The sequence below is a fragment of the Pseudophryne corroboree genome, chromosome 2 (assembly GCF_028390025.1).
Source record: "Pseudophryne corroboree isolate aPseCor3 chromosome 2, aPseCor3.hap2, whole genome shotgun sequence".
Lineage (NCBI taxonomy): Eukaryota > Metazoa > Chordata > Amphibia > Anura > Myobatrachidae > Pseudophryne > Pseudophryne corroboree.
Genome location: NC_086445.1, coordinates 410,005,931 through 410,078,019, shown reverse-complemented (window position 1 = coordinate 410,078,019; position 72,089 = coordinate 410,005,931). Strand labels below are relative to the sequence as shown.

General features: G+C 46.4%; 1 protein-coding gene across 1 annotated transcript; it reads left to right on the top strand.

Moving 5' to 3' along the window:
* The first annotated feature begins 13,092 nt into the window (after positions 1 to 13,092).
* Positions 13,093 to 37,779, top strand: CNOT11 (CCR4-NOT transcription complex subunit 11). The gene is made up of 7 exons (XM_063953446.1): positions 13,093 to 13,714; positions 17,823 to 17,987; positions 18,318 to 18,470; positions 22,007 to 22,209; positions 27,751 to 27,953; positions 29,530 to 29,626; positions 36,639 to 37,779. The coding sequence occupies exons 1-7, from the start codon at positions 13,399 to 13,401 to the stop codon at positions 36,834 to 36,836; spliced, it is 1,335 nt and encodes a 444-aa protein (XP_063809516.1). The 5' UTR covers positions 13,093 to 13,398; the 3' UTR covers positions 36,837 to 37,779.
* The last annotated feature ends 34,310 nt before the right edge of the window (positions 37,780 to 72,089 follow it).

Sequence of the window (72,089 nt, the reverse complement as noted above, 5' to 3'; positions counted from 1 at the left end):
CTTTTGGTAGTGAAGTGGAGGGAAGACATATACCGACCGAAACACCCACTGGGTCACTAGTGCATCCACTGCTATTGCTTGAGGGTCTCTCGACCTGGTACAATATCTCTGAAGTTTCTTGTTGCGACGAGACGCCATCATGTCTATTTGAGGAATTCCCCAAAGACCTGTCAACTCTGCGAAGACTTCTTGGTGGTGGCCCCATTCTGCTGGATGGAGATCGTGTCTGCTGAGGAAGTTTGCTTCCCAGTTGTCCACTCCTGGAATGAAAATTGCCGACAGAGCTTTTGCATGTCTTTCTGCCCAGAGGAGGATCTTTGACACCTCTGCCATTGCTGCTCTGCTTTTCGTTCCGCTCTGACGGTTTATGTACGCACATGCTTGTACATTGTCCGACTGGATCTGTACGGGTTGATCTTGAAGAAGATGTACCGCTTGTAGAAGGCCGTTGTAAATGGCTCTCAACTCCAGAACGTTTATGTGAAGACAAGTTTCTTGACTTGACCACCTTCCTTGGAAGCTTTCCCCCTGTGTGACCGCTCCCCAGCCTTGGAGACTTGCATCCGTGGTCACCAGGATCCAGTCTTGAATCCCGAACCTGCGTCGCTCTAGGAGGTGAGAACTGTGTAGCCACCAGAGGAGTGAAATTCTGGCTTTGGATGACAGGATTATCCTCTGATGCATGTGCAGATGGGATCCGGACCATTTGCCCAATAGGTCCCACTGGAATACTCTGGCATGGAAACGGCCAAACTGTATGGCCTCGTAGGCCGCTACCATCTTTCCCAACAACCGAATGCATTGATGAATCGACACTCTTGTTGGTTTCAGAATTTGTTTGACCATTCTCTGGATTTCCAGAGCCTTTTCTACTGGAAGAAATACCCTCTGTACTTCTGTGTCCAGTATCATCCCGAGAAAGGACAATCTTGTCGTTGTTTCCAATTGTGACTTTGGAAAATTTACGATCCAACCATGATGTTGGAGTACTGTCAAGGAGAGTGCAATGTTCTGCCCCAACTTTTCCCTGGACCTCGCTTTTATCAGGAGATCGTCCAGATAAGGAATTATATTGACTCCTTGCTGTCGAAGGAGGACCATCATCTCCGCCATCACCTTGGTGAACACCCTCGGTGCCGTGGAGAGTCCGAACGGCAACGTCTGAAACTGGTAATGACAATCCTGCACTGCGAATCTCAGATAAGCTTGATGTGAAGGATAAATGGGAACATGTAAGTATGTCCACTGACACCATGAATTCCCTCTCCTCCAGACTGGAAATCACTGTCCTCAGAGATTCCATGTTGAACTTGAACCGTTGCAGGTAGAGATTCAGATTTTTCAGGTTTAGAATTGGTCTGACCGAGCCGTCCGGTTTTGGAACTACAAATAGGCTTGAATAAAACCCCTCTCCTTGTTGTAACAAGGGAACCAGGACAATGACCTGATCCTGACACAATTTTTGCATTGCTGCTGCTACCACTTCCCTGTCCGGGACAGAAACTGGTAAGGCCGATTTGAAAAACCGGCATGGGGGGGGGATGTCTTTAAACTCCAGTTTGTACCCTTGGGACACTATTTGTACGACCCACGGGTCTCGGACCGATTGAACCCAAAAGTGACTGAAAAGTTTCAGACGTGCCCCCACCTGAGCGGACTCCCGCAAGGGAGCCCCAGCATCGTGCTGCAGGTTTGGCAGAAGCAGAGGTTGATTTCTGCTCCTGTGATCCTGAAGACACTGTGGACTTTTTTCCTTTTCCCCTTCCTCTACCCGCAAAGAAAGGGGAACCTTTACCCTTTTTGTATCTATTGGGCCGAAAGGACTGCATCTGAGAGTGATGTGTCTTTTTCATCGGTGCAGGAGCATAAGGCAAGAATGTCGACTTACCCGTGGTAGCCGCAGAAACTAAAGCATCCAGTCCATCTCCAAACAAGGCCTCACTTTTGTACGGGAGAGCCTCCATATTCCTTTTGGAATCTGCGTCAGCATTCCATTGGCGAATCCACAACGCCCTCCGTGCTGAGATTGCCATGGTAGCGGCTTTCGACCCCAAGAGACCAATATCTTTCATGGCCTCTAGCATATAAGCAGCAGCGTCTTTGATATGACCTAAAGTTAGGAGTATCTCGTCTCTATCTATTGTGTCAATTTCTGATGACAAGTTCTCTGACCACTTTTCAATCGCATTACTCACCCACGCACAGGCAATGGTAGGCCTGAGTAATGTCCCATTGGCCACATAAATAGATTTTAACGTATTCTCTAACTTGCGGTCCGCCGGCTCTTTTAGTGAAGTCGTCCCAGGCTCAGGGAGAATCACCTTTTTTGTTAACCGTGACAGGGCACTGTCTAAAATACGGGGTGACTCCCACCTTTTCCTGTCCTCTGCAGGGAAAGGGTACGCTACGTGAATTCTTTTGGGAATCTGAAATTTCTTTTCAGGATTTGTCCAAGCTCCCTCAAAGAGACTGTTTAGCTCATGAGATGGAGGAAAAGTTACATTAACTTTATTTTCTTTATAAAAGTAGGCCTTCTCCTGTGATAAAGGAGGGTGTTCTGTAACTTCTAATACCTCCTTTATAGCCACAATCATGTATTGAATGTTTTTTGCTAATTTTGGATCTATTCCCCTGGAATCACTAGTGTCGACATAGGAATCAGAGTCCGTGTCGGTATCAGTTTGTACTATTTGTGCAAATTACCTTTTATGTGACCCAGAGGGATCCCCTGTGGATGAAAAAGCAGAACTACTGAAAATCACATCTTCCACGGATTTTCTCCTGGTTTCTGCATGAGACTCAGACTTATCCAATCTCTTACTGATATGATTCACACTATCACGTAATTCTTTCACCCATTCAGGCTCATGGGGGTATATTTACTAAAATTCTTATTTTTCAGAATGAGATTAAAGTTCAAACACGAATGACATCAAATGTGTAATTTTGCAACTTTTTGAATTTATTACGACTCATTTACTAAGCTGTCGTATTTTACATTTTCGTGTTTTCCGATGTCGATGTCATTCGTATTTTTTGGCAGTGTTTTACAGGAGTGAATAGTAAAACACTGCCGACATTAAAACAATGAAACTCGGCCGGATCTGTGAGATCCGTGCAGGGTTTCATTGTGCATCTTTAAAAAAAGTAAAAATAGTTTAAAGTAGAAAGAAAAATGCGTGGGGTCCCCCCTCCTAAGCAAAACCAGCCTCTGGCTCTTTGATCCGGTCCTGGTTGAAAAAATATGTGGAAAAAAATGACTGGGGTTTCCCCATATTTAATCAACCAGCACCGGGCTCTGCGCCTGGTCCTGGTGCAAAAAATACGGGGGACAAAAATCGTAGGGGTCCCCGTATTTTTTGAACCAGCATCGGGCTCCACTAGCCAGGTACATAATGCCAGAGCCGGGGGACACTTTTACTGTGGTCCTGGCGGCCCTGGCATTACATCTCCAACTAGTCACCCCTGGCCGGGGTACCCTGGAGGAGTGGGAACCCCTTAAATCAAGGAGTCACCCAAGGGCCAGGGGTGAAGCCCGAGGCTGTCCCCCCCATCCAAGGGCGGCGGATGGGGGGCTGATAGCCAAGTGTAAAAAATCAGAATATTGTTTTTAGTAGCAGTACTACAAGTCCCAGCAAGCCTCCCCGCAAGCTGGTACTTGGAGAACCACAAGTACCAGCATGGGGTGGAAAACCGGGCCCGCTGGTCCCTGTAGTACTACTACTAAAAAAATACCCAACAAAAAACAGGACGCACACACCGTGACAGTAAAAGTTTATTACATACATGCACACCTCCATACATACATACTTACCTATGTTCACACGAGGCTCGGTCCTCTTCTCCATGTAGAATCCTCGGGGTACCTGTGGAAAAAATTATACTCACATAATCCAGTGTATCTTCTGTTCTTTGTATAATCCACGTACTTGGCAAAAAAATCAAACCGGAAACCCGACCACGCACTGAAAGGGGTGCCATGTTTACACATGGGACCCCTTTCCCCGACTGCCAGGACCCCCCCTGACTCTTGTCAAAGAGGGTCCCTTCAGCCAATCAGGGAGCGCCACGTCGTGGCACTCTCCTGATTGGCTGTGCGCTCCTGTAGTGTCAGTGAGGCTGCACACGGCAGAGATACAATGTTGCGCCTATGCGCTCCATTGTATCCAATGGTGGGAACTTTACAGTCAGCGGTTGACCGAAAGTAACCTCACCGCTGACCGCAAAGTTCCCACCATTGGCTACAATGGAGCGCATAGGCGCAACATTGTATCTCTGCCGTGTGCTGCCTCACAGACACTACAGGAGCACACAGCCAATCAGGAGAGTGCCACGATGTGGCACTCCCTGATTGGCTGAAGGGACCCTCTTTGACATGAGTCGGGGGGGTCCTGGCAGTCGGGGAAAGGGGTCCCATGTGTAAACATGGGACCCCTTTCAGTGCGTGGTCGGATTTCCTTTTTTTTGTTTTGCCAAGTACGTGGATTATACTTTGGACACAATCTACACTGGATTATGTGAGTATAATTTTTTTCACAGGTCCCCCAAGGATTCTACATGGAGAAGAGGACTGAGCCTCGTGGGAACATAGGTAAGTATGTATGTATGGAGGTGTGCATGTATGTAATAAACTTATACTTTCACGGTGTGTGTGTCCTGTTTTTTTGGGGGTATTTTTTTAGTAGCAGTACTACAGGTACCAGCGGGCCAGGTTTTCCACCGCATGCTGGTACTTGTGGTTCTCCAAGTACCAGCTTGCGGGGGAGGCTTGCTGGGACTTGTAGTACTGCTACTAAAAACAATATTCACATTTTATACACATGGCTATCAGCCCCCCATCCGCCGCCCTTCGATGGGGGGTACAGCCTCGGGCTTCACCCCTGGCCCTTGGGTGGCTGGAGGGGGGGACCCCTTGATTTAAGGGGTTCCCACTCCTCCAGGGTACCCCGGCCAGGGGTGACTAGTTGGGTATGTAATGCCAGGGCAGCAGGGACCAGTATAAAAGTGTCCCCCGGCTGTGGCATTATGTACCTGGCTAGTGGAGCCCGGTGCTGGTTTCAAAAATACGGGGGACCCCTACGCTTTTTGTCCCCCGTATTTTTGGAACCAGGACCAGGCGCAGAGCCCGGTGCTGGTTGATGAAATATGGGGGAACCCCTGTCATTTTCCCCCCCATATTTTGTCAACCAGGAACGGCTCAAAGAGCCCGAGGCTGGTTGTGCTTAGGAGGGGGGACCCCATGCAATTTTTTTCTGATTTTTAACCGACTTTAAACACCTTTTAAAGGTACACAATGAAGCCCTGCACGGATCTCACAGATCCGGCCGGGATTACTTGTGTTTTGTCAGGCAGTGTTTTATTCATCACTCCCGTAAAACACTGCCTAACATTACGAATCACATCGACATCGGAAAATACGAATTGGGAAAAGTCGGCAGCTTAGTGAATGATCGTATCAGGATTCAAAAAGTTGCAGTAAAATGCACCCGATACCATTCGAGTTCAAACACCCTTCAAAACGGCAAAAACACGAATCTTTGTAAATATACCCCCCTGTCTGTTCTCTAATCTTTTGTGCAATAAATTTACCTCAGCACTTAATTTCACATATCCAATCAGGTGTCGGCTTTGTCGACGGACACACCACACACACACACACACATTTGCTCCATCACCTCCTTAGGAGAGCCTTTTACCTCAGACATGTCGACACACACGTACCGACACACCACACACTCAGGGAATGCTCATCTGAAGACAATTCCCCCACAAGGCCCTTTGGAGAGACAGAGAGAGAGTATGCCAGCACACACCCCAGCGCTATATGACCCAGGAAAAAACACAGCAATTTAATGTTTACCCAGTAGCGCTGTTATTATCTGCGCCAAATTATGTGCCCCCCTCTTCTTTAAAACCCTCTCTTCTACCGTGGTATAAGCAGGGGAGAGACCGGGGAGCTTCCTCTCAGCGGTGCTGTGGAGAAAAAACATGGCGCTGGTGAGTGCTGAGGAAGAAGCCCCGCCCCCTCGACGGCGGGCTTCTGTCCCGCTTAAATATACATTTTCTTGGCGGGGGCTCATACATATATACAGTGCCTAACTGTATATATGTTTACTTTTGCCAAAAGGAGGTCCAAATGCTGCCCAGGGCGCCCCCCCCACCCCCGCGCCCTGCACCCTTACAGTGACCGGAGTATGTGAGGTGTGTGGGAGCAATGGCGCACAGCTGCAGTACTGTGCGTTACCTCAGTGAAGAACGGAGTCTGCTGCGCCGATTTCGAAGTCTTCTTGCTTCTCATACTCACCCGGCATCTGTCTTCCGGCTCTGCAAGGGGGACGGCGGCGCGGCTCTGGGATCGGACGGCGAGGGTGAGATCCTGCGTACGATCCCTCTGGAGCTAATGGTGTCCAGTAGCCTAAGAAGCAGGACCTAGCTTCAGAGAGTAGGGCTGCTTCTCTCCCCTCAGTCCCACGATGCAGGGAGTCTGTTGCCAGCAGAGCTCCCTGAAAATAAAAAACCTAACAAAATACTTTCTCTCAGCAAACTCAGGAGAGCTCACTGAAAAGCACCCAGCTCGCTCTGGGCACAGTATGAAACTGAGGTCTGGAGGAGGGGCATAGAGGGAGGAGCCAGAGCACACCAGAACCTAAATTCTTTCTTAAAGTGCCCATGTCTCCTGCGGAGCCCGTCTATCCCCATGGTCCTTACGGAGTCCCCAGCATCCACTAGGACGTTAGAGAAATTGACAAAACCTGTCCATGATTTAAGCAATTTGTATAAACAACAGTTTTTGTCCATTTTCCAGTGTTTGGTAGCAAATGGTCGATTGTCAGGTTTTCATTCCAACTACAGATTATCTGCCAGATAATTGTATAGTGTATGCCCAGTTTAAGGATCAAGTTGAGAGCATTTATTATTATTAAGAGAACTTTGCAAATAAACTTCCTCAGGTAGACCCCGCAGTCTGATAATGTGGTGATGCCCCCTCATTGGAAGTGTTGTCAGAGGCTACCTCATCCTTTGCTAAGGCAACACTGATTGAGCCCAGGTGAGTAAAGAAAGCTTGTACATGATATAATTGTGTCTGGAGAAATTTCAGATTTGATCTTATCTAGAGGAGAGTGTTTTGACTTGAGCGAAGATTTCTCCAATTTCGCTCCTAAATTGGACATCCTTGAACTGAAATCACAAAGTTGAGGGTACTGAGCCATTTCAGTTGGAGAGAACCAGCCAATGACCAGAGGATCCCCTTCATAACAATGGAGTGGACGTAAGTTCGAGTGGGAAAAACAATCACAAAGCTTCCTTGACTCTTTCTTAGTAGACAATTTGTAAGGGGAAGTAATATGTTGGGCATAATATGGTGTCAGTGGCATAACCGTGTGCCACAATTTGTAAGGGGTATGACTGTGTGGGGCATAATATGGTGTCAGTGGCATAACTGTGTGCCATAATTTGTAACGGGCATAATATGGTGTCAGGGGCATAAATGTGGGACATAATTTGCAAGAGGCAGTACTGTGCACCAGGGCTTATTGTAATCAGTTGTGTTTGAACCCCAGACTTTGATATATCTATCAGTAGTGCAATGGTGGGTACACACTAGGCGATATGCTCTATGAGCGATATCGTATAGTGATCCACTCCCCTCTTGGGCCACTGACATAGTGTATACACACTGTGTGATATCACAAGTGATATCGCACAGTGGCGTCAAGCCACGGCCGGCCTAAAGATGCAGCTTCTGACAGTATTTTCAGATTGAGCAATATGTACAGACGACAGCGGGGGTCGGGAGCGTGCATTGGGTATCACTCGTAGCATACATACTGGGCGATATTGTAAACAATCGCTCAGGAGGGTAAAAATGAGCAATATTGTTTACAATACAGCCTAGTGTGTATGCACCTTAACTCAATGGTGGTGCTGAGGAGAAAAGAGTCTGATAAGGGAGAATTTATTTAAAATCTACCTTTTTCTCAATTTTTTTTTATTTTTTATTTATATATATGCATGAATCAAACATTGAAATATTGGTTAAAAACAATACTGTGAGGACAAAAATTGTGAATTCAAAATTCAACTCTGTGCCCTCTTTGTGTCTGTCTTTTATGTTATTAATATATTTATTATAGTATTGTAATTCAATATGTTGCTGCCTAACCTAAATGTTGGTACATACGGAGAGATCCGTGCTTAAATTCTAAGCAATTTGACGAGATTGCTTAGAAGCTAAGTACGAATCACTCTGTATGTAGGGCGTCGGCAACAGCGATGCGCGGTCCTGCACGTCGCTATCGCCAGGTCTAGATTTGGCAAGCATGCATGCCAAATCTAGTGAGATTGCTTATTTCACCGCTGGGTGAAATGAGCGCCCCCACCCCCCTCACTCAGCACACAACGCACTGTGTGCTGAGTGGGGGGAGAGATGTGTGCTGAGCGTTCTGTGCTAGATCGCTCAACACACATCTCCCCCGTGTGTACAGGGCTTAAGAGTCTTCAATAGAAATATATTTCTCCAACAGAGATGTGATTATTCTGGATAATTTAGTAAAGTATTCTCAGCAATTTGGGGAGAGTAGATACCACTCTGTGGACACTAAGCAAATTGTTCAAATTACTTAATACTGTATGTCTTATTTAATATAAAAATAAATATAATATCAAGAATAGAGTAATTGTTTAGTGATAGTCAAGCTTACGAACTGTATAAATTCCACTGACACCATTTGTCAGACCTAATGGACACTGGAGATGATACTCACTATTATGTGGCGGTTTCTATTACCAATATTTGAGCAGTGAGGCATTTTTTAATAATTGAGTTATATCATACACATTCAACTAATAGAACGTCAATGGCTGTTACCACTTTACTTGAGCAGTTATTTCAAAAGTTATTTAGTACCCTTGTTCAATTAGGCATCTGGTATATTATGGTAAGTATTATATCATTACAATCAATAGACACTGGAGATAATTCTATTATGTTCTATTATGTGTCTGTTAACATTGTTCCATTTGTAAATGCATGAACAGTGGTTTATTTAGAATTATATAAACACTTTCAGTTGACACTTTGCAATATATTATAGATGTTGTCAATCAAAAACAGTGTTTCATTATGTGTTTATTTCTCATTCCAGACACTGAAGAAAGTACTTGCTAGAAGTTGTCTGGTGTTTATTATCAGCCCAAGTAAATGTGTCAATATGTACACTGCTCAAAAAAATAAAGGGAACACTAAAATAACATATCCTAGATCTGAATGAATTAAATATTCTTATTAAATACTTTGTTCTTTACATAGTTGAATGTGCTGACAACAAAATCACACAAAAATTATCAATGGAAATCAAATTTATTAACCCATGGAGGTCTGGATTTGAAGTCACACTCAAAATGAAAGTGGGAAAACAAACTACAGGCTGATCCAACTTTGATGTAATGTCCTTAAAACAAGTCAAAATGAGGCTCAGTAGTGTGTGTGGCCTCCACGTGCCTGTATGACCTCCCTACAACGCCTGGGCATGCTCCTGATGAGGTGGCGGATGGTCTCCTGAGGGATCTCCTCCCAGACCTGGACTAAAGCATCCGCCAACTCCTGGACAGTCTGTGGTGCAACGTGGCGTTGGTGGATGGAGCGAGACATGATGTCCCAGATGTGCTCAATTGGATTCAGGTCTGGGGAACGGGCGGGCCAGTCCATAGCATCAATGCCTTCGTCTTGCAGGAACTGCTGACACACTCCAGCCACATGAGGTCTAGCATTGTCTTGCATTAGGAGGTACCCAGGGCCAACCGCACCAGCATATGGTCTCACAAGGGGTCTGAGGATCTCATCTCGGTACCTAATGGCAATCAGGCTACCTCTGGCGAGCACATGGAGGGCTGTGCGACCCCCCAAAGAAATGCCACCCCACACCATTACTGACCCACTGCCAAACCGGTCATGCTGGAGGATGTTGCAGGCAGCAGAACGTTCTCCTTGGCGTCTCCAGACTCTGTCACGTCTGTCACATGTGCTCAGTGAGAACCTGCTTTCATCGCACGCTAAAGCTACGCTGGCCGGCAGCTACTCTGGAAGTGCAAAGGCATCGCTTTGCACTTCTGCAGGGGGGGGGGGGGCGCACTGACATGCGGGGCGGACTAGCTACGATCATCTCGGAATGAAGGCCACTGTTCCAAATGGTTATAATAGCGTCATGCCAAATGTGCTAAATGTGGTGCATTTTGACACTTTTACCAATATAAAAGGTATATTAAAGCATTTATCCTAGAGTAAATTATTTTCCTCTATGGTCTCTGCGTCAGAGGCATAAATTCATACCAGGTGCCCAGAGGCGAAATGGACTATGGGACCTGGTATGAACTTACCCCCTGGCCACATACTGTATACACACATACAGCCACATATATACACATGTACTACAGCCTGCACTTTGTCACCACCCTTGGCAGTATCCCTGGTAAATCCAATCTCTTAAGGTGCATGCACACTGGACCTTTTTTGCCCAGCGTGTATGCAGAGCGATGATCATGAACATCGCTGACAGGAAAATAGCTCAGTGCACACACACTGAGCTATTTTACCTGTGCCAGCAATGTCACGAGTGGGAGGGGGGGGGGGGGGGGGGGGGAATGTGAAGCACTTTCCACAGTAGGAGACTGTGGAAAGTGCTTCACTCTGCTGTTCAAACAGCCCAACGGACGGCGGCGGCCAGCGATGATGCAGAAGCGCACATCAGCATTCATCGCCCGCCCATACACACTGGCCGAGTTTGGGCTCAAAGTAGCTCAAAACGCCAAAAGTGAGCTACCTTGAACTCAAAATCGCCCAGTGTGTATGGGCCTTTAGTCTCACCTGTTGCTCCCAACACTACAGCTACCGCCCTTCACGAAAAAAGCATGAGGGTGTGCTGCTGTAGCTGCGGTGTTCGGGTGGGAGACGAGATGTCAGGATGCGGGTACACTGCATGCAAATCCTACCTCCACTGAGTTACATTTTCACCAGACTGATGTCACCATGCAGCGCTGCTTTATGTAGTTGGTTGGCGCACACAGACCTGAGCCACTGGAGGCAATGAAATAAGTCAGGCTGCCCCCTTCAGAACTGGTGCTCGGGGGCAATCAACTCAATTGTCTAGGCTACTTTCAGTGATGTCGAAGCCTATCCCTAAGCTGTTCTGACTTACTTGTGCCTGCCGGGCCTTCTCCACACTGCAGCGGTACTCGGCGTACACCTGGAAGGTGGCGCTGGATGATGTCACGTTTACTTGTGTAGTTGCTTTCCGCTCTGTCCAAGCTCCCATACATTATCAATGAAAACAAACAACATATGCGCACTGTATTCCTGAAAATTTTTTCATTTTCGGGACAAAACACCGGGATCCCGCTGATCCCTATCCCGGGATTGCCCTACCTAGTTGACAGCATGAGGGTCTTTGAATGCAATGCACAGTCACCAGTGCTGGCTCTCATGCACATGCGTCAATGGTGACTTATTTAGTGTTCACTCTAGGGGACGGGCAGGGCGCGGGTCCGTGAGGGGCACAAGCGCGCGCCAAAAGGGGGCGTGGCCATACAAATAGGGGGCATGGCCACTTGCACTTAATACAAGTGGGCGGTTCAGTCCACAGATGGGGGCGTGGGCGGCCGGCGCCGTCACTGTTGGGGGCGTGCCCAGCACCTACGGAGGTGCTGGGCTTCCCCCAAGCTCTCTGACAGCGTGAATGGATGCCACGGCATCTTTACATGCTGAGAAGGCAGAAAGCGGGCGGCTGTTTTAGCAGGGAGCCGCAGAAAGGGCAGGGTGGGTTTTGCCCTTAAAAAATCGGGCAGGGCGCGGCGCCCTGCTAAAACAGCCTAGAGTGAACACTACTTATTCACGCAAGCGCCACCAGGTTTGTCAGTCTTGCTCATGTGCTCTTTGCCTGCCATCACTGGAAAGCTGCAGCTGCTGAAGTGCTACAGGGCTGTCTGGAATACTTAAGAATTTTCACTCTTCCTGTTTAGCAAACTAATTTTGAACACATTTTGTGATATTGCTTTCAGCTTCACTTTGAAAATGGGAAACCAGAAGCTGCATTACTGGAACAGTAAATGTTCTTATTTCCGTCATGGGGGCCTATTTCAAACATTTTACATAAAATTATGTAGAAACTGCATTTTTTGCATAATTTTATGAATTGTTGCTATGTACTAATAGCCTAATACAGGAGATTCCTGTGAAATCTCCTGCATACTGCATTCCCCATTATCAATGGGGACTACAATCTCACCCACATTAGTAAAAACACTCCTTCAAGATTTTTTTTTACCCAGTTTTTTACATTGCAGTTTGCTGGTAGAAAAGGGTCCAACATGGTTGTGACTATGTTTGCCCCCCAGGTTGAAAGCTGTCACTAAACTGGCCCTAGCAGTCACCATACCCCACCGCACCAGGGTGGTCATTCCGAGTTGATCGCTCGCTAGCAGTTTTTAGCAGCTGTGCAAACGCTATGCCGCCTCCCACTGGGAGTGTATTTTAGCTTAGCAGAAGTGCGAACGAAAGGATCGCAGAGCGGCTACAAAGTTTTTATGTGCAGTTTCAGAGTAGCTCCAAACCTACTCAGCGCTTGCGATCACTTCAGACTGTTCAGTTCCTGTCTTGACGTCACAAACCCTCCCAGCCACACCTGTGTTTTTCCTGGCACGCCTGCGTTTTTTCGAATACTCCCTGAAAACGGTCAGTTGACACTCAGAAACGGACACTTCATGTCAATCACTCTGCGGACACCAGTGCGACTGAAATGCTTCACTAGACCCTGTGCAAAACTACATCACTCGTTGTGCCCGTACGACGCGCGTGTGCGCATTGCGCCGCATGCGCACGACTGCTGTTTTTTAGCCTGATCGCTGCGCTGTGAACAAATGCAGCTAGCGATCAACTCGGAATGACCACCCAGGTTACGTGTACCTGTGTACACTGCACATCAAGCATAACTACAATGAACACGATATTCGTGCCAGCCGTAAATAAGAACAGGACCGCCTGAGACCGAGACTGCGCTGATTGGCAGCAGCAATAACGTGCGCAATCACGTTAAGCAAAAGACCGGAAGTCGCTCAGCCTCTGGCGCGTGTGTCCAATCATGAGAGGGGAGCCTGCAACAGCAGGAGCGCGCACGTTGGAACAATGACATCATACGCCAGACAGCTGTAGTGTTATTGGGGGTGAACTTTAGGGGTTTTTTTTCCCCACCAAAATCTTTATTGTTCGGTAGTGGGAAGGACAGCGCCAGGCAGGCTGCACGGAGTCAGCCGCACTCCCATGTGAGAGGAGACGGGACGGGAGACGAGCAGCAGAGCAGTGAGTGCCGCCACGTTTGGGCCTGCAGCTGCTGCCGCCGCCTCACCATGAGTCTGTGCGGGAAGGAACTGTCCAACCTGCTGGGCATCATGACGGAGGAGGCGTGCAGCAATACATTTGAAGGCCTCTCCACCGCCTTCCATCATTACTTCACCAAGGCCGACCATTTCAGGGTGGGCTCGGTGTTGGTGATGCTCCTGCAGCAGCCGGACCTCCTGCCCAGCTCCCCGCAGCGCCTGACAGCACTCTACCTCCTGTGGGAGATGTACCGCACCGAGCCGCTCGCTGCCAACCCCTTCGCCGCCATCTTCGCCCATCTCCTGAACCCGCCGGCCGTGGAAGAGGCCGAGAGGCTGCTATCAGGTAAGGGGAAGCTGCTGTAGTCTGCGGCCGGTCCTGGCTTCAGGACATATGATAGTGGCAAGCGTACACCGAGGGTCCTGCACAGAGGCTGCCTGCTGTACGGGAATGGGTATTAGGCCTCATATGCTGCTGTACTGCGTGCAGGTTGATCGTATCAAGCAGTGGTAATGGAGAGGTTGCCATAGAAACCAATCAGTTTTAAGTAAGGATTTCTGAAGTACATTTTGTAAAATAAGTAGATGCCTATTGGTTGCTATGGACAATATCTCCACTTATGTCACTGCTTGATACAGCAACCCCACAGTATGGGTGTGATACGGGAGCCTGGTAGTCAGGATTCGGGCGGTCACATGATTGACACCCCGTTAATTAGAGTGACGACAGAGCTAACGATATCGCTCAGTGACATTATCCTGCCACCACGCCGAACATGTAGTTTCAGACGATATAGTCAAAATTGACCTACATGTATAGATGACAAAAGATCTCGCTAACCACCTGCGGGAGCACGCATCGTTGACAAAATAGTGCATACGCGCTGGACGAGATCATTCAGAAATGTTTATCGTCCATATCGTTAATAAAATCGTTTAGGTTGCAACCAGCTTAAGGGGCCCCACACACTGGCCGAGCTGCCCGACGGCGGATACGGCCGACGAGCAACCCGGCGCGCGGAGGGGGGGGGGGGGCGCGCGCGGCAGTGACGTTTCTTTACTCCCCCCGTCACGCGGCTCCATTGAAGTGCAGGCAAATATGGACGAGATCGTCCATATTGGCCTGCATGCACAGCCGACGGGGGACCAGCGATGAACGAGTGCGGGACCGCGCATCGTTCATCGCTGGAGCCTCCACACTGAAAGATATGAACGAGATCGTTCATATCTTTTAAAAAATCGGCATGTGTGTAGGGCCTGTAACTCTTATTCTGTGGTTGATATTGGTTTCATGTTTGGGACCAATGCTATTGAGCCCAGGGGGTGGTTTTGAGAATTTTATTTTTTGCAGGAAATCTAGTTTTAATACTATATTGCTGGCAATGCTTTGTGTGACAGGCTGCCTCTTACTTGTAGTGTTTAGATTACCATCTCATTGAGAAGCTCATTTGCAGCAGCACTGACTGTGCTGCTAGAAGTTTTAAACAATCAAACTAATTTATTGGTGGGATTTTGCATGTCAATGAAAAATTTGTTTTATGTATCTTATCCTTTAAATACAATTTTATTATTTTGTTTAGACAGTCATTGTTTTGAGTAGTTTAATTGGAGAAGCATTATTAATGTAGAGAACCATTTTGAGCTGCTCAGACTGTAAGACATATAGGGGCAGATGTATTAAGCCTGGAAAAGAGAGAGAGGAGTGAAAGGTGATAACGAATCCAAGGATTCTTAGGTTCTAACCTATACCCCTTTCACATTGCACAAATGACCCGGTATATTGCATGGTTGACACTGGTCACCGTGCGATGTGAAAGGGTCCATGGAGAATTCCCGGCTTGCCTGACCCGGTTATTCAACCCAGGTTATAAGAACGGTTATTCCTGGGTGGAATACCGCGTCAGTGGCAGTGTGAACGGGTTCCCGGGTCGATGCACCCGGGACCCCGTTCACTACATTTGGAGAGGCGGCGTGGAGATTAGCTCATCTCCCAGCACTGCTGCCGGCACCACCCCCACCACTATGGCAACCCGACCTGGCATACCCCTGCAGGTATCCGTTGTACCCCTGCAAGTGTTGGGTGCCATGTCACCCAGTTTCGGAAACCACTGGTTTAGTGATATCGGTAGGTGAGGTGTGGTTGAAGATAGAGGAGCATGAATTGTGTATTATAGGGAATGGGTTGCCAGAGATTTGACTGAAAGAGTAGTAAAGCCAGCAAGAAAGGAAAATCAGTCTTGCAGTGACATTGGGGTCGATTCAATTCAGCAACGGTTGAATAGCGCCGGGAATTAGCTCCCGACGCTATTCAATTCAGCTACAGTTAAGTCGGAGAATGCCCGTTCTCGCCGACTTGACAGGTAGTTTTGTCGGGAGAACGAGCATTCTCCGACTTAACTACACGCAGCGATGCTGATTCCCGACAGAATCAGCCTCGCGGCAGCTTTTTTGTCCGTTTTCTTCTTTCACCCCCCGGGGGTGAGAGAAGAATACCCGACAATTGAGGGTAACTAGTCGCTGTATTGAATAGCGCCGGGACCTAATTCCCGGTGCTATTCAACTGTTGCTGAATTGAATCAACCCCATTGAGGCTGGATTGAAGCTGGAAAAGTTGAGCGAAAAGCCAGACAGGAGGAGCAGTCAGTGGTTCATACATTTGAGAAGAGCAAATAAGTGTTTGCAGCATTATGGGTAAGAAATGTGTGAATTCCGATCATATTAAGGTGGAGGCAGACACTCACTTCGTACACCACAGGTTCTATTCCCACTCTGATGGGGGTGTGGACCCATCAACCGTGTGGGTATACTGGGAGGTGATCGTGATTTCATCTGTCAGTATTTCACCGGCTGTCAGGATTCTGGCGTCCGCCTCATGAACGCCTTGATCCTGACAGCCGGCATTTTAACTATCCCATATTAAGGTCTATGTGGACTTGATATAGAATGAAGCATGAAATTATGGTAATAAGTAGAATAGTTTAAAGGTGCCCATACACTGGACAATATAATGAATGATTTGGTCGTTTGACGGATCGGAATGACAAATCGTTCATAATAGTGCAGATCGATCAGTGTCCATTAATGATCACTATGAGCTGGTCGTTGGTCGGAGCTTCTGATCTTCCATGCTGCAGGGAAAATCTGAGGCTATAGTCAACGACAGCATGCTCCTGGATGTAGCTTTATGATATATCTTATGTGCATTATACTATATCGTTTGCCCAGGACTGCCGGGGAGCTGCCGGGGGAGTTCAAGGGAAATTGTTAAAACGAAGTCATCCCTTACAGGTCGTCTAGTGTATGGGAGCCTTAAGAGGAGGAAAAGATGGCAGGGTCAGGGGCATTAATATTTGTGTATTTTGGTTGAGAGGGGATGTGCACAAGGCAGGGTGACTGAAGACGAGTGTTATGGACAGAGGGAAAGAGTGCTGCAGGTAATTGATGAGGTCAACGAAGTATATATGGCAGTAGACAGGATATGAACAGTGAAGTGAGGCACAGCCTCTCATGTCATACTCCAGTATACTTCAGAGTTTTGACTATTAAAATATGAAAAATACAAAGAAGATATAAATATCTTCTTTGTATTCTAATTTTTGTAGTCACAACTGTGGGCTATACTGGACTATACTGGACTATGACAAATGAGACACTGCCTCCCCTGCCTACCTTGTCTGTATATCTCTATTCAAAACCCACCACATTTCCAGCAGTATATACTGCCGCACCTTTTGTATAATGCCCACATGAACCCTCTGGTTCATATTTCTGCTGCGGGGTACACTGGGCTCCACAAGGATAGACAGGGGTGTAGAGTAGGATCTTGATCTGCACCAACAGGCTGAAAAGCTTTGACTGTTCCCAGAATGCATAGCGCCGCCGCCTCTATAACCCCACCTCCCTGCACAGGAGCTCAGTTTTGTAGTTGGTGCCGCAGATAGCAGGCACATAACAGATGGGCTGCTCTGGGCAGCCCTAAGAAGAGCTTTTTGAGAAGAAAAGTGAAGACTTCAAGGGCTGCAGCAGTGTGTACATGTCTAGTGACATTCGCTGCTGCAGCTCCATCTCTCCCCAGCGGCGCTGTACACTCCCGAGCCCTGGTTGCCGGGTAACTACAGCAAGAGGCTCCGGTTTTCTTCTATGGTCAGGCACACACGACGGGGGCTCTCCGGGATCGCATGGCGGCGCTTCGCGAGGTGGTGAGTGGGTCCTGCTTGCGGGACCCGTACTTTATCGCGATCCGGCGCTGTCAGTGGGAGGCGGGCCTAGAATTAGGTTGTGCAACAAATTTCAGATACCAGTTGTTTGAAGCATTAAGGTTAGAATTTAAATTTGGTATGGCAACTTACCTAAGAATTCATTGTAAGAATTTGACTTTATTTTTATTTTTTTATGATTTGACTTGAAAATGGTCTAAAAAAATGTAAATTTGTGGAAACTTCTAATTTCTGCAGGATTTCTGCCACCGATTACACCTTCGGAGAAGTTCTTCCTTTCACAGTTGATGTTGGCACCACCTAGAGAATTATTTAAGAAGACACCTAGGCAAATTGCTGTTATGGATGTGACCAATTTGGCCCAACCAGTGGACATTAGTGGACTTCAGTTAGCACTTGCAGGTAAGGTGCATACATCAAAGTAAAACATTCATGTCCTAGGCATCATAACCTTGAACTTTATCAGCCCCCTAACCCTGCATGCAGTGCATGCGCCGTATAATAGTTTTGCTAAAATGGGGAACACTTATGTTAATTCAGAACCTTAGATCCCGTGCACGTGTTGTTGTGATAATAATTAGTGACTGTTAAACATGCAGGCCTGTTTACTACACTTGATATTAAGTGATCGATGTAATATGTTAAATAATTGTCTACTCTGCCAAAGCTTTTAAAGTTTTTATAAATCCAGATTATTTTTACTTGTTAATAAGAAGTTCATTCTTTCTTTAGAACGGCAATCTGAACTTCCAACACAGAGCAAGGCCAGTTTCCCAAGCATCCTAAGTGACCCGGATCCAGACTCTTCCAATTCTGGGTTTGACAGTTCTGTTGCATCCCAAATTACAGAAGCTTTAGTTAGTGGGCCAAAGCCACCCATTGAAAGTACGTTGCATTCTTGATTTAAAAACCAAATACTAGGTGTGTTTCTCTCTCCTTTGAATTGGCAAGTTAACTATTGTTACCATGATTAATTGAATCCCCTATTCTCCATTTTAATATGTGATAAATTGTGCCATGGGAAAACAGACATTCTGTTGAAGCATGTATGTTCAGACTTTGGGCAAATAAAAACTATTCCCATTAGCTTCAGATCTGTATTAGTATATGCTGTAATGTTGAAGCAGGATGTGCAGTGTAAAGGTGGGGTTGTGCTTGGTGAGCAACATACATCGCCTAGTATTTCCCCTCCCAGGTCACCCGACGACGGGCATACACACTGTGCGATATCACACAGAAATGTCATGCTGCGGCTGGCTGGAGCATCCAGTTTTGGATGATGAGTCCAAATTGAGCGGCATGCACGGGTGACACCGAGGGTCGTTGCGGGGCCGTTCATCACTCATTGGCAGCATACTCACTAGGCGATTATAGTAAATTGTGTTGCTCAGAAAGGGTCAAAATGAGCGATGTTTACTTTATCGCTAAGTGTGTACCCACATTTCGACAAGTATGTGTTTCTCTATTGTATTTGTGGAGATGCTTTAAGTTCTTATACAGAAGGCTTGAGGCATATGTGTTCATTAGTGCTGTTAAGCTACAGAATGATAGTGTGGTGGCACTATGTGTGCAATAGGCTGTGGTGGAGTTATTTTCTTTCTCTTATACTGTTATATCTATGCCAAACATAAAGACCAGGGGTGCCACATGGTGCATTAAAGTAAATATTACATAGTAAATCTTTAAATCAATATATATGTGCGTACCAGAGAGTGGATAATGATGTGCCCTTCAAAATCTGAGAATCTCTGTTCCCTTGTTTTATTGGGTGCCTTAACTAAAGGGCATCTGATGGAGCATTCAATTGTTGCTCTGATCAGGCACCCATTAGCTGCAGAGACACTTCTCGCAATCTGAGGTGGCAAGAAGAAATGCGCAAAAAGTTCCTGGTTTGGGCGACATGTGTTCACTTGGATTTTACACTGAACAGGTGTATTATTCAGTGAGACTACCGATGAAACACTATGGGGGGAATTCCAATGTTATTGCCCCTGATCTCCTGTCTAAAGTGACGGGAGATCGTAAGGGGCAATATTCATTTCATGCCCACTATCGCGCTGATCGCGCCCATTAGTGTCTGGTTTAGCCACGTAAAGTGGCAAAACCCTACTAAACTAATGGGCGCGATTGGGAAAAGTGCCATTTGGCGCCCAAACGGATCACTTTACACACATTTCAGCTCACCATCCCCCGGCGGAAGCGAGTTGAAATGTAGACGCCGGCAACCGATCATGCCCAAATGGAGCTAGATTTGAATATCTCCGTTCGGCGCCATCTAGTGGCTACCGGCTTCAGGAATATTTGAATCTCGCCCCATGTATGTATAAAATCATTCTACTTACTTGGTAACTTTTTTTGCACTAAGTACTTGTTTTAGTCTTTGGTAGACCAATGGATTTATACATTTAAAAAAAGTATTCCTATGACCCTGTCTTCATATGGGAAGTTTATAAAGAGAATGAAATTGAGCCCTTATAAGTAGGTGCATATAAATAAAAAAAGGTGCGCTAACCATAGTCCGTTTAATCTGTCAAGTTTGCCTTCAGACTAGAAATGGGGTTGGATAGAGAGGAACACGTAGATAATCGGATACTCTGGATGTGCACCATAGTGGGCAAATAATGGTAAAGTTTACTTAAATGAGACAGTCTACTGAAAGCAAGGGTTTCCACAGTGGTATGGCTTATGCAATAATGAAGCAAATGAATTCCCAGTATGGTAAGAGCCATGTATATAAACGCTGGACTGCCCTAATTGCCTATAGTTATGGTTACTGTAGTTGCAAGTGGTAACCTCAGTGACTTTGAGGAGGTTATTTGGGTACATACATTTGGCTCCAGCAACCAAAATGGCTTAGCTTGCCAGTGTGTCACAAGCAGCAGTGTCCTAGGTAATGGCAGAAACTTTCGCAAAAGACAAAAGTGGGCTTACTCCATTATCTGTGCATTAAATGGAAGTGCAGGGCTAAACAGTTGAGCTGCAGGTTAATTTACTGCAAAGTTCAACCTATGGTGCTATCAGCAGTGTCCAACATTGCTTGTAATTTCCCATTTGCAAATCCTGTGGTGCAAAAAGCACAGGCCTTGGCTCCTGAGCTGAGGAAGGTGACATGGACATCCCGACACACGGGCAAAATCACGGAGCTGGAACTCCGACAAATGGGATGAAATGCCCGCGCCAGAATCCCGGTCGCTGACATCCTGAATGTAAGTATGCCGGGGATTCCTAGCTTTAGGCCGTGTGTGGGAAGGGAGGGGTGTTAGGGTTTGGCTTAGGCTATGAGAGGGTTAGGGTAAGCGGGGAGGGTGAAAACACCTACCGCACCCTTGTCCGGATTCTGTGCAACAGGATGTCGATTATATGACTGCCGGCATTTAGTGTGTATTCCGTACAGTGCATAATTATATTTATGGTACATTATAGATAACTTTACAGCCCTGAGTGCTTATTTACCAAAGTGGCTGTTTCTGGTGGTTCCATAATACTCCCCCTGAAGACAAACTCATTGTTAATCACTACTTAATGGTATGTTGTGAACCTCTTTCAGCAAACACAGATAGAAAAAATAATAATAATAATAATAATAATGTGGCAGGGGTTCTCAACTCCAGTCATCAAGTACAAACAGCATGTCATGTTTGGTGGATTTCTTTAATCGCGCACAGGTGAGTTAATCTGTGTTGCTGGGTCAGTATCCCACCTGTTTCCATTGACTGAAACCCTCAAAGCATGACCTGTTGGGAAAAATTGGGGATTAAGACCTACTGGATTATGGGTTTACCCTGTGTGGTTTAGAGGTATTTATGCCTTGCAGCTCAAATCTTCACATTATGCAATTATCCCATTATTTCTGTGTTCTACAACATTAATCTTTCTCACTGTATAATGTACTTCAGATATTCCCCTTTTCAGACAGCTGATAAGCAGCAACAGTTGCTTCTATGATTGTTAGACTAGTTATGATGTTCCGTTATTTTGACGGTCTGATATCCGTAATGTCTGCACCGGCGGCTGTGCCCGGGTGAATGGTGCAACACTTGAATTGGTGGCCGCTGGTGCGCAGAACACTTGAATTCCCCCATAGAGGTGAGAAGCAGCGTTAGCCTTTTAGTATATAGGATATTATGTGCACACATTGGAGTGACTGCTTTTTTCTAGAGGTGGTAGCAGGTCCTGATCAGCTAACAATGTGATTAGCAGCACTGAGCACAAATTACCTATGGAAGCAGTAAAGGTGTACTTATTTTTTTTGTTGAGTAAGACATGATTGTTACATCTGTTATATCTGACAAGATACGAGATGTTATCAAACGTTAGAACTTGGTAATGACTAGATGAATAAGATACAGATGTCTAAACACAGAGATTTGAAAGAGGACGCGCCCGGTATCATGTATATAACCATATTTTGCTCTTCCCAGGCCATTTTCGTCCGGAGTTCATTCGCCCCCCTCCACCGCTGCACATCTGTGATGATGAACTTGCTTGGCTAAATCCTATTGAACCTGATCATGCTGTAAAGTGGGACAGGTCAATGTGTGTAAAGAACAGTACAGGAGTGGAGATAAAACGCATTATGGCCAAGGCCTTTAAAAGCCCATTGTCTTCTCCTCAGCAGACGCAGGTATTTATACTGGACAGGATGTTTGTGTCTAGTTATCCAGCTTCACCATCGTAGAACTTCTATTATAAACATTCAGTTGCCTTGATATTTGTTATGATATATGAAGAAATACGAGTACCTCATACCTGGTAATTTTAATCTACTGAATTGTAGATCTTTATGTTCTTATCCAGAAAGCATGCTATTTAAAAGTGTATTCATGTATATATGCACAGTACTGTGCAAAAGTTTTAGACAAAGTAAGAATGCTTTCAAAAATAAGTTAATAGTTTTTATCAATTAACAAAATGCAAAGTGAATGAACAGAAGAGAAGTCTAAATCAAATCAATATTTGGTGTGACCACCCTTAGTCTTCAAAACGCCTCCTTATAAACTCCCAACATTTTAGTTTAGGTATATCATAGATTTTTTAGCAACTGTGGCAACTGCTTATGTAATAAAAAAAAATTTGACTTTGTATTGCTCCGTAGTAAGAATTCCTGGATACATTGCTAATGTATGGTATATATTTATACATATCCAAGGAAAGGGCAAATGTTGATAGCAGCCAGTCCGATTCTAATCCTCTTTATATTCAAGCACTGTTTAGTTAATGAAAGCAAACATTTGACAGAGGACCTAGCGACGCATCTGCCTCCAAGAACAGATCTGTTAAGGAATTGCAACAGAGTTGTGAAGATCTTAAGATGTTGCTTCCATTGCAGGATGTAATTAATGTTGATCTATTCGTACAGGGTATGTCATTTTACAGGAATACACATACAGAAATCCACACTTGCCACTCCCAGGTTGGGGTGCAGTGGCCTGTGACCACATAGCTTAAATAAATAAAAACCAGAGAGCCCAGTGGTTGCCATGGTAAACTCATTCACCTTAATACATAAATCAATTGTGGAGTTTTGGTTCATGGATTGATGCATTTAAGCTTGCAGCCCAACATCAAGGGACTCCATCTCACTGCAAGTCCTACTCTTCACCTACTTCAGTCCACCTCTTGACCCACTTCAGTCAGGCTTTCGTGCCCAACACTCCACAGAGACGGCACTGACCAAAGTAGTGAATGATCTAGTCACTGCTAGATCAAAAGGCCATTACACACTACTTATTCTTCTAGATCTCTCTGCTGCTTTTGACACTGTTGACCACTCTCTGCTCATACAAACACTACAATCCCTAGGTCTTCAGGACACAGCCCTTTCTTGGTTCTCATCCTACCTATCTAATCGCTCTTTCAGTGTTCACTTCTCTGATTCTACCTCTATCAGTTGGAGTACCGCAAGGCTCAGTCTTAGGTCCTCTGGTTTTCTCAATCTATACCTCCTCTCTTGGTAAACTAATCAGCTCCTTTGAATTTCAGTATCATTTGTACGCTGATGATACTCAAATCTACCTATCCTCCCCAGATTTGTCTCCACCAGTATTGGCTCGTGTCACTGGATGCCTGTCTGCCATTTCATCTTGGATGTCATCTCGCCACCTCAAACTCAACATTTCCAAAACCGAATTAATTATTTTCCCACCAGCTAAGAGTAGTTACCAACCTGATATCTCTATAACTGTTGACAATGCAACTATCCACCCCACCCCACAAGCTCGCTGCCTAGGTGTCACCCTTGACTCTGAACTGTCCTTTGTTCCACACATTCAATCTGTCTCTAAATCATGTTACATGCACCTTAAAAACATATCCAAAATACGCCCTTATCTTACGCAAGACACTGCAAAAACTCTTTTCCATGCACTCATCTCCCGCATTGATTATTGTAATAGTCTCCTTACTGGTCTTCCCAAACATAGGCTATCACCACTTCAATCCATTTTAAATGCAGCTGCGAGGCTAATCTTCCTCGCCAGACGTTCTTCATCTGCTGATCCGCTCTGTCAGTCCCTCCATTGGTTACCGGTTTTCTACCGTGTCAAATATAAAATACTTTCTTACATACAAGGCTATTAACCAAACTGCACTATCATACATCTCCTCACTCATCTCAAAATATCTCCCTACCAGACCTCTCCGCTCTGCACAAGATCTGCGTCTCTCATCCACATGTATTACCTGTTCCCACTCAAAATTATAGGACTTTACTCGGGCTTCACCCACTCTGTGGAATGCACTCCCACGCACAATAAGACTCTCCTTTAGTCTCCAAACCTTTAAACGTTCTCTGAAAACTCATCTCTTCAGACAAGCCTACCAAATTCCAGACCCACCCACATAACCTTCAATGCTTCCCTATCCAGTTACATCCTCTCTGTACAGTCCACATAAACTCACATTTTGTCTTCCAACATTGCTGGGTGATCATATCATACAACCCATTAAGAACCTAGCAACCTGGGGAACCATTATGTAACAGGTAGCATCTATCCTTGTGTATCAATGCCTATTTCCCTATAGATTGTAAGCTTGCGAGCAGGGCCTTCCTACCTCTGTCTGTCTCTTTGCCCAGTTTTGTTCTATAATTGTTGTTCTAATTGTAAAGCGTAATGGTATATGCTGCGCTATATAAGAAACTGCTAATTAATAAATAATACTCTATCACCCAGATTTCTGAGAACCTGGCAACTGCTATTACATCAAAGTCAAACTGAAAATGTGCTATCTGGTTTAAAGCTTACCTACCAGCTAGTTCATGGCTTTTAAAGGTAGAGCAGTCGCCAACGCAACTCCTGAATTACCACTAAGTAAGCAGCTGACACAGGTTTAAAGTAAATGAGCTTAGACAGGGGTGCATTAGAAAGCTGTGATCACACACAGATGTTAATTAAAAATTAACCCAAATATAAACATACAGAAATCCACCGCACTCGCCACTCCCAGGAATGGGGCGAATATATACTATATCGGCGGTCAAATGTCCAACCGCTGCATCCAGACATTGAAGATACTGACATCTGAGAGGGTACATTTTTCTGCGCTCTCCCCCTGTACCCTACCCTGACATGTTCCCCGATACTTGCCTTTGTGCTGTTGGTGATCCGGTGTCCTGAGTGGTGTCGGGATTCCGACGTCACTCTGCATCCTGACAGTCGGGATGTTAAAATGCATGCCATATTACACGTGTCCGTTTTCCCATGGTTCCTTGTATGGCCTTTACCCCATGGTGTAACCTTTTGTAGTGTGCCCAACATGGCTGCATCAACTAGTATTCTTATGGATGGGGATGATTAATACATAGAGCAGACTGTTATATTAGGACCCTTCTTCGAGTGTTAGGATGCTGCAACCACCCCATTTTGTGTCCTCTCTTCTAGGCGTGACCTATTCTACCCAGTGTAATCGTATGTAGTGTACCCGAAGACATCTGTTTCGCCTGGTACCTTTTTGTGGGTGGAATATACAACCTATGGGATTTATTACCCAAAAAGACTGCATCATGCTTATTGTTCTTTCTAGGTTTGTTTGTTTTTCTGTGTGGTTTTCTACTTGAGATAATACTAAATCTTTTATACTTTGTGCTGTTAGTTATTTCTGTAAAGCGACTGGAGAAAAGCACTATATAAAGAAAATAACTATTATCTTACATCTGGTGTGAAGTAAAGAGGTTGCTTATTTCTAATTTTCTGTTGGACCTGTTCCTGCCGCACCGAACAGTTAGGTCAGGAAAGGGATTTAAAACTTTGGTCTGTTTTGAAGGTTCAAGTTTCATCCTTCTCTGGTTTCTTTAGCGAAAACAGACTCTTAACTTAAGGGCACAACTTCATTCAGGTATTGATGCATGTTCATCCTTGGGCTCTTTCATTTGCTGCTGACATCATTTTACACCACCTTCCTTCTGAACCAAATATTTGGTGCAGATTAAGTGTTTTTACCTAAAAAAAAATTCCTTAATGTTGTCCATGTCCACAGCTAGGAGAGCTGGGATCTTTTGTCGTGTAGGGTTCTTAGAACCAAACCTTCCATGCAGCCCAAGGTGGGCTCCCAAGTTCCATAAATTTAAAGCCCTTGCGATTTTAGATTTAGATCTGTATAAATCTTCAGAAGACTAGGACACTTTTGATGTTGTAATTGTATTGAGAATTTATGCTCATAGGATCTGGAAATTGAGCTGTATGGTTTTCATGTTTGCTCTTTATAATGCCCAGAGGTTGGCCTGCATCTAAGCAGGCAATCACCTGGTGGATTACTTTGGTAATTCATTAGGTTTATGTTGGACCAGGACTTTCTAACCTGAAAATGTAGCACACATTCCACCAGATCAGTTATGTGTACTGCATCCCACTTAATCTTGAAGCCTGCAGATACATCTGCTTTCACCATAGGTATCTTCAATTTATTTTCACTATACTCTCGCCTCTCAGTTGGAACTTCATTGACATAGAAATCACTCCACCAAGCAGTCATCAGATGCAGAATGAACTGTTACATACTTTCATGACATTGTGCCTTTTCCGTTTGATGCCTTACTTTGATGTTTGTCCATGTGATATGCTTTGTAGTTTTACACTGTGTTATTGCCATATAGGGGGGAACTCCATTGTTTAATCATGCCCATCTGCCATCTAAAGTAACAGGGGATTGCGGGGCAATAATTAGTTGTCCCCTGTTATTGTGCTGATCGCGCCCATTTCAGTCTTGATTAGCCACGTAAAGCAGCAAAACCCGACTAAACAGATGTGTGTGACGCAAAAAGTCCTGTTTGGGCAGCCAAACAGGGTACTTTTCGCAAATTTCAGCAAGTAGTTAGCTGAAATGAAGGTCTCGTGCCTATCGGCAGCAATATTTGAATAGCTGTCAGCGGGCGAGTGCAGAGACCCGCAATAACCATTTGAATTCCCCCATAGTCTTTCCAATGATTAATTATACTGTACATGATGAAAAAATAAGTTAACACAAGGAACTAAAATAATTTAAAGTGCACATTATTCAGACAGTGCAGTTTCTGATCTACACATGTGATGAGCAGCCCTCCAATCCTTTACTTTTATACTTCAGCTCATCTCTGCTTTGTTTGTTGAAGATTGTTATATTCAACTTATGCTGCTTTCAGATCGCAAATGCCGGATCCCACCCGGTAAGAGAAATGTGTCCTTACCGGGTGGGATCTGGCATTTGCGCTCCTTTGCTGGCTTTCCAACCCGGCAATATACCGGGTCGGTTGCCATAGCAGCGGGGGGCGCAGCAGCAGCTGGGGTGGAGGCGGCGCTGAGGGATGAGCTCATTGCCTCTCCCTATGCTGTGAATGGGAACTGTCACATCGGAACGGCTCCCATTCACACTGCACCTGACCCGGTAATAAACCTTCTTTTTTACCGGGTTGAATTACTGGGTCAGATGACCCGCTAATTCAGCAAAGGAGCTTTCACATCGCACACTGACCCGTTTCGACGCGGCAATATGCCGTGTCGATACCAGGTTATTTGTGCGATGTGAAAGGGGTATTACGATATCATCTTACCAGTTGGTCACTGTTCTACGCCCAGCTTGTTTGCTACAATGCATTCATATTACTAGTGGTGGGTGGAACCTGGTTTTTATTCATTTATGCATGCACGTATATGTTTGTATGTATTTATTTGTTTAATGTTTCTCCCTACAGCTCCTTGGAGAGTTGGAGAAAGACCCTAAGCTGGTTTATCACATTGGTCTCACCCCGGCAAAGCTTCCGGACCTAGTAGAAAACAATCCCTTGGTTGCAATTGAAATGTTGCTTAAATTAATGCAGTCAAGTCAAATCACAGAATATTTTTCTGTTCTGGTTAACATGGACATGTCCTTGCATTCAATGGAAGTTGTTAATCGGTAAGTAACTAGAAGTAAGCACAGAAGATTTAAAATGGTCCCCCACTTTTTTTTTTTTTTTCTTTTTTTCTTTTTTCAAAACTCAATTTATCCCTTTTATTTTCAAGATAAGCTTCTCTAGTAATGTTTCTATGAATGCTTTCCTCAGTGTCTGTCAGTATAGTATCCATTATTCACCTGATAATTCATTGAGTTGACCAGGAGCTTTCTGATTCCATTAGCGGAAATCAAGTCTTTTAACTTCGCTGCCCAGAGCACTGATCCCTAGTTATTACAGGTCTGACTTGTGGGAGTTTCCATGCTGCCTATGCTCCAGTGCAGTCAGATGCTATTCCATCCAGGTTAAAATGTACATTTTATATTGTTTTCTGTCTTTACATATATTCTCCTACCTTCCCCTTCCTTTTCGGTGCTAGGCAGTTACCTGGGTTACGCTTTCCTAGATGTCCCCTGACACTGTCCGGTATGTTCCCGGACTCTACTTTGACTTTTTGGTAGTTTGTCAATGCTGTATAAGTTTTTCTTTCTCAATTATTTGTTTCTGCTTTATTATTATTATTATTATTATTATTATTATTTTGGTAGGCCTACTCTGTTTTTATATATCTTTTTGGCGATTTATTACTGTTGTACCGTATATATCTGGTTATACTGTATCCTTGTTTATGGAAAATACAATAAACATTGTTTGTTTTAAAAAAACTGGAAATTACTTTGCAGTTGCACTTCATCTAGTTGTGCTAGTAACAAAAGCAAAATAAAGAAGCAGGATAAAAATGAATGAAAGATTGAGAGAATAAAAAAAAAACCAGACTGAAATGTAAAGAATTCTAATAATAAAGAAAACTAAATAAAAAGCTATTGCCTTAGCCAGCTGATGCACAGACATCAGCTGGGTAAACCAGACACCAAAAAGTAGTGTATACACTTTGATGGTTTGTTTTTAAGCCCTTTAAGTGCATTAGACCTTATTTTGTGTCCTTGCAACCAAGTAGATGAGACAGCCATGAATGAAACTAGGAATATAACCCTGGAAAAAATGTTATTTAATTTTATTTTTCTGTATATTCTTTTATTTTCTTGAAGCAATAAAAAGGATAATGACTCTTGTTTCATATAGAGGTGCAGTTGACAATCTTCTGGCATACAGTAGCTTTTCGGCTAAAAGCATATGTATGTCTGGAATGAGACCTGTTGGCTTCTCCCCAACCAATCTCAAAGTCTTGTACAAATGGATGCAGGATGTGGCTTACCTGCTTATTAAAGTCTAATGCTGTTTTGGGGCTATAAGTCCCTTTAGCTTTGCAGTGTCCTCTCCTGCATCTGTGTCCTTTTTGTTTTAGAGATTTAATAGAATAGGCGGACTGACTCTAGTTCAGTGCTTATGTCTTACTGCTTGTAGGGACTGCTTCTCCACATTACACTGATGGCACCAATGTCCCAGGGACCAGGTTTCTCTGTGATGTTTAGTGATTGACGTTGGTTAGCAGAAAGCAAGTTTCCTTTATACCACCATTAGTTTACTTAATGTTAATGTTCAGCTGTAATTTAGATGTGATATTATTTTATTTTACAGGTTAACTACTGCAGTTGATCTTCCTCCTGAATTCATTCACCTTTATATTTCCAATTGCATATCCACGTGTGAGCAAATTAAGGACAAATATATGCAGGTAAGCGCTACCATTTTCCTCCTGATATTATTAAAATGTGATTGTTTTCTACTTGCTTTAAGGTTATAATGGATTAAATTGTTAATGTGTCTGCCTGTGCTGCTTTCACTGGTTCATACTTGCCTTTGTAAAAGGAAGTAATTATATGCATCAGAGTGGTACTGCTCCTGCCACATACTGTACATATGTCTTATTTTTGCCTTTCACCAAAACAATTCAACAGGACCCCATCACGGGAATGATGTTACTGTGAATGTTAAAATATTTATTTGGTGCTTGACACATGTCATGACAGATGGGTGATGCTAGTGTGTGTTTTCCATAATACAGCTTTGTATTTGTACATATATACAAAATTATTGCGTTTATTTATAGGCGTGCTTTTAAAAATACCAGATGACAAAAATCTCCTTTTAATTCTAATGTAAAGATACTTTGTTCTATTCTGCACTTGCTTTTGTGTATTAGAGCATCTGGCAGGCATAAGGATTAAGGATTGCTATTATCTGTTTGATTATCTACACTATGTCAGATCAGTCAAATCATTAAAAAAAATTGTCATTTGTCCCTGACCCTATATTTATCACACTGTTAGTTGGTATTACATGTTCCTTATTTCTCCAGCAGGGTCCACAGGATAACATTGGGACATGATGAAGCGACAGCGGATTTGCACCAATCGGTCAAAGCTTTTCCGGCCACCCAGCATGCAACGCGCCCGTTCATATATCCCCGTCTCCTGGCTCAGGCAAATCAGTTTTTTGTTTGATGCGGCAGTAGCCGGACCATGGTCAGAGGGCTACTGCTTTTTAGCAGCCCTAAGATTTCTTATTTTATTTTTATAGTCTTACTGTTTATTCTTGAGTTATCTTTCTAAACAGCGTCTTATACGTACTTAAGAAAGAGTCGCTCCAACAACTCTCCATCGGGGTCGCGACAACGCTTACCCACGAGTACAGTGCTGTTTTGGCGGGCATCTGTGTCGGATATGCTAGCAGGTCTAACAGACGTTACCAGGCTGTGGGCGGAGAACGGGGAGAAGGTAAGGCATCGGTTCTGTTTAGTAGGGGAATATGGACACAGCCGCACTGTTTTGGGAGGAGACTACCAAACAGTCACTAACGTGGCTGCCACCCAGGGTGCACCAGCGCTAGGCCTTGGGGACCATAGGCTCCAGGGGGGTAGTATGAGGCTGCGATCCCTAGGGTTAATGTCAGATGCTCTCTTGGTCACCCCTCCCCCCAGTTCATGACCAGTTTCCTCCAAGTCTCCCGCCATGAACTGTTTCCGCTTCAGTCTCGGATGCTGTACACGAAGGGGACCCAGTCGCAGCATATGCGGCTGTGAGACTGGTGCGTCTGTGTTCACTGAGCGTCTATGTTCACTATAGGTTCATGTAGCGGCAGTGTACACTAGTAGCGCCTGGATCCACTCAGCGTTCGTTAATGTATTGAACGGTCCTGGAAGCGAGATGATTCTCCCTGTATCCCACTCTACTGAGTACGGGTGATACAGCACGAAGTCTATCTACCCTTTTGTGTACGAATAGTTAGATAAGTGCCTATTGCATATGAGTTTGTATACATTTACTGTTTCTTTCGCAATGCGTCTGAATGCGTTCGATCTGTTTAAAACATGATTCAGTAATATGTTCTTCTACATACTTAAAATGTAGTTGTAGTTTATGATGTGCTCATATTGCTTATTATTCTAATGTATAACGTGACTGACTGCTAGTGTGATTGCTGACTTTACTATATTTCTGTCAGTTTTGTTTATTCCGATCCTCAATGCTGATGCATGGGTAGGGTAGGATTGTATGTCACTTTAAGAAGCTTAAAGTGATTACAGTCACAAATTGTGTAGTACACTGGAAGTGTTGATTATTTGTCATGTCTAAGAGCGGCAAAGGTGAGGAAGGTACACTCACAGCAACACCAACACTCATATCATGTTTGTCTTGCAAAGCTGTGTTATCCTCTCAGGATCTGGTTCAGTATGGTTTGTGTGCAAATTGTTTTAGCTTTCACCAGGGGTTATTGAAAAACACAAGGCAGATTTAGCCACAGATGGATCCACCTTGGGCTATGTTTGCACAGACTTTATCCAGTATAGCTGAACGGATAATGACTCAAACTCCCGTACCAGGGATAGGTTACACTATTAACCCTTACATGCAGCTCCCCACCTATGGTGTATCACTTCCAGCAGCAGCCTCTTAAAAGAAAAAAGCTGATAAGCCGGTGGAAAGTAAATCTTCACCCTCACAGGCTACACATGTTTCGGACAAGGATTCATCGGAAGATGACGGCTCAATGAATTCTACTTAGGCATACGAAGAGGAGGAGGAAGGTCTTAGCTCAGTGGATATAGCGGAGTTAATTAAAGCTATGAAAGCCATTCTGTCCTTAGAGGATTCAGCAGAGCCTGTGTTAAAAACCAAGGCACCTGTATTTAAACGTCCCAAAACGGTTAAGACTGAGTATCCAGGGTTAGATCAGCTGACTGAAATCATGGAAGAGGCTTGGGCTACACCCAATAAGAAGTTTAGAATTCCTAAGAAATGGAATTCCAAATATCCTCTTCCAGCTGGGTATTGTTTAAAAAGAGAGGTGGCTCCTAAAGTAGATACGCATGTAATTCGATTAGTGCGAAAATCTACATTTTTCTAAAAAAAAAAAAAAAAAAAAAAAAAAATGTTCCTTCTGGAGCAGTCATAAGGCCAGCCATGGCTTCAGCTTGGATGGCAAAGGCAGTGGCTGCCTGGGCTGATGCATTGGAGGGGGATTTTTCAATAGCTTCTAGAGAGCAAAAATCCCATATAGTACATATAACACAGGCTGCAATGTTCTTGGAAGAAGCAGCATTGGATATGGGTTATATTGCCTCCAGGGCATCAGCTTCAACAGTAGCTGCTTGCAGAGCAGTTTGGCTACGTTTTGGAATCTTTGCCCTTTTCTGGAGATATTCTTTTTGGTAAAGAATTGATAGATATTCTGGAGTCATAAGCAGACTCCAAGAAGGTCAAGTTTCCTTCCACATACAATTTCAAACCTAAAGTTCTGGCTTTTCGGTCTCAAGGAAAAGCTAAAGGAAAAAGTGATGGCAAGCAGCCCCAATACAACAAGTCTGGTAAGATTACAAAGCATTGGGCTACCAGAGGACCAGTTGGGAAAACAGATAAGCCGTCAGCATGATGGGGTGGGCCTCCACCTGGGGTACCCCAGGGTGGGGGGGCCGACTTCTTCAGTTTGCACAGATCTGGCAGCAGTCTACAACAGATGCCTGAGTGCAGGAAGCAGTATCTCTAGCTTATGCGTTTGCCTTTAAGAAGCACCCTCCTCAAAGGTTTTTTTGTACCAGCCCATCTCTGGTTTAGACAAAAGCCAGGGCTTTGTTAGAGGCATGCCAGAAATTGCTTCAGTCAGGAGTAGTCATTCCAGTTCCTCTTGCACAATGAAGACAGGGTTTTTACTCCAATCTGTTTTTAGTTCAAAAGCCAAATGGGTCATTTCGGCCCATTTTCAATCTCAAAGTACTAAACAAATACATTTGGGTACCTCGGTTTTACATGGCGACGTTACGTTCCATCATTTTGGCCATGGAGCCAGGGGATTATATGGTATCCCTGAATATACAGGATGCTTACCTTTATGTTCCTGTAGCACTGTCCCATCAGTGCTATCTCAGGCTCGCTATCTTCCAACAGCATTTTCAGTTCCAGGCCCTAACTTTTGGGTTAGCCACAGCCCACAGAGTATTTACCAAGATTATGGTGATAATGGCATGTTATCTCCACCAGCAGGGGATAACAATACTTCCATACCTCGACGATCTTTTAATCCTGGCACATCTGCAACAGACATGGTGTCTGCAGAACCATGCATGGGTGGCTCATAAATTGGGCAAAATCGTCTCTGGTTCCATGACAGCGGATGACTCACTTGGGGGCTGTACTGGATTCAAGGCTTCAGAGAGTATTTTTACCTCTGAACAAGATTTCCAAGGTTCAGTCAAGGATTCAGGACTTACATAGTCAAAAGGTATCCATTCACGCAGCAATGTGCATGGTGGGTTTGATGGTGTCAACATTCGACATGGTGGAGTATGCGCAATTCCACTCAAGGTCTCTGCAGCGTCTGATTCTTGACAGATGGAATGGGTTGCATCAGACGATAAAAACAGGCTATGGTTCTTACGTTAGAAGTAAGAAGGTCATTAGCCTGGTGGCTAAAGACATCCCATCTGGACAAGGGGAGACCCTTTTGGATATCAGATTGGGAAATTCTGACAACAGATGCCAGTCTCCAGGGCTGGGGAGCAGTGTCAGGAAGGTTGTGTTTTCAGGGGCAATGGACCAAGGAAGAAAGTTGCCTGCCAATAAATATATTGCAACTTCGGGCCATATACATGGCACTGATTCAGGCAAAGGACATTCTTCGGGGAAAACCGAGCGGAACTGGACTGGACAATGCGACGGCAGTAGCGTACCTCAACCATATGGGAGGAACCCGCAGCCGAAAAGCGATGGAGGTAAGTCACATACTAAAGTGAGCAGAACTTCATCATCCAGCCTTGTCCGCAATGTTCGTTTTGGGAGTCCTAAACTGGGAAGCGGACTTTCTCAGTTGACACGCCATTCAGACAATCGAATGGGCTCTACACCCGGAGGTCTTCCAGACTCTAGTAGACAAGTGGGGGTTTCCAGAGATGGATCTCATGGCGTCCTGTCTGTACAACAAAGTGCTCGCATACAGGTCAAGAACAAAGGATCCCAGAGCGATCTTTGTGGATGCCCTGTCGGTGAGAAGGGACTTTCATCTGGCTTATGTGTTTCCTCCAATTGCCCTATTACTCAGGGTGCTGAGAAAGATAAAGCAAGGAAAAGGTGCTGTGATACTAATAGCTCCGGCTTGACCCACTAAGGCATTGGTACACAGATCTGTAGAGGATGTCTATGGATGTTCCACTTCTGCTCCCTCAACGTCCAGATCTACTGATGCAGGGTCCTTGTTATCACAGACATCTGGATCGACTGTCTTTGACAGCATGGCTTTTGAAAACTCTATCCTGAAGTCAAGAGGATTCTCACAACAGGTAATTCAAACTATGATCATAGCAAGGAAACCTTCCTCAGCTCGCATTTATCACCGAATATGGCAAACCTATATTCATTGGTGCAGTGAACGGAAAATGGACCCAGGGTCTTGGCATTCCTTTACGCAGGAATGGATAAAGGTTTGAAGGTGGCTTCCTTGAGAGTGCAAGTGTCGGCATTGACTGGCTTCAAAATGAAATTGCCAATTTACAGGATGTGCAAACTTTTTTTCCAGGGAATGCTGCGCATTCCATCTCCCTTTTATTCCTCCTACAGTGCCTTGGGACTTAAGTCTAGTCCTAAAAGCCCTTCAAGTTGCCCTGTTTGAACCACTTAATAAAGTGGATCTTAAATGGTTCACCGCTAAAGTTCTCTTTCTACAGAGTATCAGATTTAGAGGCATTATCATGTCATTCCCCATTTCTGATTTATTTATTTTTTTAATCCAGATAATGCAGTTCTCAGAACTAGATCTGGGTATCTTCCGAAGGTGGTGTCAATTCCATCTTAATGAAGAAATTGTAGTCCCGACTTTCTAGGTACCGGGCCTTACTGCGGGAGATGCATCGCTGGATGTGGTCCGTGCATTAAGGGTCTACGTGAATCGTACCAGTGCCATCGGAAAGACAAATTCTCTCTTCATTCTCTACGGATTTCACAAGAGAGGATGGCCTGCTGATAAGCAGAAGCTGGCAAGATTGCTTCGGATGACTATTTCAGAAGCATATTCTCGAGCTGATCTCCCTGTTCCGGCTAATGTCTCTGATCGCTCTACTCGTAAGGTAGGTCCATTATGGGCAGCACAGCGTGGTGCTTCAGCAGAACAGATATGTAAGGCGGCCACATGGTCTTCCATTAACACATTCATTAGACATTATGCCTTTTGGCGACTTCTGATGAAGCTAGGTGACCGAGCCTAGGGAAACGCGTTAAGTGTTGATGCTGCTACCTCACCAGTGTCCTGTTCTTCAAACGGATCCAGATATGGACTTTTAAAAAGCTACCTTGGAATTTTCTCTGTGGGACTTCACTTGTACAGCACCGATTGGAGAGACCCCAGTGTTCTACAAATAGCACAGCCTGCTTGCTGGCAATTCCAAACCTCTGGAAGTCTCTATCGTCACGGGTAACACCAGCTATTTGTATTCCTTCTCCCCAGGGAACTCTGCATATTCTCTCAGTCCGGGATCCTTTGTGGACACTTATTAGCAGCCATTACCAATTATTTTCAAGCTCCATCAATGCCCTAAACTATGTTTACATTGGATTTCATTCTTGTTTTTAGTATGTGATGTTTAGTTAATTTTAATAAATTACATGTTATTTTATCGAAATCTATCCACAGTTTTTATTATTGGAGAAACACGTAGCGCCAGTTCATATTTTCATTATGCCTTGGATACCTTTTGCCTCTCATGGCGCTGAATTCGGGTGAAGGATTCCCCTGTCCAATCAGGAGCATCCCCACCACTAAATTGCTTTGGGAAATCCCAATGTTATCCTGTGGACCCTGCTGGAGAAATATACGTTATGGTAAGAACTTACCGTTGATAACGGTATTTCTCCTAAGTTCACAGGGATCCCACCCTGATGCACCTGATTTGAGGATCCTTTTACTCACTAACCTCTTCTTTCTTGTACGAAAGTGTGTGCATGTGTGTTCTTATCGCCTGATTAGGGCTATCTGATGCTCCTGCCTTGAGCTTTGGATACAACTGATTTGCCTGAGCCAGGAGGCGGGGATATATGGACGGGCCCGTTGCATGCTGGGAGGCCGGAAAAGCTTTGACCGATTGGTGCAAATCCGCTGCCTCTTCATCATATCCCAATGTTATCCTGTGGACTTATGAGAAATACCGTTAACAACTGTAAGTTCTTACTATAACGTATATTTTTTTTATTTTTCCCCCGCAGAATCGGTTGGTCAGACTGGTTTGTGTCTTCCTGCAGTCTTTAATCAGAAATAAAATAATCAATGTCCAGGACTTGTTTATAGAGGTGCAGGCCTTCTGCATAGAGTTCAGCAGAATACGAGAAGCAGCCGGACTTTTCAGACTCTTGAAGACTTTAGACACTGGAGAAAACCCAACAGAAGCAAAACCTACAAAATAGAAGACCTTTTACCTAGTCGCAGAACTGCTCCTCCATGTCCTCTACATTAGTCACTTTTTTTTTTTTTTTTTTTTTTTTTTTTTAATCTATATAATGTGCTGATAAGCATGCTGGTTAGTGGTTACATTGCAGTCGGCCCTTTATGCCAACATTTACTTTTCTGTATCAGCAATATGTTCTTTCTAAGGTCAGGATGAAAGATAACGGACATTGGTTGTTTCCATTGATTTGAATACCAGCCTGTCGCTGATGGTCATTACAGTACTACCTGATGAGTAGATGAGGTATTTGGTTTTTTTATCATAATTTTTACTACACATCTATTTTCTGGGTGCTGTAGTTCTTCCCCCCCCCCCCCCCCCCCTTCCCCTTAAATTTCTACTGTTAATTTAATATAACAGATAACAACATAAGTGCTGTCTTTTTGTAAGTGGATTCTTTATAATCTTTTAGTAAACAGGAAATTCTAAGTCACAACCATGTCTTTATTTTTTGTAAATGTGCATAACAGATTTCAGGCATTCTTGGACTTGTAGTTCAGCAGCAGTAGTGCTACAGGTTGTCTAAACCTAACCCAAACTATGGCATACCACAATCCATTGTTATATTAACAATGAATCTTGTGAAAATAAAGTATTCACACACAATGTTTCTATTGTGAACATGTGCAGGCTGAAGGTTAGTAATACAGACATAATGTCTGTAAGAAAGTGGCACTGGTTATACTGGTGGGTATCGTCTATATATTGTAAATTGTAAATATACTTTATTTTTCATTCTTTTAAGCTATCTGCTTCTGCACATATTACTAAAATAAATGCTATAGGGAGAGGTTTGCAATATATTGTAAGTAGTCCACAGTGTGTTTCTAAAGTATGGTGCTTTGTCAAGTTAATATCACTTTGTTTTTAAAATGTGTTAAGATTAAAATAATCTTACAAAATATTGTCTCTGCATTTTTGTTAAAAAATAAAATAAAAAAAAGTAACAATTTCCCCTGCAGGGTCCACAGATCAACATTGGGATATGAGGTAGCGAGAGCGGATTGGCACCAATGATCAAAGCTTTCGACCTCCCAGACTGCAACGGGCCAGTCCCCTATATCCCCAGCTCAGGCAATTCACTTTTTTGTTTGGTGCGGCAGAAGCTGGACCTGGTTTTTAGCAGCCATCAGGTTTTATTTTTATAGTCTTATTCTTTTTGAGTGATCTTTCTAAAAAGCGTCTTATACGTACCTTAGAGTCGCTCCAAAAACTCGCCGCTGGGTCACGAAAATGCTTACCCACGTGTACAGTGCTGTTTCAGTGGGCGTTGGTGTAGGATGTACTAGCAAGTCCAGCAGACGTTAGCAGGCTGTGGCCGGAGCACGGGGAGAAGGTAAGGAGTCTGTTCTGCTTAGCGGGGAAGACGTGAGACACAGCTGCACTGTTTTCGGGGTGTAGACTACTGAACAGTCACTGACGCAGCTGCCACCTCCGGTGCACCAGCGCTAGGCCCCAGGATCATAGGCTCCAGGGACCAGTGTGAGGTCAGGATCCCTGGGGTTGATGTCAGCAGAGGGGAGTAAGATGCTCCCCTGGTCGCCCCTCCCCCCGGTTCATGACCAGTTTTCTGCTTCCGTCTGAGACGCTGTGTATCGAAAGAGACCCAGTTGCAGCATAGGCGGCTGTGTGACTGGTGCGTCAGTGTTCACTTGGGCGTCTGTGTTTACTGTTCGGTTCACTGGGCGTTTGTGTACACTATTTGCATCTGGATCCACTCAGCGTTCATTAATGTATTGATCGATCCTAGAAGCAAGGTGAAGTCTCCCTGTATACCACTCTCCTGAGCCAGGTGATAAAGCATTAATTCTCTACCTACCATTGGGTATGAGTAGTTTGATAATTGCCTGATGCATATGAGTCTGTAAACTATTGTTGCCGTTTCTTTCGATGTGCGACTAAATACGTTATATGTCCTATATGAAGTAATACAGTAATATGTATATTTCTCTATCGTCCTAAGTGGATGCTGGGGTTCCTGAAAGGACCATGGGGAATAGCGGCTCCGCAGGAGACAGGGCACAAAAAAGTAAAGCTTTACTAGGTCAGGTGGTGTGCACTGGCTCCTCCCCCTATGACCCTCCTCCAGACTCCAGTTAGATTTTGTGCCCGAACGAGAAGGGTGCAATCTAGGTGGCTCTCCTAAAGAGCTGCTTAGAGAAAGTTTAGTTTAGGTTTTTTTTCTTTACAGTGAGTCCTGCTGGCAACAGGATCACTGCAACGTGGGACTTAGGGGGAAAGTAGTAAACTCACCTGCATGCAGAGTGGATTTGCTGCTTGGCTACTGGACACCATTAGCTCCAGAGGGATCGAACACAGGCCCAGCCGTGGAGTCCGGTCCCGGAGCCGCGCCGCCGACCCCCTTGCAGATGCTGAAGCGTGAAGAGGTCCGGAAACCGGCGGCTGAAGACTCCTCAGTCTTCATAAGGTAGCGCACAGCACTGCAGCTGTGCGCCATTTTCCTCTCAGCACACTTCACTGGGCAGTCACTGAGGGTGCAGAGCGCTGGGGGGGGGCGCTCTGAGAGGCAAATATAAACCTTATACAAGGCTAAAAATACCTCACATATAGCCCATAGGGGCTATATGGAGATATTTAACCCCTGCCTGACTGGAAAAATAGCGGGAGAAGAACCCGCCGAAAAAGGGGCGGGGCCTATCTCCTCAGCACACGGCGCCATTTTCTGTCACAGCTCCGCTGGTCAGAACGGCTCCCAGGTCTCTCCCCTGCACTGCACTACAGAAACAGGGTAAAACAGAGAGGGGGGGCACATTAATGGCTATATATATATATATTAAAGCAGCTATAAGGGAGCACTTAATATAAGGATATCCCTTGTATATATAGCGCTTTTGTGGTGTGTGCTGGCAGACTCTCCCTCTGTCTCCCCAAAAGGGCTAGTGGGTCCTGTCTTCATTAGAGCATTCCCTGTGAGTTTGCGGTGTGTGTCGGTACGTGGTGTCGACATGTATGAGGACGATATTGGTGTGGAGGCGGAGCAATTGCCAAATATGCAGATGTCACCCCCCAGGGGGTCGACACCAGAATGGATGCCTTTATTTGTGGAATTACGTGATGGTTTATCTTCCCTTAAACAGTCAGTTGAGGACATGAGGCGGCCGGACAATCAATTAATGCCTGTCCAGGCGCCTCAAACACCGTCAGGGGCTGTAAAACGCCCTTTGCCTCAGTCGGTCGACACAGACCCAGACACGGGCACTGATTCCAGTGACGACGGTAGAAATTCAAACGTATTTTCCAGTAGGGCCACACGTTATATGATTTTGGCAATGAAGGAGACGTTACATTTAGCTGATACTACAGATACCGTAAAACAGGGTATTATGTATGGTGTGAAAAAACTACAAACAGTTTTTCCTGAATCAGAAGAATTAAATGACGTGTGTGATGAAGCGTGGGTTGCTCCTGATAAAAAGTTGATAATTTCAAAAAAGTTATTGGCATTATACCCTTTCCCGCCAGAGGTTAGGGCGCGCTGGGAAACACCCCCTAAGGTGGACAAGGCGCTCACACGCTTATCCAAACAAGTGGCGTTACCCTCTCCTGAGACGGCCGCACTTAAGGATCCATCAGATAGAAAGATGGAAGTTATTCAAAAGAATATATACACACATGCAGGTGTTATACTACGACCAGCTATAGCAACTGCCTGGATGTGCAGTGCTGGAGTAGTTTGGTCAGAATCCCTGATTGAAAATATTGATACCCTAGATAGGGACAATGTTTTACTGTCGTTAGAACAAATAAAGGATGCATTTATCTATATGCGTGATGCACAGAGGGATTTTTGCACACTGGCATCTCGGGTGAGTGCTATGTCCATTTCAGCCAGAAGAGCCTTATGGACACGACAGTGGACAGGCGATGCGGATTCAAAACGTCACATGGAGGTTTTGCCGTATAAAGGGGAGGAGTTATTTGGAGTTGGTCTATCAGACTTGGTGGCCACGGCTACTGCCGGGAAATCCACTTTTTTACCTCAAGTCACTCCCCAACAGAGAAAGGCACCGACCTTTCAACCGCAGCCTTTTCGCTCCTACAAAAATAAGAGAGCAAAGGGCTTGTCGTACCTGCCACGAGGCAGAGGAAGAGGGAAGAGACACCAACAGGCAGCTCCTTCCCAGGAACAGAAGCCCTCCCCGGCTCCTGCAAAAACCTCAGCATGACGCTGGGGCCTCTCAAGCGGACTCGGGGACAGTGGGGGGCCGTCTCAAAAATTACAGCGCGCAGTGGGCTCACTCGCAGGTAGACCCCTGGATCCTGCAGATAATATCTCAGGGGTACAGGTTGGAATTAGAGACGGATCCTCCTCATCGTTTCCTGAAGTCTGCCTTACCAACCGTCTCTTCCGAAAGGGAGAGGGTGTTGGAAGCCATTCACAAGCTGTACGCTCAGCAGGTGATAGTCAAAGTACCCCTATTACAACAAGGAAAGGGGTATTATTCCACTCTATTTGTGGTACCGAAGCCGGATGGCTCGGTAAGGCCTATTCTAAATCTGAAGTCCTTGAACCTCTACATAAAAAAGTTCAAGTTCAAGATGGAGTCACTCAGAGCAGTGATAGCGAACCTGGAAGAAGGGGACTTTATGGTATCCTTGGACATCAAGGATGCGTATCTACACGTTCCGATTTACCCCGCACACCAGGGGTACCTCAGGTTCATTGTTCAAAACTGTCACTATCAGTTTCAGACGCTGCCGTTCGGATTGTCCACGGCGCCTCGGGTCTTTACCAAGGTAATGGCCGAGATGATGATTCTTCTTCGAAGAAAAGGCGTATTAGTTATCCCATACTTGGACGATCTCCTAATAAGGGCAAGGTCCAGAGAACAGCTGGAGACAGCTTTAGCACTATCTCAAGAGGTGCTAAGACAACACGGGTGGATTCTGAATATTCCAAAATCCCATTTAATCCCGACAACTCGTCTGCTGTTCCTAGGAATGATTCTGGACACGGTTCAGAAAAAGGTTTTCCTTCCAGAGGAAAAAGCCAAGGAGTTATCCGATCTGGTCAGGAACCTCCTAAAACCAGGAAAAGTGTCAGTACATCAATGCACAAGAGTCCTGGGAAAAATGGTGGCTTCTTACGAAGCAATTCCATTCGGCAGATTCCATGCAAGAATATTCCAAAGGGATCTGTTGGACAAATGGTCAGGGTCGCATCTGCAGATGCACCTGCGAATAACCCTGTCACCAAAGACAAGGGTGTCACTTCTGTGGTGGTTGCAGAAGGCTCACCTATTAGAAGGCCGCAGATTCGGCATTCAGGATTGGATCCTGGTGACCACGGACGCCAGCCTGAGAGGCTGGGGAGCAGTCACACAAGGAAGAAACTTCCAGGGAGTATGGACGAGTCTGGAAAAGTCTCTTCACATAAACATTCTGGAACTAAGAGCAATCTACAATGCTCTAAGCCAGGCGGAACTTCTCCTGCAAGGAAAGCCGGTGTTGATTCAGTCGGACAACATCACGGCGGTCGCCCATGTAAACAGGCAGGGCGGCACAAGAAGCAGGAGTGCAATGGCAGAAGCTGCCAAGATTCTTCGCTGGGCGGAGAATCACGTGATAGCACTGTCAGCAGTGTTCATCCCGGGCGTGGACAACTGGGAAGCAGACTTCCTCAGCAGACACGATCTTCATCCGGGAGAGTGGGGTCTACATCCAGAAGTCTTCAACATGTTAATAGACCGTTGGGAAAGACCAATTGTAGACATGATGGCGTCTCGCCTCAACAAGAAACTGGACAAATATTGCGCCAGGTCAAGAGATCCACAGGCAATAGCTGTGGACGCACTGGTAACTCCTTGGGTGTACCAGTCAGTGTATGTGTTTCCTCCTCTGCCGCTCATACCAAAGGTATTGAAGATCATACGGCAAAGAAGAGTAAGAACAATACTAGTGGTTCCGGATTGGCCGAGAAGGACTTGGTATCCGGAACTTCAAGAGATGCTCACGGACGAACCGTGGCCTCTACCTCTGAGAAGGGACCTGCTACAGCAGGGTCCCTGTCTTTTTCAAGACTTACCGCGGCTGCGTTTGACGGCATGGCGGTTGAACGCCAGATCCTAAAAGGGAAAGGCATTCCAGAAGAAGTCATTCCTACCTTGATTAAGGCACGGAAGGAAGTCACCGTGAAACATTATCACCGCATTTGGCGAAAATATGTAGCGTGGTGCGAGGATCGGAGGGTTCCGACGGAGGAATTCCAACTGGGTCGTTTCCTACATTTCCTGCAATCAGGATTATCTATGGGTCTCAAATTGGGATCCATTAAGGTTCAAATTTCGGCCCTGTCAATATTCTTCCAAAAAGAATTGGCCTCTGTCCCTGAGGTCCAGACTTTTGTCAAGGGAGTACTGCATATACAGCCTCCTGTGGTGCCTCCGGTGGCACCGTGGGATCTAAATGTAGTTTTAGATTTCCTCAAATCCCATTGGTTTGAACCATTGAAAAAGGTGGATTTGAAATATCTCACATTGAAAGTGACTATGTTACTAGCCCTGGCCTCTGCCAGGAGAGTATCTGAATTGGCGGCTTTATCTTATAAAAGTCCTTATCTAATCTTCCATTCGGATAGGGCAGAACTGCGGACTCGTCCGCATTTTCTCCCTAAAGTGGTATCAGCATTTCATCTGAACCAACCTATTGTGGTGCCTGCGGCCACTAGCGACTTGGAGGACTCCAAGTTGTTGGACGTTGTCAGAGCCTTAAAAATATACATTGCAAGGACGGCTGGAGTCAGAAAATCTGACTCGCTGTTTATATTGTATGCACCCAACAAGTTGGGCGCACCTGCTTCTAAGCAGTCGATTGCTCGTTGGATTTGTAACACAATTCAACTTGCACATTCTGTGGCAGGCCTGCCACAGCCTAAAACTGTAAAAGCCCACTCCACAAGGAAGGTGGGCTCATCTTGGGCGGCTGCCCGAGGGGTCTCGGCATTACAACTCTGCCGAGCAGCTACGTGGTCGGGGGAAAACACGTTTGTAAAATTTTACAAATTTGATACCCTGGCAAAGGAGGACCTGGAGTTCTCTCATTCGGTGCTGCAGAGTCATCCGCACTCTCCCGCCCGTTTGGGAGCTTTGGTATAATCCCCATGGTCCTTTCAGGAACCCCAGCATCCACTTAGGACGATAGAGAAAATAAGAATTTACTTACCGATAATTCTATTTCTCGGAGTCCGTAGTGGATGCTGGGCGCCCATCCCAAGTGCGGATTATCTGCAATACTTGTACATAGTTATTGTTAACTAATTCGGGTTATTGTTAAGGAGCCATCTTTAAGAGGCCCTTTCTGTTGTCATACTGTTAACTGGGTTTAGATCACAAGTTGTACGGTGTGATTGGTGTGGCTGGTATGAGTCTTACCCGGGATTCAAAATGCCTCCCTTATTGTGTATGCTCGTCCGGGCACAGTACCTAACTGGAGTCTGGAGGAGGGTCATAGGGGGAGGAGCCAGTGCACACCACCTGACCTAGTAAAGCTTTACTTTTTTGTGCCCTGTCTCCTGCGGAGCCGCTATTCCCCATGGTCCTTTCAGGAACCCCAGCATCCACTACGGACTCCGAGAAATAGAATTATCGGTAAGTAAATTCTTATTTTCTCCTACATACTTGAAATATATCTGTAGTTGAATGTGCTTATATTGCTTATTATATTAATGTATAACTTGTGACTGATTAACATAGTATCTAAGGTTGAAAAAAGACAATTTGTCAATAGAGTTCAACCTATTTGTGGTCTCCTATGCAGGATTTTTTTGGTCTAAAGTTTTGTCTGATTCTGATGTCAGCCGTTGCGTTTTATCCCTCTTTTTATAGTAGCTATAGTGCGTGACTATGCACCATAACACTGTATATCCTTATTCATTAGGAATTTATCTAACCCATTCTTAAAGGTGTTGACTGAGTCTGCCATTACAACTCCCTCAGGCAGGGAATTCCAAACACGTATTGTCTTTACCGTGAAAAAGCCTTTACGCCGCATTGTGCGGAATCTCCTCCCCTCTAACCTAAGCGAGTGTCCACGAGTCCTCTGTGCTGATCTTACCAAATACAGGTCCCGCGCAAGCTCTGTGTATTGTCCCCTTATATATTTGTAGATGTTGATCATGTCCCCTTTTAGTCTTCTCTTTTCCAGTGTAAACATGCCTAGCCCTGCAAGCCTTTTCTCGTATTCCAGCGTCTCCATGCCCTTAGCTGGAATATGAGAAAAGCTAGTGTGATTGCTGACTTTACTATTTCTTGTCAGTTTCTGTGTATAATACCGATCCTCGATCCTGGTTCAAGGCAGGGAGAGATCGGATTGTATGTCACTTTAACAAAATGTAAAGTGATTGCAGTCACAAATTGTGTAGTTAACACCATACAGGTGTGTGATTTGTTTGCCATGTCTGAGAGGCAAGGGTGAGGAGGATACAATGTCCACAGCAGCACCAACACTGATTTCATGTTTGTCCTGCAAAGCTGGGTTAACCTCTTAGGATCTGGTTTAAAATGGATTATGTGCAAATTGTTTTAGCTTTCATCAAAGCCTCCTGAATAATCCAAGGCAGGTACAGGTTCAAATCGAATCCCAGTGGGCTGCTTTTGCAGAGACATTATCCAATATAGCGGAGTGGATAGTGCCAGCTCCTATACCATGGATAGGTTACACTGTTTAACAGTTACATGCAACATTCTACCTGGGTTTTATCACATCCAGTCCAGGAATCTGCAGCCTTTAATCAAAAGCAGGCTGAAAGGCCTGGGGAAGGTAAATCACACAATCATGAAACATCTTCATAGTCTACACATGTTTCAGATGGGGACACGTCGGATGAGGATTCCTCGCATTCTGGTTCTGCATACAGAAATGAGGATGAAGGTCCCATCTCAGTGGATATATTTGAGGTAATTAGTGCTATGAAAGCCAGTCTAATCTTAGAGGAGGCAGCAGAGCCTTGGGCAAAATCCAAGGCTTCTGTGTTTTAAACGTCCCAAAACAGTCAGAACTGAATATCCGGTGTCAGAACAGCTGACAGACATCATGCAAGAGGCTTGGGTCACACCCAGTAAGAAGTTCAGAATTCCAAAGAAATGGAATTCCCATTATCCTCTTCCAGTTGGGGACTGTTTAAAGAGTGAGGTGGCTCCCAACGTAGATACGCACGTCATTTGATTGGCGAAAATCTACATTGCCTTTGCCTTCAATATCATTAAATGATGTTACAGATAGAAAAATAGATGGGTTTTTTTTTTTTTTTTTAAACCCATTTTCTCCTTTGCGGGGGCAATTGGAACACCAGCCATGGCTTCAGCCTGGATGGCAAAAGCAGTGGTGGCCTGGGCTGATGCATTGGAGGATGATCTTTCATTGGCATTTAGAGAGCAAAAATCCCATACTGCATATATTAAACAGGCGGTTATTTTTATTGAAGAAGCAGCCTTAGATATGGGTACGATTGCCTCTCAAGAATTAGCCTCAGCAGTAGCACCTCGCAGAGCTGGCTGACTCAGAGTCCAAGAAGGTTGTAGAGTCTTTGCCTCTTACTGGATATATTCTTTTTGGTAAAGAATTAAACCATATTTTGGAGTAAGAGGCAGACTCCAAGAAAGTGAAGTTTCCTTCTACCCTCAAATCTAAACCTAGGTTTCAGCTTTTCTCTGACGTCCTAGTGGATGCTGGGATCTCCGTAAGGACCATGGGGAATAGACGGGCTCCGCAGGAGACTGGGCACTCCAAAGAAAAGATTAGGTACTATCTGGTGTGCACTGGCTCCTCCCTCTATGCCCCTCCTCTAGACCCCAGCCAGTTAGAATCTGTGCCCGGCCAGAGCTGGGTGCTCCTAGTGGGCTCTCCTGAGCTTACTAGTAAAGAAAGTATTTATTAGGTTTTTATTTTCAGTGAGCTGCTGGCAACAGACTCACTGCTACGTGGGACTAAGGGGAGAGAAGCAAACCTACCTGCTTGCAGCTAGCTTGTGCTACTTAGGCTACTGGACACCATTAGCTCCAGAGGGTTCGAACACAGGCACCTGTCCTCGATCGTCCGTTCCCGGAGCCGCACCGCCGTCCCCCTCGCAGAGCCAGAAGAACAGAAACTTGAAATCGGCGGCAGAAGACTCCTGTCTTCATTTAAGGTAGCGCACAGCACCGCAGCTGTGCGCCATTGCTCCCAGCACACTTACACACTCCGGTCACTGTAGGGTGCAGGGCGCTGGGGGGGGGCGCCCTGGGCAGCAATTTAAGTACCTTTTGGCAATAAATATACATATATACAGTCTGGCACTATAATATATGTAAAAACCCCCGCCATTTTTTTACACAGAAAGTGGGACAGAAGCCCGCTACTGAGGGGGCGGGGCCTTCTTCCTCAGCACACCAGCGCCATTTTCTCTTCACAGCTCCGCTGGAAGCAGCTCCCCAGGCTCTCCCCTGCAGTATCCAGGTACAAGACGGGTAAAAAAGAGAGGGGGGGCACATAAATTTAGGCGCAAATAAAATATATAAGGCAGCTATTGGGTAATCACTTATTATAAGTGAAAATCCCTGTGTTATATAGCGCTGTGGTGTGTGCTGGCATACTCTCTCTCTGTCTCCCCAAAGGACTTTGTGGGGTCCTGTCCTCAGTCTGAGCATTCCCTGTGTGTGTGGTGTGTCGGTACGGCTGTGTTGACATGTTTGATGAGGGTTACGTGGAGGCGGAGCAAGGGCAGATAAGTGTGGTGTCGCCCCCGTTGGGGCCAACACCTGATTGGATGGATATGTGGAAGGTCTTAAACGACAATGTAAGCTCCTTACATAAAAGGTTTGACGCTGCAGCCTTGGGACAGCCGGGGTCTCAGCCCGCGCCTGCCCAGGCGACTCAAACCGTCAGGGGCTCATAAACGCCCTCTATCTCAGATGGTTGACACAGATGTCGACACGGAGTCCGACTCCAGTGTCGACGATGATGAGGCACATTTACAGTCTAAAATGACCATGGCCTTCCGATACATGATTATTGCAATGAAAGATGTATTACACATTTCTGAGATTAACCCTGTTAATACCAAGAGGGTTTATATGTTTGGGGAGAAAAAGCAGCCAGTGACTTTTCCCCCATCTGATGAATGAAATGAATTATGTGAAGAAGCGTGGAATTCCCCTGATAAGAAACTAGTGATTTCTAAGAGGTTACTGATGGCGTACCCTTTCCCGCCAACGGACAGGTTACGTTGGGAAACATCCCCTAGGGTGGACAAGGCGCTGACACGCTTATCTAAAAAGGTGGCCCTGCCGTCTCAGGATACGGCCGCCCTAAAGGAGCCTGCGGATAGAAAGCAAGAAGTTATCCTGAAGTCAGTGTATACACACTCTGGTACTCTACTGAGACCTGCTATTGCTTCAGCCTGGATGTGTAGTGCTGTAGCAGCATGGACAGATACTCTATCAGACGACATAGATTCCCTCGACAGGGATACTGTTTTGCTAACCCTGGGCCATATAAAAGACGCCGTCTTATATATGCGGGATGCTCAGAGGGACATTTGCCTGCGGAGCCAGGTGCGGTGGGGGCGCGTCTCCGAAACTTCAGCAACCAGTGGGTTCGCTCACAGGTGGATATCTGGGCTGTACAAATTGTATCTCAGGGATACAAGCTTGAATTTGAAGCGACTCCCCCCCCCCCCCCCCCCCCCCTGCCGTTACCTCAAATCAGCCTTGCCAGCTTCCCCCATGGAAAGGGAGGTAGTACTGGCGGCAATTCACAAGCTGTACCTCCAGCAAGTAATTGTCAGGGTCCCCCTCCTTCAACAGGGAAGGTGTTACTATTCCATAATGTTTGTGGTACCGAAACCGGACGGTTCGGTGAGACCCATTTTAAATTTAAAGTCCTTGAACACTTATATAAAGAAATTCAAGTTCAAAATGGAATCGCTCAGAGCGGTTATTGCAAGCCTGGAAGAGGGGGATTTTATGGTGTCGCTGGACATCAAGGATGCTTACTTGCATGTCCCCATTTATCCACTTCACCAGGAGTACCTCAGGTTTGTGGTACAGGACTGTCATTACCAGTTCCAGACGTTGCCATTTGGCCTGTCCACGGCACCGAGGATATTTACCAAGGTAATTGCCGAAATGATGATACTCCTTCGGAAGAAGGGAGTTATAGTTATCCCGTACTTGGACGATCTCCTTATAAAGGCGAGGTCCAGAGAGCAGTTGTTGATCAGCGTAGCACTCTCTCAGGAAGTGTTGCAACAGCACGGCTGGATTCTGAATGTTCCAAAGTCGCAGCTGATTCCTACGACGCGTCTGCTTTTCCTGGGCATGATTCTGGACACAGAACAGAAGGTGTTTCTCCCGGTGGAGAAGGCCCAGGAATTAGCTTCTCTGGTCAGGGACCTCCTGAAACCAAAACGGGTATCGGTGCATCACTGCACGCGAGTCCTGGGAAAGATGGTGGCTTCATACGAAGCCATTCCCTTCGGCAGGTTCCATGCAAGGATCTTTCAGTGGGATCTGTTGGACAAGTGGTCCGGATCGCATCTTCAGATGCATCGGCTGATCACCCTGTCCCCAAGGGCCAGGGTGTCTCTTCTGTGGTGGCTGCAGAGTGCTCACCTTCTCGAGGGCCGCAGGTTCGGCATACAGGACTGGGTCCTGGTGACCACGGATGCAAGCCTCTGAGGTTGGGGGGCAGTCACTCAGGGAAGAAACTTCCAAGGGCTGTGGTCAAGTCTGGAGACTTCTCTACACATAAATATACTGGAACTAAGGGCCATTTACAACGCCCTGAGTCAAGCAGAGCCCCTGCTTCGAAACCGGCCAGTGCTGATTCAGTCAGACAACATCACGGCGGTCGCCCATGTAAACCGACAGGGCGGCACAAGAAGCAGGATGGCAATGGCGGAAGCCACAAAGATTCTTCGGTGGGCGGAGAATCACGTGCAAGCACTGTCAGCAGTGTTCATTCCGGGAGTGGACAACTGGGAAGCAGACTTCCTCAGCAGACACGACCTCCACCCGGGAGAGTGGAGACTTCATCAAGAAGTCTTCACACAGATTGCAAAGCGATGGGAACTGCCACAGGTGGACATGATGGCGTCCCGCCTCAACAAAAAGCTAAAAAGATATTGCACCAGGTCAAGGTACCCTCAGGCGATAGCTGTGGATGCCCTAGTGACACCGTGGGTGTACCAGTCGGTATGTGTTTCCTCCTCTTCCTCTCATACCCAAGGTACTGAGAATAGTAAGAAAAAGAGGAATAAGAACAATACTCATTGTTCCGGATTGGCCAAGAAGGACTTGGTACCCGGAACTGCAAGAAATGCGCACAGGGGACCCATGGCCTCTGCCTCTCAGACAGGACCTGCTGCAACAAGGGCCCTGTCTGTTCCAAGACTTACCGCGGCTGCGTTTGACGGCATGGCGGTTGAATGCCGGATCCTAGCGGTAAAAGGCATTCCGGATGAAGTTATTCCTACGCTGATAAAGGCTAGGAAGGACGTGACAGCAAATCATTATCACCGTATATGGCGAAAATATGTTGCTTGGTGTGAGGCCAGGACGGCCCCTACAGAGGAATTCCAGCTGGGTCGATTCCTGCACTTCCTACAGTCAGGGGTGACTATGGGCCTAAAATTGGGGTCCATAAAGGTCCAGATTTCGGCCCTATCCATTTTCTTTCAAAAAGAACTGGCTTAACTGCCTGAGGTTCAGACGTTTGTTAAGGGAGTGCTGCATATTAAGCCCCCTTTTGTGGCACCCTGGGATCTTAACGTTGTGTTGGATTTCCTGAAATCCCACTGGTTTGAGCCACTTAAGACCGTGGAACTAAAGTATCTCACGTGGAAAGTGGTCATGCTGTTGGCCTTAGCATCGGCTAGGCATGTGTCGGAATTGGCGGCTTTGTCATGTAAAAGCCCATATCTGATCTTCCATATGGACAGGACAGAATTGAGGACTCGTCCCCAATTTCTCCCAAAGGTGGTATCATCGTTTCATTTGAACCAACCTATTGTGGTGCCTGCGGCTACTCTGGACTTGGAGGACTCCAAGTTGCTGGACGTAGTCAGGGCTTTGAAAATATGTTTCCAGAACGGCTGGAGTCAGGAAGACTGACTCGCTGTTTATCCTGCATGCACCCAACAAGCTGGGTGCTCCTGCTTCAAAGCAAACTATTGCTCGCTGGATCTGTAGCACGATTCAGCTGGCTCATTCTGCGGCTGGATTGCCGCATCCAAAATCAGTAAAAGCACATTCCACAAGGAAGGTGGCCTCTTCTGGGGCAGCTGCCCGAGGGGTCTCTGCTTTACAGCTTTGCCGAGCGGCTACTTGGTCGGGTTCAAACACCTTTGCAAAGTTCTACAAGTTTGATACCCTGGCTGAGGAGGACCTTGTGTTTGCTCATTCGGTGCTGCAGAGTCATCTGCACTCTCCCGCCCGTTTGGGAGCTTTGGTATAATCCCCATGGTCCTTACGGAGTTCCCAGCATCCACTAGGACGTCAGAGAAAATAAGAATTTACTCACCGGTAATTCTATTTCTCGTAGTCCGTAGTGGATGCTGGGCGCCCGTCCCAAGTGCGGACTTTCTGCAATACGTGTATATAGTTATTGCTTAAATAAGGGTTATTGTTATGAGCCATCCGTTGTGTGAGGCTCAGTTGTTCATACTGTTAACTGGGTAAGGTTATCACAAGTTGTACGGTGTGATTGGTGTGGCTGGTATGAGTCTTACCCTGGATTCCAAATATTCTTTCCTTGTAATGTCAGCTCTTCCGGGCACAGTTTCCCTGGCTGAGGTCTGGAGGAGGGGCATAGAGGGAGGAGCCAGTGCACACCAGATAGTACCTAATCTTTTCTTTTGGAGTGCCCAGTCTCCTGCGGAGCCAGTCTATTCCCCATGGTCCTTACGGAGTTCCCAGCATCCACTACGGACTACGAGAAATAGATTACCGGTGATTAAATTCTTATTTTCTGCCCTTTTGGATACATGGAAAAGGAAAGGGTTATGGCAAACAGTCCCAATCTGATAAGTCTGGTAAGACTCTAAAAAGCATTGGGCTACAAAAGGACCTGCTTCCAAGCCAGAAAATAAGCTATCAGCTTGGACCCCAGGGTGGGATGCCGACTTCATTTTGCACAGATCTGGCAGCAGTCCTCCACAGATGCCTGGGTGCAAGAAGCAGTATCGTATCTTACGGTTATGCATTTGCCTTCAAGAAACACCCTCCCCAAAGGTTCTTTTGTACCAGCCCGTCTTCAGTAGAAACAAAGGCCAGGGCCTTAGAAGATGCAGTTCAGAAGTTGCTTCAATCAGGAGTGATAATTCCAGTTCCTCCTGCACAACAAGGATAAGGTTTCTATTCAAACCTGTTTCTAGTTCAGAAACCGAATGGGTTGTTTCGGCCAATACTAAATCTCAAGGTGCTGAACAAGTACATTTTGGTGCCTCGCTTTCATATGGAGACTTTACGGTCCATTATTTTAGCCATGGAGCCAGAGGATTTTATGGTATCCCTGGATATCCAGGATGCTTACCTGCATGTTCCTATAGCACAGTCCCATAAGTGCTATCTCAGGTTTGCTATCCTCCAGCAACACTTTCAGTTTCAGGCTTTGCCATTTGGACTGGCTACAGCTCCAAGAGTGTTCACCAAAATTATGGTGGCTTATCTCAGTCGGCAGGGGATAAGGATTTTTCCATACCTCAACGACCTATTAATCCTGGCACAGTCTCTGGAATTGCTTCAGTGTCTTCGACAATAGCTTGTTTACAGAAACACGGTTGGCTCATAAATTGGACAAAGTCGTCCTTGGTTCCGTCACAACGTATGACACACTTGGGGGCTGTATTGGATTCCGGTCTTCAGAGTGTTTTTACCGCCGAACAAAATATCCACAATACAGTCGAGGGTTCAGGAGCTGCTACACAGTCAAAGGGTATCCATTCACGCAGCTATGCGTGTGATGGGATCAATGGTATTGACATTCAACATGCTGGAGTATGCTTAATTCCACTCGAGGCCTCTTCAACGTCTGATCCTTTCAAAATGGAATGGATTACATTGGATAATAAAAACTATGACTAGGACTCCTAAGACTATGGTCCTTACTCTGGAAGTATGGAGGTCGTTAGCCTGATGTCTACAGACATCCTATCTGGACAAAGGGAGACCCTTTTGGATCTCTGATTGGGAGGTTCTAACAATGGATGCCATCTTTAGGGCTGGGGAGCAGTGTCAGGAACAAGTTGCTTCCAGTGGCAGTGGACCAATGAAGAAAGTTGCCTGTCAAATATATTGGAGCTTCGGCCCATATATATGGCACTCATTCAGGCAAAGGACATTCTTCAGGGGAAACCAGTTCAAATTCGCTTGGACAATTCAACGGCAGTAGCGTACTTCAATCATCAGGGAGGAACACGTTAAGGCGGCCAGAACGTCCTCATCCAGTCTTGTCCGCAGTGTTCATTCCGGGAGTCCTAAACTGGGAAGCGGAATTTCTCAGTCGACACGCCATTCATGCAAAGGAAAGGGCTTTACACCCCGAAGTCTTCCAAATTCTGGTAGACAAGTGGGGATTACCGGAGATGGTTCTCATGGCTTCCAATCAAAACAACAAAGTTCCTGCATACAGGTCAAGGACAAAGGATCCCAAAGCGACCTTTGTGGCTGCCCTGTCAGTAAGATGGAACTTTTGTCTGGCCTATGTGTTTTCACCGCTCGCCCTGTTGCCCAGGGTAATGGGAAAGGTAAAACAGGGAAAGGGCGCCGTGATACTAATAGCTCCAGCTTGGCCTGGAAGACGTTGGTACACATTTCTGCAGAGGCTGTTGGTGAATACTCAGTTCCTATTCCCTCAGTAGTCCAGATCTACTGTTTCAGGGTCCTTGCTACTACATGCACCTGGATCGACTGTCTTTGATGGCATGGCTCTTGAGTCTTCCATCCTGAAAGCAAAAGGATTCTCACAATAGTTAAGTCAGACAATGCTTAGAGCAAGGAAACCATCCTCAGCTTGCATTTATTACAGACTAGGGCAGGGCTATATTCAATGGTACAGTGACCGGAAGTTTGACCCTAGGTCAGTGATGGCTAACCTTGACACTCCAGTTGTTGTTGAACTACACATTCCAGCATGCCCTGCATCAGTTTTAGCATGGCCAAATAAAACTAGCAGGGCATGCTGGGATATGTAGTTCAACAGCAGCTGGAGTGTCAAGGTTAGCCATCACTGCCTTAGGTCTTTCAGAGTTTCCAGAGTCCTAGCAATCCTTTAGGCAGGAATGGACAAAGGTCTACAGGTGGCTTACTTGAGCGTTCAGGTGTCTGCATTAACTGTATGGTTTCAAAAGAAAATTGCTAACCAACAGGGTGTTTGCACTATTTTCCAAGGAATGCTTAAGATCCAACCTTTTGTTCCTCCTACAGCTCCTTGGGATCTAAATTTTGTCCTAAAGGCGCTTCAAGTTGCCCCATTTGAACCACTGAAGCAAGTGGATCTTAAATGGTTGACAGCTAAAGTTCTCTTTCTACTGGCTATTGCTTCAGCTCAAAGAGTTTCAATCTTTGGGTCTCCCTTCTTTTCTGATATTTCATCCAGATACAGCGGTTCTCAGAACCAAATCTGGTTATCTTCTTAGGGTGATTTCTAAATTCCACCTTAATGAAAGAATTGTAGTCCCGGCTTTCTAAGGGCCGGACCTTTCTGCGGAAGATGCAACATTGGACGTAGTCCGTGCGTTAAGAATTGACGTGGATCGTACCAGTGCCATCAGAAAAACACTTTTTCTCTGACGTCCTAGTGGATGCTGGGAACTCCGTAAGGACCATGGGGAATAGCGGCTCCGCAGGAGACTGGGCACAACTAAAGAAAGCTTTAGGTCACCTGGTGTGCACTGGCTCCTCCCACTATGACCCTCCTCCAAGCCTCAGTTAGATTTTGTGCCCGGCCGTGGTTGGATGCACACTAGGGGCTCTCCTGAGCTTCTAGAAAGAAAGTATAGAATTAGGTTTTTTATTTTCAGTGAGACCTGCTGGCAACAGGCTCACTGCAGCGAGGGACTAAAGGGAGAAGAAGCGAACCTGCCTGCTTGCAGCCAGCTTGGGCTTCTTAGGCTACTGGACACCATTAGCTCCAGAGGGATCGACCGCAGGCCCAGCCTTGGTGTTCGGTCCCGGAGCCGCGCCGCCGTCCCCCTTACAGAGCCAGAAGCGGTCCGGAAAATCGGCGGCAGAAGACATCAGTCTTCACCAAGGTAGCGCACAGCACTGCAGCTGTGCGCCATTGCTCCTCATACACACTTCACACTCCGGTCACTGAGGGTGCAGGGCGCTTGGGGGGCGCCCTGAGCAGCAATAAAAACACCTTGGCTGGCAAAAATACCACAATATATAGCCCCAGAGGCTATATATGTGGTAAATACCCCTGCCAGAATCCAGAAAAAAGCGGGAGAAAAGTCAGCGAAAAAGGGGCGGAGCTATCTCCCTCAGACACACTGGCGCCATTTTCTCTTCACAGTGCAGCTGGAAGAAAGCTCCCCAGGCTCTCCCCTGTAGTTTTCAGGCTCAAAGGGTTAAAAAGAGAGGGGGGGGGCACTAAATTTAGGCGCAATATTATATATACAAGCAGCTATTGGGGAAATTTCACTCAGTTATAGTGTTAATCCCCACATTATATAGCGCTCTGGTGTGTGCTGGCATACTCTCTCTCTGTCTCCCCAAAGGGCTTTGTGGGGTCCTGTCCTCAGAGCAGATGGCAGACACAGATGTCGACACGGAGTCCGACTCCAGTGTCGACAAGGTTGAGACAAATACACAATCCACTAGGAACATCCGTGACTTGATCCCGGCAATAAAAAAAATGTGTTACACATTTCTGACATTAACCCTCTAAAAATGGGTTTTTTATGTTGGGGAGAAAAAGCAGGCAGTGTTTTGTTCCCCCATCAGATGAATGAATGAAGTGTGTGAAAAGCGTGGGTTCCCCCCGATAAACTGGTAATTTCTAAAAAGTTACTGATGGCGTACCCTTTCCCGCCAGAGGATAAGTTACCCTGGGAGATATCCCCTAGGGTGGATAAGGCGTTCACACGGTTGTCAAAAAAGGTGGCACTGCCGTTTTAGGAACGGCCACTTTGAAGGTACCTGTGGATAAAAAGCAGGAGGCTATCCTGAAGTCTGTATTTACACACTCAGGTACTAGACTGAGACCTGCAGATCGTGCTGCTGCAGCGTGGTCGGTGACCCTGTCAAACATAAGAACATATTAAAGACGTCGTCTTATATATGAGGGATGCACAGAGGGATATTTTGCCGGCTGGCATCCAAAATGAATGTAATGTCCATTCTGTCAGGAGGGTATTAGAGACCTGTCACTGGACAGGTGATGCTGACTTTAAAAGGCGCATAGAGATTCTGCCTTATAAGGGTGAGGAATTATTTGGGGATGGTCGTATCCACAGCAACAGCTGGGAAGAAATATTTTTACCTCAGGTTTCCTCACAGACTAAGAAAGCACTGTATTATCAGGTACAGTCCTTTAGGCTTCAGAAAAGCAAGCGGGTCAAAGGCGCTTCCTTTCTGTACAGAGACATGGGAAGAGGGAAAAAGCTGCACCAGTCAGCCTGTTCCCAGAATCAAAATTCTTCTCTCGCTTCCTCTGAGTCCACAGCATGACGCGGGGGCTCCACAGGTGTAGCCAGGTACGGTGGGGGGCCGTCTCAAAAATTTCAGCGATCAGTGGGCTCGCTCACAGGTGGATCCCTGTTTCATTCAAGTAGTATTTCAGGGGTACAAGCTGAAATTCGAGATGTCTTCCCCCCCCGCCGTTTCCTCAAATATGCCTTGCCGACAACTCCCTCAGGCAGGGAGGCTGCGCTAGAGGCAATTAAGCAGGTAATACTCAAGGTGCCCCTACTTCAACAAGGACGGGGTTACTATTCCACACGGTTTGGGGTACCGAAACCGCATGGTTCGGTGTGACCCATTTTATATTTAAAATCCTTGAACACATACATAAAAAAATTCAAGTTCAAGATGGAATCGCTCAGGGCGGTTATTGCAAGCCTGGACGAGGGGGATTACATGGGATCCCGGGACATCAAGGATGCTTACCTGCATGTCCCCATTTACCATCCTCGCCAGGAGTACCTCAGATTTGTGGTACAGGATTACCATTACCAAGTCCAGACACTGCCGTTTGGACTGTACATGGCACCGAGGGTGTTTACCAAGGTAATGGCCGAAATGATGATACTCCTTCGAAAAAAGGGAGTTTTAATTATCCCGTACTTGGACAATCTCCTTATAAGGGCAAGGTCCAAGGAGCAGTTGCTAGTCGGGGTAGCACTATTTTGGAAAGTGCTACAACAGCACGGTTGGATTCTAAACAGTCCAAAGTCACAGCTGGTTCCTACGACACGTCTACTGTTCCTGGGGATGGTTCTGGACACAGAACAGAAATAAGTGTTTCTCCCGGAGGAGAAAGCCAAGGAGCTGTCATCTCTAGTCAGAGACCTCCTGAAGCCAAAACAGGTATCGGTGCATCATTGCACGCGAGTCCTGGGAAAAATGGTAGCTTCCTACAAAGCAATCCCATTCGGTAGGTTCCATGCAAGAACTTTTCAGTGGGACCTGTTGGACAAGTGGTCCGGATCACATCTTCAGATGCATCGGCTGATAACCCTGTCTTCAAGGACCAGGGTATCTCTACTGTGGTGGCTGCAGAGTGCCCATCTTCAAGAGGGCCGCAGGTTCGGCATACAGGACTAGGTCCTAGTGACCATGGATGCCAGCCTTTGAGGCTGGGGGGCAGTCGCACAGGGAAGAAACTTCCAGGGACTTTGGTCAAGTCAGGTGACTTCCCTACACATAAATATTCTGGAACTGAGGGCCATTTACAATGCCCTGAGTCAGGCAAGGCCTCTGCTTCAAAACCAGCCGGTACTGATCCAATCAGACATCACGGCAGTCGCCCATGTAAACCAACGGGGCGGCACAAGAAGCAGGATGGCGATGGCAGAAGCCACAAGGATTCTCCGATGGGCGGAAAATCATGTGTTAACACTGTCAGCAGTGTTCATTCCCTGAGTGGACGACTGGGAAGAAGATCTTCTCAGCAGACACGACCTCCACCCGGGAGAGTGGGGATTTCATCCAGAAGTCTTCCAAAGGATTGTACACCATTGGGAAAGGCCACAGGTGGACATGATGGCGTCCCGCCTCAACAAAAAGCTATAAAAGATATTGCGCCAGGTCAAGGGACCCTCAGGCGATAGCTGTGGACGCTCTGGTAACACCGTGGGTGTACCAGTCGGTTTATGTGTTCCCCCCTCTGCCTCTCATACAAAAGGTACTGAGAATAATAGGAAGGCGAGGAGTAAGAACGATCCTCGTGGTTCCGGATTGGCCAAGAAGAGCTTGGTACCCAGAACTTCAAGAAATTATATCAGAGGACCCATGGCCTCTGCCGCTCAGACAGGACCTGCGGCAGCAGGGGCCCTGTCTGTTCCAAGACTTACCGCGGCTACATTTTGACGGCATGGCGGTTGAACGCCGGATCCTAAAGGAAAAGGGCATTCCGGAGGAAGTCATTCCTACGCTGATTCAAGCCAGGAAAGATGTAACTGCAAAACATTATCACCGCATATGGCGAAAATATGTTGCTTGGTGTGAGGCCAAAAAAGGCCCCAACAGAGGAATTTCAACTAGGTCGATTTCTGCATTTCCTACAAGCAGGAGTGTCTATGGGCCTAAAATTAGGCTCCATTAAGGTACAGATCTCGGCTCTGTCGATTTTCTTCCAGAAAGAACTAGTTTCAGTACCTGAAGTTCAGACATTGTAAAAGGAGTGCTGCATATTCAGCCCCCGGTTGTGCCTCCAGTGGCACCTTGGGTTCTCAACGTGGTGTTGAGTTTCTTAAAATCACATTGGTGTGAGCCACTAAAAACCGTGGATCTAAAATATCTCACGCGGAAAGTGGTCATGTTATTGGCCTTGGCTTCGGCCAGGCGTGTATCAGAATTGGCGGCTTTGTCATATAAAAGTCCTTATCTGATTTTCTATATGGATAGGGCAGAATTGAGGACTCGTCCCCAGTTTCTCCCTAAGGTGGTATCAGCTTTTCACTTGAACCAACCTATTGTAGTGCCTGCGGCTACTAGGGACTTGGAGGATTCCAGGTTACTGGACGTAGTCAGGGCCTTGAAAAATTATGTTTCCAGGACGGATAGAGTCAGGAGAACTGACTCGCTGTTTATCCTGTATGCACCCAGCAAACTGGGTGCTCCTGCTTCTAAGCAGACTATTGCTCGCTGGATTTGTAGCACAATTCAGCTGGCGCATTCTGCGGCTGGACTACCGCAGTCAAAATCTGTAAAAGCCCATTCCACAAGGAAGGTGGGCTCCTCTTGGGCAGCTGCCCGAGGGGTCTCGGCTTTCCAACTTTGCCGAGCTGCAACTTGGTCAGGGGCAAACACGTTTGCTAAATTCTACAAAATTGATACCCTGGCTGAGGAGGACCTGGAGTTCTCTCATTCGGTGCTGCAGAGTCATCCGTACTCTCCTGCCCGTTTGGGAGCTTTGGTATAATCCCCATGGTCCTTACGGAGTTCCCAGCATCCACTAGGACGTCAGAGAAAATAAGATTTTACTCACCGGTAAATCTATTTCTCGTAGTCCGTAGTGGATGCTGGGCGCCTATCCCAAGTGCGGATTGTCTGCAATACTTGTATATAGTTATTGCCTAACTAAAGGGTTATTGTTGAGCCATCTGTTGAGAGGCTCAGTTATATTCATACTGTTAACTGGGTATAGTATCACGAGTTATACGGTGTGATTGGTGTGGCTGGTATGAGTCTTACCCGGGATTCAAAATCCTTCCTTATTATGTCAGCTCGTCCGGGCACAGTGTCCTAACTGAGGCTTGGAGGAGTGTCATAGTGGGAGGAGCCAGTGCACACCAGGTGACCTAAAGCTTTCTTTAGTTGTGCCCAGTCTCCTGCGGAGCCGCTATTCCCCATGGTCCTTACGGAGTTCCCAGCATCCACTACGGACTACGAGAAATAGATTTACCGGTGAGTAAAATCTTATTATTCCCTACAGATTTCACAAGAGAGGATGGTATGCTGACAAGCAGACACTGGCGGTGGCTTCGGATGACTATTTCAGAAGCATATTCTCAAGCTGATCTCCCTATTCCGGCTAATGTTTCTGCTCACTCTGCTCATAAGGTAGATCCTTCATGGGCAGCACAATGTGGTGCCTTCAGCTGAACAGATATGTAAGGCAACCACATGGTCTAACATTTAACACATTCATTACATTAACCCTTCGATACCTTTGCCTCTCAGAACGCTGAATTCAGGTGAAGGATTCTCCTGTCCAATCGGGAGCGTACCCTCCACTAAAATATCTTTGGGACATCCCAATGTTTATCCTGTGGCTGATCTGTGGACCCTGCAGGAGAAATACTTAGTTATGGTAGACTTGCTGCCGATAACTCTATTTCTCCCAAGTCCACAGTATCCACAGGGATCCCACCCTGATGCACCTGATTTGAGGATCTTTTTACTCACTAACCTCTTCCTCCTTGTACGGAAGTGTGTGCATGTGTGTCCTTCTCACCTGATCAGGGCTCTCTATGATGCTCCTGCCTTGAGCTTTGGAAAACAACCAAATTGCTTGAGGCGGGGATAGAGGGGACTGGCCCGTTGCATTCTGGGAGGCCGAAAGCTTTGATCATTGGTGCCAATCCACTGACGCTACCTCATATCCCAATGTTTAGGAAGAGTTATCGATGGTAAGTCTACCATAACTACGTATTTTACATATAGTTCAGAAAAAGAAAATTCATACTGTTTGCGTCTCTTCAAATGCTGAAAATCTGACCGCCAAACTGTATTACACTATATGCTCAAAAACTTTTTCCATCTTCAAGACCAACAAGAAATTTGTATTCATTAAAATAAATTGCAAACCAACCTAAATGAATGTTACATATGTCTATGCATATGCCGGTTTTTCTCCGCATTGAGGACACCATTAATCCTGACCAAATCCCCCCAACTCAATGCAGCCCCAAACTTGCAAGGAACCTCCACCATGCTACCCTGTTGCCTGCAGACATTTACTATTGTACCGCTCTCCAGCCCTTCAGCAAACACACTGCCTTCTGTTACAGCCATATATTCCAAATGTTGACTGCTTATTCCAAAGCACATGCTGCTATTTCTCTTAACTCTCCTAGTGGATACTGGGGTTCTGTACTTTAGTAACGTGGGGTATAGATCGGTCCGCTGGAGCCCTTTCACTTTAAAACCTTTAGTGTGTGTTGGCTCCTCCCCTCTATGCCCCTCCTACCAGACTGTTTAGAAAAATGTGCCTAAGGAGCTGGGTGCATTTCTCTGGAGCTCCAGAGAGTTTCCTTTTAATTTGGTTTTAGTTTATTGTTTTTCGGGTAGTCCTGGTTGGCAACCAGACTACCTGCTTCGTGGGACTTAGAGGGGAGATCGAACCAATCTCCTGAGGGTTAATGGTTCGTAATCCCACCTGACAGGACACTGAGGTGCTGATCACACATTGTTAGCGTGTGTGCCCACGCCAGCAGCAAGCCACCACCCTCTAACAGATGCTGAAGATCGCAGGTTCGGTGAGTGTTAACACCGGGGTCCCAGTTAGCGGGTCCCTGGTGCAGTTTGATGGCAGGTCGCACGGCGGACACGGTCCACAAGCTGCGGTGCTTGCCGCGGACATAACTGGCTCAGGGCTCATGCCTCACAGTGCTCGCTGCTCCTAAGGGCTTGTCTGTACTGATATGTATGTGAATCTCACTCATGACTAGTATATTGTGAGAGACCGCGCGCCATTGCAAGGGACATTGCTTCCTGGAGCGGGACCAGAGACGGGAAGGTGCCATTTCCTGTTGCTGTGGACATCAAGGCTGCATGCACACTGTTCTTCCAGGGACCTTTGCTGTTACAAACTAGCAGGGGGGGAGCATTACAGCGGTTTTATCAGGTTTATTCATATTATTTAACACACTGTGCTGCTGTGTGGGTATGCTGGTCTCCGCTCCTCAGTGTCACTCCAGGGGCTCTCTAGGGTCTGTGTGGGGGTGTTATACAGTGAGCTGCGCTGTTTTACAGTATTTAAGGATGTCTGTGGACATGGTTGTGTACTGCTTGTAACTCTACCCCTTCATCAGCGGGGTCTCGTGTGAACAGTGCTCCTTGTCTCTTCAGGGACACAGTTCACAGACACCTGACTCAGTGTTTCCCAACCGCGGTCCAAAGGCACACTAACAGTCCTGGTATTAGTGATATCCAGGCTTGAACACAGGTGACTTAATTAGTACCTCAGTTATTTTGATTTAACCACCTGTGCTGAAGCCTGGATATCACTAAAACCTGCACTGTTGGTGTGCTTTGAGGACCGCGGTTGGGAATGCCTGACCTGACTGGTTTGATAATTTTTAAAGCATGATTCAGAATGTCAATTCAGAATTAGCTGCAGCTAAAAAGGAGAGACGGGTGTTGAAACAGTCTATTGATTGTATGGCTAAAGCAGCTGATACCAAAAAGGGTTCTCAGCCCCCTCTCTCTGTTTCACATAAATGCTCACTGCCACAGGTGCTCCAGTCTGATTCTGACCAGCCTGATGTGGGGGGTTATGATGATATGGATGAGGACAGCTCTCTGTTCCCTGGTGTGGAAGCCCTAATTTATGTTAGAGAGGTTCTTCACATACCGGACCAGGATGCAGAACCAGATGAGGAATTGTATTTTAATGTTAGACCTAAGACCTCAGTCACCTTTCCTGTGTCTAAAGAATAAAATTCTCTGGCCGGGGAGGCATGGTTAAACCCTGATAAGAAATTTAAACTTCTTCAGAGGTTTTTAGCTACTTTTCCCTTTCCAACAAATGACAGGAAGGTATGGGGAACCCCCCCCTTGTCAGTCGATCCGTCTGTATCCAGACTAAGAAATTGGTATTTCCGGTGCCAGGGGTTATCTCCCTTTAAAGAGCTGGCTGCCTGTAAAATTGAGACCACTGTCAAGGCAATATATATGGCAGCAGGTGTAGCACAGCGTCCCACAATTGTTTTGGTGGATTTCCAGGGCAGTAGTCAGGTGGTCTGATACTGTTATTGATGGTTTGGAGACTCTGCCCCGGGATGAGGTCATTACTCTGTTGCAACACATACAGGATGCTGCAAATGTTATGAGCGAGGCTATAAAAGAATTGTGTAAGAGAAATGGGTGCACTACTGCTATGGCTGTTTCGGCACGCAGAGCTCTGTGGTTGCGTCAATGGTCAGTGGACGCTGATTTCAAAAAAGGGGTAGAGAATCTTCCCTTTACAGGTGATGCTTTGTTTGGTGATGAATGAAATAAATGGATCTCCCAGGCAGCGGCGGGTAAGTCTACCTATCTGCCGTCGGCGGCGCCACCTGCTAGACGTTCTTACACAGAGCCCTCCTTGCAGTCCTTTCGTGTGGCAAGGTTCAGATGCAGGAGCCGGGGAGTCTCCACCACTCCGAGAGGATCTCGTGGTAAGTCCCGTAAACCTGCAGGTGCTGCCTCTCTGGGCAAGACCACTGGATCACCTGCCGCTAAGCCTTCCGCGTGACGGTTGGCCCCAGCAGCAGGGCGACTTTCAGGTGGGTGCTCGCCTTCAACATTTTGCCCACGGGTGGTTGAAGTCCTGCTGGGATACTTGGTTGAGGGACCTCATTTTCCAGGGATACCGGCTGTAATTTCAGGCAATTTTTCCTCACAGATTTTTCAAATATGGCTTGCCAGTTTTACCCGCGGCAAAAGTTATCTTATCTTGCCAAGAAGCTATTCAAAAACTTTTGCGGACAGGGGTGGTGGTTCCACTACCTCCTCCATTATGCACCAGGGGTTTTTACTTCAGTCTTTCTGTCGGTCCCAAACTGTTCGGTGCAACCCATCTTGAACCTAAAATCTCTATACCCTTAACTACGGGTGTTCAAATTCAAGATGGAATCCCTGCGGGCAGTGGTGTCTGGTCTGGTCTGGTCTGGAGGAGGGGGAGTTAGGGTATTGCTAGATGTCAAGGATGCTTACCTACACATTCACATATAGCCCCCTCATCAGCTTTACCTCAGGTTCACCATATTGGATGACCATTTTCAGTTTCAGGCTTTGGCCTGTCCACAACTCCGAGGGTCATCACCAAGGTCATGGCGGAGATGATGCTGCAGCTGCACACGATGGGAGTAGACCTAGTACCCTACTTGAACGATCTCCTGATAAAGGTTATGTCCAGGGACCGGCTGCTACACAGCATCAATCTGACGACTCGCCTGCTTACGGATCATGAGTGGATCCTAAATTTTCAAAAGTCTCATCTGGAACCGACCCAATGGCTTCAGTTTCTGGGAATGACATTGGATACGGCGTCTCAAAAGATGTTGCTTCTGATGAACAAGGCCTTGGCTATCCAGGCTATGGTCTGCTCAGTGCTCTGTCCTCTCAGAGTATCCATACATCTTTGTATCCGATTGCTGGGGAAGATGGTGGCTGCTTACGAGGCGATCCAATATGGCAGATTTCATGCTCTGCCATTTCAGCTGGATCTGCTAGACAAATGGTCATGGTCCTACTTTCACATGCATCAGGAAGTGACCTTATCTCCGAAAGCCCGGATTTCTTTATTATGATGGCTTCAAGTTCCTTATCTGGTAGAATGCTGGACTTTCAATATCCACTCATGGATTCTTCTGACAACTGATGCCAGCCTCCGGGGTTGGGGGGCTGTGACCCAAGGGAACCAGTTTCAGGGGTTATGGTCACATCCGGAATCTACTCTGCCGAATAAACATCCTGGAACTCAGGGCAGTTTACAATGCCCTTCTGCAAGCTTCCCATCTCCTGAGGGACCAGGCGATCCAGGTTCAATCAAACAATGCCACGGCGGTGGCGTATATAACCCGACAAGGAGGAACAAGAAGCAGCGCTGCGAGAAGTGTCAAATTCTCCTCTGCGCGGAGGCCAGTGCAAGGGCCATCTAGGCTATATTCATTCCAGGAGTGGACAACTTGGAAGCAGACTTGCTCAGCAGACACGACCTCCATCCAGGGGAATGGGGCCTACATCCCCAGGTGTTTCAACAGTTAGTTCACCGGTGGGGCTGTCCGCAGATAGATCTGATGGCTTCTCGTCTCAACAAGAAGCTATACCGTTACTGTTCCAGAACGAGGGATCCGCATGCTGTAGCAGTGGACACGTTGACTGCACCTTGGACGTACTAGTTGTGTACCTGTTCCCACCTCTTCCGCTAATCCCAAGGGTTCTAAAAAGAGAAAGTGTTCAAGCGATTCTAATTGTCCCGGATTGGCCTCGACGGGCATGGTACTCTGACCTCCTCACCATGGCCTACCGCTCCACAAGGAACGTCTTCAACAATTTCTGTTAGTCTATCCAGGCTTACAGTGGCTATGATTGATGACTTGGAAGTTGAGAGGGAGATCCTAGCATGAAAAGGTCTTCCCTCCCGGGTTATTTCCACCATGGTCCAGGCCAGGAAGGTGGTTATGTCAAAACATTATCATTGTTTCTGGGAAAAGTATGTTTCCTGGTGTGAAAGTAGAAAAGTGTCTTCCGTGGAATTTCGAATTGGTTGTTTTCTACTTTTCCTACAAGCGGGAGTGGTTATGGGCCTACGCTTAGTATTCATCAAAGTCCAGATTTGGGCGCTCTCTATTTTCTTCCAGAAACAACTTGCCATGTTGCCGGGAGTACAATCTTTTCTGAAAGGAGTGCTTCATATGCAACGTCCCTTTTGTACCTCCCACGGCTCCGTGGGATCTCAATATGGTTCTGTCCTTTCTTCAATCGGAATGGTTTGAACCCTTACATAGGGTGGAGTTAAAATTTCTCACATGGAAGACTGTGATGATAGCATTCACATCTGCAAGACGTGTGTCTGAATTGGGGGCCTTATCCTGTAACAGCCCTTATTTGATTTTTCATGAAGACAGGGCGGTACTCAGGACCCGTCCTCCGTTTTTGCCACAAGTGATGTCAGCTTTTCATGTCCATCAACCCATTGTGGTTCCGGTGTTGTCGAACGCTTCCATTGGACCAGACTCTTTGGATGTAGTGAGGGCTCTGAAGGTTTATGTCAAGAGGACGGCTCGTCATCAAAAATCTGAATCGCTGTTTGTCCTTCTAATGATGCCACAAAGATTGGTCATCCGGCTTCCATGCAATCCACTGCTCGTTGGCTTAGGTTGACAATTCAACAGGCCTATACTTCGGCGGCTCTGCCTTTGCCGGCGTCTTTCAGGCCCACTCGACGAGGTCTGTGGTCTCTTCCTGGGTGGCTGCCCGGGGTGTCTTGGCCTTACAGTTGTGCCAAGCTCCTACTTGGTCTGGTTCGAACACTTTTTTTTGTGAAATTCTGTCAGTTCGACACCTTGGCCAAGGATGACCTTCAGTTTGGTCAGGCGGTTTTACAGGGGTCTCTGCACTCTCCCACCCATTTGGGAGCTTTGGGCCTTCCCCATGGTTCTAAAGTACAGAACCCCAGTATCCACTAGAACGTTAGAGAAAATAGCAATTTGATATCTACCGTTAATTCCTTTTTCTCGTAGTCTGTAGTGGATATTGGGTGCCTGCCTCAGTGCTTCAATTCCTGCTTACTTGCATAAGAATTTGTTTGGTCCGCCGTTGTGGTCATTTTCTGTTGTTGTGATAGCTGTGCTATCCTGGTTGGGTTAGTGTTGCTATCCTCTGTTCTGGTTAGCACCCTCCTTTTAGTTATGGTTGTGTGTTGGCTTGTTTTCCACACCGCTGTTGTCTGTATTCTTTCTCTCGTGGTATGTCTCTTTCCTCGGGCACAGTTTTTCTAGACTGAGTCTGGTAGGAGGGGTGTAGAGGGGAGGAGCCAGCACACACTCACATATATATACACACACACACTAAAGGTTTTAAAGTGGCAGGCTCCAGTGGACCCGATCTATACCCCATGGTACTAAAGTACAGAACCCCAGTATCCACTAAAGACTACAAGAAAAGGAATTACTGGTAGGTATCAAATTCCTATTTTTCTGCACCCAGTTTCTACATTTTGTGCATAGTTGAGCTGACTGGCCTTGTTTCCACGTCGAAGGTGTGGCTTTTTGGCTGCAATTCTTCCATAAAGACCACTTCTGGCCAGACTTCTCCAAATAGTAGATGGGTGTATGTGGGTCCCACTGGTTTCTGCCAGTTCTGTGCTGATACAAAAAAAAAAGCACAGAATCCATGAAATTGGCTCAAACACAAGTACATAAACAAGTCCTTACCTTAAAGCAAGACTTTACTCTGTGTCCAGCGTTTTTAATCATGTTCACTTAAAAATCCTTTGTAAAATGCAAATTCGTCTGATGTAGTCGCGTATGGCAAACAAAGAGCACTCCCACACTTTCCAACTTATAAATAACTCAAAGGAAAGAAAGAAACATAGTACTGCCATAAAAAGTAACAATTTATTTTGCAGAACACTCAAATAAAACAAATAGAAGCATGTAAACCACGTTTGTGGTTGGGGTCTCTGCACACTATTTATCAGCCGCATAGTAACCCTCCCAGAATGGAGTAAGCTAAACGGGGGTCCAGAGCTCCGGAACTCATACAATTCCCCAAATAACTTCACAGGATAGTTCCCCGATAAGTTGGTCAACACACTTGAGGCATTTTGGATCAACGCCTTTCATCAGAAGCTTCTGCGGCTGGTGAATAGTGTGCTGAGACCCCAACCACAAATGTGTGAGTGTTCTGTGAAATAAATCTTGTTACTTTTTTTTATGGTAGTACTGCACTATGGTGGTCATTCCAAGCTGATCGCTTGCTAGCAGCTTTTAGCAGCTGTGCAAACGCTATGCCGCCGCCGCCCACTGGGAGTATATTTTAGCTTAGCAGAAGTGCGAACGAATGTATCGCAGTGCGGCTACAAACTTTTTTCTCTTATGTCCGAGAGGATGCTAGGGACTCCGTAAGTACCATGGGGTATAGACGGGCTCCGCAGGAGATAGGGCACCTAAAAAGAACTTTGACTATGGGTGTGCACTGGCTCCTCCCTCTATGCCCCTCCTCCAGACCTCAGTTAGATCTTGTGCCCAGAGGAGAATGGGTGCACTGCAGAGAGCTCTCCAGAGTTTTCTGTGGAAAGAATTTTGTTAGGTTTTTTATTTTCAGGGAGTCCTGTTGGCAACAGGCTCCCTGCATCGTGGGACCGAGGAGAGAGAAGCAGAGCTGGCTTGTTAAGTTTGGCACTGCTTCTAAGGCTACTGGACACCATTAGCTCCAGAGGGAGTCGGAACACAGGTCTCACCTGGGGTTCGTCCCGGAGCCGCGCCGCCGTCCTCCTCACAGATGCCGAAGCTAGAAGCCGGGTGAGTATGAGAAGGCAAAGAAGACATCAGGCGGCTGAAGACATCAGATCTTCATGAGGTAAGCGCGCCATTGCTCCCAGTCACACACACACACAAGCAGGCACTGAAGGGTGCAGGGCACAGGGGGGGGGGGGGGGGGGGCGGCACTTGGGCAGCAATATTCCTCATATTTGGCATTGATAAGCATGGATTAGGCTGTGGCATAGTAAATCTGGTAACCCCCGCCATTTTTCTATAGAAAGTTGATGAAGGGACCGAAGCCTGCCGTCGGGTGGGCGGGGCTTGATCCTCGGCACTAACCAGCGCCATTTTCTCCACAGAGACTGCATGAGAAAACGCTGGCTCCCTTTTCTCTCCCCTGCTGAGCTTCACAGGCTGGAAAAAAGAGGAGGGGGGCACTTTGGCGACGCAGTGAGTGGAGATTACAATTATATACATATAACGGCGCTATCTGGTCATATATTCCAGTGTTTTTAAGCGCTGGGTGTGTGCTGGCATACTCTCTCTCTCTCTCTGTCCCTCCTAAGGGCCTGGTTGGGGTTTTGTCCCCTTATAGGTAACTCCCTGTGTGTGTGGGGTGTCGGTACGTGTGTGTCGACATGTCTGAGGCGGAAGGCTTCTCCAAGGAGGAGGTGGAGCAAATGAGTGGTGTCCCCGTCGGTTGTGCCGACTCCAGATTGGATGGACATGTGGCATACGTTGCATGCAAGTGTGGCATCTTTACATAAAAGGCTTGATGAGGCTGGTTTAGGGGGACATCAGGCGGTCAATCCTCAGATTGGACCGACTCACAGGGCCCATCGGGGTCTCAAAAGCGTCCCTTAACACAAGACACTACTACCGACACGGATTCTGATTCCAGTGTCGACTATGACGAAGTAAAATTGCACCCTAGGGTGACTAAAACCATTCAGTGTATGATTGTGGTAATAAGGGATGTGTTGCATATTGTGGATGAACCCTCGGTCCCCGACACAAGGGTACACATGTTTAAGGAAAAGAAACAGATTATTAATTTTCCCACATCTCATGAATTAAATGAGTTCTTTGAAAGCTTGGGAGACTCCGGATAAGAGACCGCAGATCCCCAAAATAATTTTTATGGCATACCCTTTCCCTAAGCAGGACAGGGAGATTTGGGAATCGCCCCCCACTGTGGACAAGGCCCTGACGCGATTGTCCAAGAAAGTGGCGCTACCGTCTCCTGACACAGCGGCCCTTAAGGACCCTGCAGATCGCAGGCAAGAAACTACCTTAAAGGGTATTTATTCTCATACGGGTGCTGTGTTAAGACCGACGATTGCGTCGGCATGGGTGTGTAGCGCAATTGCAGCTTGGACAGATGAGCTGACAGATCAATTTGATACTATGGATAAGGACACTATATTCCTAACTCTAGCCCAGTTATGGGGAACCTGCAGCCCTCCAGCTGTTGTTGAACTACACATCCCAGCATGCCCTGCAACAGTTTCAGCACAGCCAAATAGCAAAACTGTAGCAGGGCATGCTGGTATGTGTAGTTCAGCAACAGCTGGAGGGCCAAAGGTTCCCCACCCCTGCTCTAGCCCATATAAAAGACGCAGTCTTATTTATGAGGGATGCTCAAAGGGACATTGCTAGCGTCTAGGGCCAATGCCATGTCTGTCTCAGCGAGAAGATCCTTATGGACTCACCAATGGACGGGTGAAGCGGATTCCAAAAAACATATGGAAGTACTACCCTATAAGGGTGATGTATTATTTGGGGATGGGCTGACGGACCTGGTTTCCACAGCTACAGCAGGTAAATCAAATTTTTTACCATATATTCCCCAACAGCAAAAGAAAGCAACACCCTATCAGATGCAGTCCTTTCGGTCGCACAAGTCCAAAAGAGGTCGGGGATCCTCTTTCCTCGCCAGAGGTAAGGGCAGAGGCAAGAGAGCACCTGCTTCGTCAGGTGCCCAGGAACAAAAGTCCTCCCCGGCTGCTCCAAAACCCACAGCATGACGCTGGGACTCCCATGAGGGAGTCCTCACAGGTGGGGGCACGTCTTCGACTTTTCAGTCAGGCCTGGGTCAGTTCGGACCTGAATCCCTGGGTGTTGGTAATAGTTTCCCAGGGTTACAAATTGGAATTCGAGGAGGTGCCCCCGCGCCGATTTTTCAAATCTGCCCTACCAGCTCGTCCCTACCAGCTCCGTAAGGACCATGGGGAATAGACGGGCTCCGCAGGAGACTGGGTACTCTAAGACAGATCTAGTACTACTGGTGTGCACTGGCTCCTCCCTCTATGCCCCTCCTCCAGACCTCAGTTAGAATCTGTGCCCGGAAGGAGCTGGGTGCATTTTCGTGAGCTCTCCTGAGCTTGCTATTAAGAAAGTATTTTAGTTAGGTTTTTTTATTTTCAGAGAGCTTCTGCTGGCAACAGACTCTCTGCTACGTGGGACTGAGGGGAGAGAAGCAAACCTACTAACTGCGGCTAGGTTGCGCTTCTTAGGCTACTGGACACCATTAGCTCCAGAGGGATCGAACACAGGAACTTAACCTTGGTCGTCCGTTCCCGAAGCTGCACCGCCGTCCCCCTCGCAGAGCCAGAAGACAGAAGGCGGCGGGTGAAGCAAGAAGACGTCAAAATCGGCGGCAGAAGGCTCCTGTCTTCATATGAGGTAGCGCACAGCACTGCAGCTGTGCGCCATTGCTCCCACACTAACCCACACACTCCGGTCACTGTAGGGTGCAGGGCGCGCGGGGGGGGGGGGGGAGGGCGCGCGGGGGGGGGGGGGGGGGGGCGCGCCCTGGGCAGCAATTGAGTACCTCCTGGCAAAAAGCAGCCTATATACAGCTGGGCACTGTATATATGCATGAGCCCCCGCCATTTTTTACACCAAATCGCGGGACAGAAGCCTGCCGCTGAGGGGGCGGGGCTTCTTCCTCAGCACTCACCAACGCCATTTTCTCTCCACAGCTCCGCTGAGAGGAAGCTCCCCAGGCTCTCCCCTGCAGACTCACGGTAGAAAGAGGGTAAAAAGAGAGGGGGGGGGGCACACAAATTTAGCGCATTAATCATATATACAGCAGCTACTGGGTAAACACTAAGTTACTGTGTAATTCCTGGGTTATATAGCGCTGGGGTGTGTGCTGGCATACTCTCTCTGTCTCTCCAAAAGGCCTTGTGGGGGTCATGTCCTCATATAGAGCATCCCCTGTGTGTGTGGTGTGTCGGTACGCTTGTGTCGACATGTTTGACGAGGGCTATGTGGAGGCAGAGCAGGTGCAGATGAATGAGGTGTCTCCGCCGACGGCGCCGACACCTGATTTGGATGGACATGTGGAAGGTGTTAAATGATAATGTAAACTCCTTGCATAAAAGGTTGGATAAAGCTGAAGCCTTGGGACAGTCGGGGTCTCAGCCCATGCCTGATCCTACAGCGCAGAGGCCGTCAGGGTCTCAGAAGCGCCCACTATCCCAAATTGTTGACACAGATATCGACATGGATTCTGACTCCAGTGTCGATGGCGATGATGCAAAATTGCAGCCTAAAATGGCTAAAGCCATCCGCCACATGATTATAGCAATGAAGAATGTATTGCACATATCAGAGGTAAACCCTGTCCCTGACAAGAGGGTTTATATGTATGGGGAGAAAAAGCAAGAGGTGACTTTTTTCCCCCTTCACATGAGTTAAATGAGTTATGTGAAAAAGCGTGGGATTCTCCTGATAGGAAAGTGCTGATTTCCGAAAGGTTACTTATGGCGTACCCTTTCCCGCCAACGGACAGGATGCGCTGGGAATCCTCCCCTAGGGTAGACAAAGCTTGGACACGCTTATCTAAGAAGG

Coding starts and splice junctions, on each gene's coding strand:
- CNOT11 (XM_063953446.1), top strand. CDS start 13,399: ATGAGTCTGTGCGGGAAGGAACTGTCCAACCTGCTGGGCATCATGACG. Junction 13,715..17,822: donor GGCCGAGAGGCTGCTATCAG/GTAAGGGGAAGC, acceptor TAATTTCTGCAG/GATTTCTGCCACCGATTACA. Junction 22,210..27,750: donor CTTCTCCTCAGCAGACGCAG/GTATTTATACTG, acceptor TTCTCCCTACAG/CTCCTTGGAGAGTTGGAGAA.